Genomic DNA, 68,152 nt, shown 5'->3' on the forward strand with positions numbered 1-68,152 from the left:
CCACGCCTGCATAGCTCTGTCTTCAGTGCCCAATGACCGAAGAATCCTGTCCCCGAAGCTCTGCTTCACCGGCCAATGAAGACGTCGACCAATCGCTGCCACGGCAGAGCACTCCATCCTCTTCGACCTTATCCTCACGCTGCCTGGACTCTTTCTCTTCCGCGCAGCTATAAAAGGGAGTACCAGAGCCTCTACCGAAGTTCCCTTCGCCATCGTTGCCTTGCCGCATCTTCCTCTGTTTCGTGCTCAAGCACTGCCGCATAAGCTCTTTGAGGAACTCCCCCTCTCCGCTTAACACCCGCCTTTCCAAACCCGCCAGCCGTTTGCTTCCTCCGTGTCGAGCTAGAAGCTTACTTGTTATCCACAAGAAGCACCGCCGCCACTGGAGCATCGCCGGACCTCGCCACCGCCCAAGCCTTAGCGCCTTAGTTGTTCCGCCTGAGCTTGCTCCTTCCCGACCCCAAGACTTCGTCAGTAGGCCCAAAGGTAAGCTGCCGACCCTTGTCCGTTTCGCTCAACCCCTTTCCGTTTCACCCGACCCTTGTCCGTCTCGCCCGACCCCTTTCCGTCTCTCTCGACCCCTCTCCGTTTCGTCCGACCCCTATCTGCTTCACCCGACCCTTGTCCGCCTCACCCGAGGGCTCGGCTGTATCCTTTTCTTTTGATCAAGGGTATCTGTGTAAAATTTTGGGGACTTCTCTGTGTTAAGTCTGAGGACCCCGGTATAGTTATTTCTTAGGTCTGAGGGTCAGATCATAAGTTTTTCCCGATCTGACTCCTCTATCTTGTTCTCTATCAATAGAAGCTTGGTTTTCCACACCTTTCCTGTAGTTTTACTACAGTTTTTGGGGCTACCTCTTCCAAGTGTTGTTGAAATAACCGTCTAAGTGTTTTAACCCCTGCATTTACATTCCGTGTAGAACTAAACCTCGCCGACGGCACGTACGAGCTGCACCCGGTGCTAGAAGACAGAGCTGTAGTCGAGTTGCCGCCTGTAGGAGCTGAAGCCGAGAGCGCCGAAGACCTGTTCGCTTCCACCCCGCTCGAAGGCAAGCCCCGGAGCATAACCCAATCTTTCTAAACTTGCGCATGCCTTCTTTTGTATGTTTGTGCATTTATGTTATAGGAGTTGCTTGAAGCCATAGATGCATGACTCAGTACCCTTGATCTGAACACTAGTATGATAAGTCCAAATAGTTGCAGTGCTTAACAGGACTCGGTAAAAGTCGAGTGATTTCCTATCACTCCCGAGTTATAGGAGTTGCTTGTTCTCTTTCTAGTTACAACTATAAGGACGGTGGACGGGGCAGGGCCTTGTGAACTATTTTTGGTGGTCGGTGGATTGCCCCGTCTGTCTACTTGAAATTGGACTAAGGTCGAGAAGTGTTGGTATTCGTGATCAAGTGTTTGAAAGTACTAATCTCATACCTAGTATGGGATGGGGAAGCCTAGTACCTGATTGAACTAGGGCGTGGCTTATACCCCTGCTGTCCCTGGAACGAGGTTCCCATGGTGCATCATGTGGGTGCAAGTGCGGTCACAGTACGACAAGAGGTCGGGACTGTGGAGCATTGCATGCCAAGGGAAGTTTGGACCTGACACGTGCCTAGGAATTGATGGGGACGGCCGACACAGGAAGCGATCCTCTATGGTACGCGGATGTCGTGAGATTAGGTTCGCTATGCTACACTGAGTAAAGATGGAACATGATGATGATGTGAACCCTGATGATTGTTCTTTAACTTGGTTGGAAACTATGTTTGTTTAGCATAAGTTGCTAATGTAGACTGGTTAATGAACTTAAAACCTGAGCTAAAATATTGAAAGTAAGGACTTACTGTAGTCGCTTTTGGCAAAACAAACCCATTAGCCAAGGAGCCTTGCATGTCTAGAAGTTGGTGGAGTAGTTTCCCACCGGTCGATTAAGTCTTGTTGAGCTTAGTAGCTCAGCCTTGCTTGTGGCACATCTTTCAGGTGAAGTTGAAGCTTCTGAGTGTGCTGCTGTTGGCACTTGGCCTCCCCAGCTTCCTCCTGGGTGGACGGTCGAGTGGGATCCCTCCTCGGACGGTGAGGAGAGGGATCATTGATGTCCTGATCGGCCTCATCAGGGACATCCGACCTGGCGCTAGCTTCCGCTGTTCTGTTTTATCTTTCCGCTGCTTATGCACTTTGTAAAACTTTGATTTCCGAACTAGTGGTGAATGAAATAAATGTACTTGTTTAAGTGGATGATCTGTTGTATTCTCTGGAACCACTCACCTTCGTGTGAGCTATGCTAACTCGGTCCTGTATAGTGGTTTATCGGATGAAATCCGACGGATTGCTGAGTTAACTTGATTAAAGCATATGATCGCGTGTTAGGCAACTTAATTGTACTTTAGCTAAGTTAATCCGAGCGGTTCCGCCACACTCCCTAGCTTTCATATTGTCGGGGAGTCCGCCTCCACAGCCGACATCGCCTGCAGGGAGCGGCAGCACCGCTAGAGTAAGTGCAAGGGAGGCTAGAGTGGACGGCGGCTGGGGGAATAAGGAACTTGGGATTAGTAAGAAAAAAACCTCGAAGTTTGGGTTAGGGGTGGGAATTGGGATTTGGGAATGTGAATGGGTTGGTGGGAGTAGACTTTCATCTTAAGAGTGAACTAGATTTTGCGACTAGTATTCAAATGGATATTATACCTCAAAGGCTCCAACTATGACAGTAACTAAATATTACGAACTTGGAGAATTTGTATACCATCAAGTTTTCACTTATAACTTAAAAATAGTTTTTAGCTTGGAAAAAACAAAAAAACGTAATCATCTGTTTTAGAAATAATAATAAAAATGAATTTCAAGTTTTTCCTAATAAACCTGGGCAAGGCTTCTTTGACCAACAATACTATAAGAGCAACTACGCATTTGGGACTTACACTAGACGGTAGGTTTGGACAATCAATTTCTTTTGCTTATCCATATTTCTCACTTCAGCGGTGGTTGATGGATAATGCTAGAGTTGCTTGATCACATATTAATCAAAACTTTAAAGGGACATGTAGATAGAGATAATATTGAAAATATCGATAAGAAGGGTCTTTTAGTAGAGTTAGTCTGAAACCGCTCCACGCAAAACACAATGATTTAAGGTTTGGGAGGTCGAGAACCCAAAAATGGGTCATTATTTCTCGACTAGCAAAAGATGCCCATGCGTTGCTACGGCGAAACGACGTTGCTTAACGCGTGATATTTTTTATCGTGTCCTTGCCGCCAGCTCCTCAGGGTCCAGGTCGAGCCCATGATGTAGCGGCCTATTATCCTTCCACCGTTGGAAGCGGGCAGTGATCGCTGCTCTGTGAAGCCAACAAAGCCAGCCTCACGCTATTCCTGCCACTTTAGTGTCCAGTGAAACCCGAGCTTTCGCTTGGACCACACAGGCGACTACCAACTTGAAACGGGCAGGGCCAGCAAGACCCAGACCCAGAGTCCGCACCAAACATCCACATCACCTTAATGCTCCCACTTGGGTTACAAGCCCGCGCAACCGAGCTCGGTGAGGATGGCTCGCGAGGACGAACATTTAAGCTGGTGCGGCGTTGCTTCGGATGGCGAGATGGTACTGATTAAGGAATAGGAATTTCATGGAGGGTACGTGCGTAGCAACGGGTAAGATATATAGGTAAGAGTAAGATAAGACATCGTGAGTAGCAACGGTTTTGCCTTAAGTCGAGAGGCCCGCGTGCAAGATCACGTGAGACATCGTGGGCCCCACAACCATGTGAAATGCTCTCCCGCAGGCCCCAGCCTTATCTTCTCTCACTGCCGCTTGTCTTCCCCGCACGGTTTCCTCCTCCGTCCCTTGCATCTCTCTCTTCCCCAAATCCATGGCCGGGATTGACAGCCCGACGTCGATTCAAGCGATTGCCGGTGAGATTAGTGGTGGCCGCGGTGGAGGGCGGCGGCGGAGGCGGTGTCTCGCCGCCGGAGTTGGGTGTGAGGTGGTGGAGGCGGGGGCGAGCGCGTCCTCCTTAGAATCGATTGGTCGCTGGTGAAATCCGGCCACCCGAAACGAAATGCGGCAATGGTGAGGACAGTGGTTAGGGTTTAGGGGCTGGGGTACTTTGGAGCTTCGGGTTTGGGGTTTCTGGGTTTGCTGGAGGGGGTTTCCATGGCCGGTGGGTTTCGAGGGATGTCCAGTGGGTGGTGGCAAGTCTGGCGGTGGGTGCGGGTTGTGGGCGGCGAGGCCGGCAGCGATGCCACCGCTGGTCGGGTGGTGGAGGATCGTCGGTAGGCGGTGCTAGCGGCGGGGCAAGTGGCGGAGGTGGGAGGCGGCCGGAGCGGCACATGGCGGTGGAGGCTGGTGGCGGGAGGGTTGTGCGGGTTGCTGGCTGCGAGAAGGTGAAAAAGGAGGAAGACATCATTGGACCCGACACCGCGTTCAACGAATCAACAACTTCACGGGACTTTGCGGCGTGCCTGCTCGACACTGATATTGAGAACGGGGAAGTTGCGCCCGCAGCCCGGCAGCACCTCATCGCAGTAGGATGGCATGCCTCCCCGTCTTGGTCAGCGCAGCTGCAGTGCCGGCCCTTGGAGGGTGCACGAGGTGCACCGGCCTAGGGCCCACAGGAGTGGGGGGGCCCAGCCCAAGACCCCAGGTAATAGGTATAGCCGTATAGGCCTTTTAGGTACACAGGCAATGACGCGAACGCCTATCGCATGATCTCAAGTCTACGCCACGCCGTCCACAGTTGGCCGTCCGTAATTCGTCATCTCCGCATGCCCCTGGTCCCTGCCGACGTGGTGACTGTGCGAGTGCCCCCTGCCCCCTGTCGTGCACTGTGACAAGCGACAGCGACCCGGCACGGCGACACCTCAACCGCAGATTGCCTACGACGATGCCGCGACGGGCAGACCTGAGACCACAGACGGCACATCGTGCGGGACTGCGGCTCGTGCAGGTGCAGTGTGCTTCCTCCCTTCCTCGTCAGGCTTTTTTTCCTTATCGTTTTTAATCTAAATTAATTACTTCGATTTCTAGTACTCGGTACTCATATAGTCATATTTTTCTTCTAATTTAGGTGTTAGAAACTTAAAATGTTACCTAAAAATATTTTTCGGGATCTCAAAAAGAAAACGGAAAAGAGTAGAAGATCAATTTATTGAATCTCAAAAAGGTGCTATACATAAGTTTTTTTCAGCTTCAAGCAGTGTTGTGCCTGATGATAATCCTGTAGATGCACTTGATATTGAAGAACAAGGGCAGCAACAGCAACAAGTTAATGATAATTTAAGTGAACAAGTTGATGACATTGATGAAGCTACAAAGAATATAAAATTTACAGCCTTCCTCTCAACCTGAAAATTCAATTGATGATGTGCAAGAAGCTTCTATTCATGATGTCTTTGATCCTAGAACTTGGGAAAATCTTGATAATAAGGGTAGATATATATTGATTGAAAAGGGGCCGGTGAGAGAATTGAATTTTGAGTTCCCTGTAGATGCTCTTAATAAACATTTTTCATATGCTTACTACTCCCGAAAGTTAAGCAATGGTGAGGTGGTTGATAGAAAATGGTTGGTTTACTCTAAACATGTGGACAAAGTTTTTTATTTTTGCTGCAAATTGTTCAAATCAAGTCAGAGCAAAAGTTTGCTAGCACATGATGGATTGAGAGATTGGAAACATCTTAGTCTTAGACTCAAGCAACATGAGAACAGTGCTGAGCATATAACAAACATGAATACTTGGAATGAAGTTAGGCTAAGATTGAGCAAAAATAAAACAATTGACGATGATTTGCAACGAGAAATTGCAAAGGAGAGAGAGCGTTGGAGACAAGTTTTAGTAAGAATTGTTTGTGCTGTCAAGTTTCTTGCTAAACATAATTTGGCTTTTCGAGGGAAAAATGAGAAACTATATCAAGATAGCAATGGTAACTTTCTGGGCACAGTTGAAATGATGGATGAATTTGATCCCGTGATGCAAGACCATATTAGGCGGATTCAAAATAATGAGATTCATCATCATTATCTTGGGCATAAAATTCAGAATGAGATGATTTCTCTTCTTGCAGATTGTGTGAAAAAACTATACTAAAGATCATCAAAGATGCAAAGTATTTTTCTGTGATTTTAGATTGTACTCCAGATGTGAGCCATGAAGAACAAATGACTCTAATTATTCGGTGTGTCAATATGTCAAGGAATGTTCCAAGGGTAGAGGAGTTCTTCCTAGAGTTTTTGAAGGTAGATGACACATCAGAATTGGGTCTTTTTAATGAATTAAAGAATGTATTGGCCACCCTTGATTTGAATATTGATGATGTGAGAGAACAAGGCTATGATAATGGTTCAAATATGAAGGGTTCTCACCAAGGTGTTCAGAAGCGCTTGCTTGAAATTAATCGAAAAACACTATACATGTCGTGTGCATGTCATAGTTTGAATCTTACTCTTTGTGATATGGGAAAATCTTGCAGGTAAACTATTATTTCTATTATACATTGTTTTCATATAATATGTCATGTTTTGGGAAAACTTTCAAACTTACTATTTGTTAAATCTTGCAGGCAAGCTATTTCTTTTTTTGTTCTCATCCAACGTATATACACGTTGTTTGCAAAATCTACTAAAAGGTGGAAAATTTTAGTGGACAATGTTCGAGGATTGACAGTTAAGTCACGGTCTCATACACGCTGGGAAAGTCGAATAAAAAGTGTTCAAGCTATCAGATTCCAAACTCCTCAAATAAGATCAGCTTTAATAGTGCTAGAGAAGGCTTCAACTGATGATCCAATGGCAGTTAGTGAATGTCAATCTTTGGTGAGTGCACTAGAGAATTTTGAATTTTTAGTTGGTTTGGTTATTTGGCACGATATTTTATTCTCTATAAATAAGGTGAGCAAGAAGTTGCAATCTAAAATTGTGAGTATAGATGATACTCTCAAACATATTGAAGGTGTCATATCATATTTGAAGAAGTATAGAGATGAAGGTTTCACTTCTAGTATGGATACAGCAAAAAACATTGCATCTGAAATGGATATAGAGCCAAAATTTTGTACAAAACGTCAAGGAAAGAGAAAGAAACAATTTGATGAACAAGATGACCAAGATGAGGAAATACAACGATCTGCTGTGGACTCATTTAGAGTAGAGTACTTCAATGTTATGATTGATGCTGCAATTGCTTCATTGACTAGTAGATTTGAGCAGATGAAAAAATTAGATAACATTTTTGGGTTCTTGTTCAACTCAAAAAATTTGAAATCTTTGGATGAAGCTGATCTTTGGCTGCACTGCAAGAATTTTGTGGAAACATTTTCTCGGGATAACTCATCCGATGTTGAGATCAATGATTTTTTTTTCAAAATTAAAGATGCTACAAGTGACTTTGCCAGATTCTTTGATGTCAGTGCTTGAGATTCTGGAGTTTGTTATAGCTGCAGATTGCTATCACAATGTTTCAGTTGCCTATCAAATCCTCTTAACTGTACGTGATTGTAGCTTCGGCAGAAAGAAGTTTCTCAAAATTGAAGTTGTTGAAGAACTATTTGAGATCAACTATGTCACAAGAAAGGTTAAATGGATTGGCTATGTGCACCATCAAGAGGGATATCTTGGACACTATTGATCTCAATACCGTCCTTGATGATTTTGCATCAAGAAATACCCGAAGAACTATATTTTTATGAGAAGCAATGTATATTATGGAGTTCTATTCTTCCTTAAGGTAATCTTATTAGTTTAAGTCTTTATTGTTCTTCGATAATTATTAAACATGTTGAATTAAAAATATATTACTAGATTTGTTTTTGCAAGAAAAATTAGCGCTTATATATATTATAAAATTTATATATAGTTTAGAGGGCGCTCGTGATGAGTTCGCCAGAGGGCCCTTAAAAACATAGGACCGGCACTGTGCCACCCTCGGCGGCAGCACCGCCTCTGTTGTCCCAGCATAGCCTAGCCGACAGCCTCGCGTGTCATCGTCGTCCGCCGTCTTTTCGTCCCGGCACCACCTCCGGTAGCTCCGTGGTGTTGACGCTGTCTTGGTCGTTGAGGCCGAGGTAGTCTTCAAGCCTCGACGTGCGTGAAGGCCGGGCCGTGGAGAAGCCGTCGGAGAAGAGCTTGGACTTCCTTCCTTGATTGCTAACTCATAGTGGTTGTGCATCTATATGTAGATGCAAGGTCTTCGTAATATCCGAGTAGTGCTGTCCGGCTCCTGGCCTCCGACTGTACATCGGCAGCACCAACTTGTTGTCAGCCCGAGCACAATCCGACGTCTTCACGACGTCTCCGTCGCCTGAGCGCCTGCCGTCCCGGCATCGTCTTCATCAGCGTTGTAAAGCCGGCGGCTTGATGACTTCGTGTGATGGTGCGGCTCCGCGGCCGCTGCCTTGGCAACGCATCGTCCGAGCCTCGCCCTCATGCCTTCGACGTCCGGTAGCTTCGGATGCCAACTTTGCGGGCGCCGACCCCTGGGCTAGCGGCCTTGCGACGTCGTCTCCATCGGCATCGGCTCCTCCATCGGCTACCGGCAACCCGCAGCGTCCCCGCCGGTCGTGGACATCGTGCCTCCATCTTAAATACGCAGCTTCATGTTCCCGCGCCGCTGAGGACGAAGAGAGGGCCATGGCTTTCTCCTGCTTGCTCGTCGCCTTCGTCAGCCTCGATGCCCCGTGCGCCAATGGTGGGGGAGCTTGCTGGTGAAGGTTGCAGAGGGCGGCGCCGGCTGATGGATCGAGGATGGATGGCCTCCACAGCTCATCCTCCGGCTGCCTTCCCGATCGAGCGAGCCGTGCGTGCGCATGCATATGATCTATGAGAAGAAAGGAAGAGTACAAGAGATCAACCTGCGTCGCAGCAGACGAAGAGAGGGGCCATTGCTTCCTCAGCGCCCCCTGCGCCAACGGTGGACGGAGCTTGCTAGTGAAGGTTGTAGAGGGCGGCACCGGCTGGTGCAGACACCGGTTTTTGAGGGCGTCGCGCGCCGGCTGGATCACCTCCTCAGCTCCTTCCTCTGCCGGCTCTACCGATGGCAAAAAGATCCGGCCTGAAGTAGATGGGCGTCCCCGGGCCGGACGGTGACGCTGGCGTCGATGGCTTGAGGTCGCGTCATCCCATCTCCTTCCTCTGGCGGCTCCCTTGATGGATGGGCGTGAATGGAAGATTGACGGCCGGGACATCTCTATGACTTGCTCCCTGATCCCTTCTTCTGGTTGCTCCTCCTCGGGGAAAAGATCAGCCCCCTGGCGTGAGGGTCACTATGCTAGAAAACATTTGCACTGGCAGTCAAAACCAATTTCTCACCCACCAGCAAGCCAATACCAGTAGAAATGGTCTCTCTGCTGGCGTCCAAGAAGCCACTGCCAGCAGAAATGGTCTCTCTATTGGCGGGTTGATACGATTTGTATTGATGGCTGATTAGAAGGCCCGCCAGCAATGATATTTTTAGGAAAAATAAAAGGCAATGATATTTTTAGGAAAAATAAAAAAAGGCTGTAGCCGCTCGTGCTGCCGCATCCGGCACCACCGCCACTCGTGTCACCTGGGCTGCACACGCTGCTCACTACAATTGCCCACGCTGGCCCTGCACCTGTAGTCCGCCGGAAGGCCGCACCCGCCGCCTGAGGCTGCCCCGCCGGTTGAACGCGCCACAAGCGATGCCCGAGCAAGCCGCCTGCGCCGGGCATGCCCGCGCCGGCCCCTGCACTTGTTGTCCGCCTGCAGGCCGAGCGCCCCTGCTGGCCGGCCACGCCACCGGCGCCCTCGTTGGCTGTGTCGCCAGAACCGTTGACCGACCGCACCCCGTCAACTCTGCTGCCACCAACGCCACCCTCAACTGGCCATGAAGCATAAACAAAGCTATGAAGCATATCAGCACATGCGAAGGCGAGATCAACCCCAATCCCAGCACCAAACCAGAAGAACGATGGGGACAAAAACTGACCGGTGCCTCTGTTCGCAGATCCAGATCCAGATGGTCCACGTCACCTCATTGCCCGTAGCTACCCCGCAGCCCACTGGCTGGCCACGCCACCCGCATCAGCCCCGACCTTCCGCCACTACCTCTGCCCGTCCCCGCTCGCCGGCCGCCGACACTGGCCCGCAGGCCCCTCGCGCAGCTCGCCGGCCGCCCGCACCGGCCGCCGCTACCTTCGCCCGCCGCTTGCTCAACGTGAAAGAGATAAGGGAGAGAGAAAGGTGAGAAGAGGAGAACACGTGAAAGAGATAAGGCGGAGGGAGATAAAGAGAGACCGGGAGAGGTACGGTTCCTTCAAGCTATTTTATTTTTGTTTGTGCTGTCGGGTGACATAAGCCCCCGCCAGCACAAATACATATGTGCTGGTGGCTTTGAACACGCTGGTCCCAGGAACCCTTACGCTGGCTGGTGGCAATAAGGCCCACCAACACTCTAATTTCGACATGCCAACACAAATCGTTTCTGACATAGTGGGTGTTAGGCCTTTATATAGGCAAGGATTATTAGGGCACCGGGCTGCTGAGGGACTCCCGGGCATCGTGGAAAGCGGTGGAAAGCGGTCCCATTGGGGACCTCGGGTCCATGGACCCGTCACTGTAAATGTGGCATTCCACAACTTTTCAAAGTTTAGCCATAAGCCTATCTTAAATTCATAGGGTGGGAGATGGAAATTGATTGTATAGATCCTCGTACTATGTTTCTAATGTGCAACTTATAGCACGCTCTTCGACTCGCTTTCCTACAGTAGAAGTGCAGTACATAATTATCTGTTCCATATGGCCAACAATAATATACAAATTACTCCACATACAAATATATTAGTTTAATTAATTTGTGTCTAAATTACGATTATTAGAATGGAATTCAATTCCAAAAATCCAAATGGGACCTTAGTGAATTAGATGAGTAGCTCAGTCTGTAACTGGAAGACAATGATCGTGTCCATTTCGCAGGTGACAATTGGTTATTGGTAAAGCAGTAGGCTTCGACTGCTGGTTTGTCGTCACAAGCGCATGAGACACGAATGCAGCTTGCAACGCGTTTCTGGTGTGTTTGAGAGACTGAGTTATACCCATGAACTGTACTATGCCAGCCTGAACGAGATTTTTCAGCAACTTGTGCTTTTTAAAAATAACGATTGCAATCATTCGTATGTCCTATCTGGACAAAGTGGACACAAAATGTATAATTAATTAGTCGGTCTGGCCGGGCCACTGATGTGATGAGCCAAATCCATGGTCGTTGATTGGTATTTGTAGCCAAGCCGAAGGTGACAAAGCATAGCTAGTTGCATTTGCGTGAGCAATATCCCGCATGAATTATGCCTGCATGGATGAACTACCAGCTATCGAGACAATACTCCGACACCAGAGTTCTGTCCAAGACGAACTAGTTCCAATAGCGTTGCATCTGTGTGTCTCCTCCACAATACGTGACAACCAGATGATCCAATTCCCTGACCGCAAGCTGCCATTACATGCTTCAGCTTGCTGTGATCCCTGGCTCATTGTCCAATTTTCAAACTCCAGGAGGTGGCGGCGCACGCTGAAGGGACTCCCGGATGCCTGGAGACTGCGCCACCGACCGTTGCGGCGGATAGCCGGATACTGTGACTTACACAACTCCTTTCAGTCGTGATATTTTGCTTTGGCATATTCTTTCCGTGATGTCCATGGTGTTGCAATGGGCAATCTTTCTAGCGGACGTGCTTTGCTTTGCTTTGCTATCTTTGGCATATTCTTGCCTTGATGTCCATGGTGTTTGAGCGAAGATCAAACCCCAAAGCAAACGTTTGCATTCCAAGATAAAACCACTCCTGCCACAACCACAACCGCATTCTGTCACCCCATTTCCAACCATCCATTCAGACTCCGATCGAGAGCAGAGAGATGGTCGAGCCTGCTATTTCTGCCGTCGCTGGGAGCATCAAGGACCTTGCTGTCCAGGAGACCACACTGCTGTGCGGAGTTATTGGTGAAGCCGGGTTCTTGAAAGATGAGCTGCAGCGGCTACAGGGCTTCCTCAAAGATGCCGACACCAAGCGGAGATCAGGGAATGCAAATGCCACTGTCTGCATTAGGCAGATCAGGGATGCCACATATGAAGCTGAGAATGTCCTCCAAGTTGTGGACTACATGGAAAAGAGAAACATGCTCAAGAAGGGATTTGTCGGTGCCATTTCAAGGTATGCTCGCTTACCAAGCGATTTGATCACTCTCCATAAAGTTGGTAATGAAATTCAACGTATAAGGAGGAGGGTTAGGGAGATATTTGAAAGTACAAGAGATTTGGAATTCCTTTATCAGGGTAATACAGAGTTAGGCAATTTTCATGTTGATGATGAATCCCTGCAAGATCACGGTCTTGTGCTCCAAAATTTTGAAGCTGTTACTGTTATCGGTTTTGACAATGAGCAAAAAGAAATAGTTGAAAAATTAACTGAAAAGGATAACAAGCTTAGTGTAGTCTCCATTGTTGGCATGGGTGGAGCAGGAAAAACTACACTTGCTAGAAAAATCTGCACTTCAGATAAAATAAAACAACATTTCGACGCAATTGCTTGGGTTACTGTATCTCAGAAGTTTGAGGTTGTTGATTTATTGAAGGATATTATGAAACAAATCACTAGGGGCAGAGATGATGGTAGAGAAGTTGGTCAAATGGAAGAAATAGATTTGAGAAACAAGATACAAGCCTTCCTTACAGAAAAAAGATATTTAGTTGTGCTTGATGATGTGTGGACAACAAATACATGGAACCAAATAAATAGAATGGTCAAAGTATTTCCAGACGCAAATAATGGCAGTAGAGTAATGTTAACCACCCGGAAGATTGATGTTGCTAATCATATTGAAATGCCAACCTATGTTCACCAACTGAAGCTCTTGGATGGTGAAAAGAGTTGGGAACTTTTTAGTACGAAAGCTTTACCACCATATAGAAGGTCCTTGATACAGAACATTGATGAGTTTGAAGAGATAGGGAGAAAGCTTGCACGGAAATGTAAAGGACTACCACTTGCACTAGCTGTTTTGGGGGGCTATCTATCAAGGAATTTAAATCTAGAAAAATGGTCGGATATACTACAGGGTTGGGTGTCAACTGAAAATGGGCAGATGATGGGAGCCATACTAGCTCGAAGTTATAGTGACTTGCCAAATCATTATATAAAATCTTGTTTCCTCTATCTTGCTGTCTTCCCTGAGGATTACTCCATATCTGTATGGGATCTTATCAAATTATGGATAGCGGAAGGCTTCATTCCACCTATAACAAGGCACACACGGGAACAAACAGCACGTATGTACGTAAGTGATCTGGCTCAAAGATGTTTGGTTCAAGTGGTTAGTCGAAGCAAGATCCACGGATGGATTGAAGAAATAAGGATTCATGATATTTTACGTGACTGGTGCGTTGAAGAAGCGAGATATGCTGGTCTTGTTGATGTCATCGACAACACTATAGGTCAGGTTTCCTCTCCACTCTTTGTGAATACAGTACTTTCACTTTGTAAGTACTTTGTAGCTTTTGGCCCTTACTTACACCTGCCATATACTCCGAAAATTGCAGGCCATGTTGGTGAATCTTCGTCCAATACCATGGTCTCCTATCGTTCATCTTTTCAAAACTTCTGTGATGGTAACATGTTCACAGCAACACCTAATCTCCGAACTCTGTTTGGCTTTGAACTTCCACCATTCTCCCTACCCAAGCTGAGATTCCTCAGAGTTCTCCATGTGGAAAAGTCGAGCCTAATTGATTTTGGCAGGGTTATCAGTGGGTGCATTCACCTAAGATATCTCGGGTTGAGAGAGTGTAGGCAGGCCACGCTACCTTCTTCAATTGGACAATTGCTTTACTTGCAAACTATAGACCTGAGAGAAACGAACTTGAGATCGGCCATACCAAACTCTTTATGGGACATCCCTACTCTAAGGCATGTTTACCTTCATAACACATTTTTAACAGCTACGAGGAATTGTTCACAGAAAGAGCTCCAGTCCTTACATTTGCATCTCCTACACGAGGAGAGCACTAAATTCTTCCGAAGTGGGTACATGGTGGCCTTTTTGGGCCAAATGACCCAACTAACTACTCTCGTATTGAAAGTGTGGTCCATGCCCGCAGAGACGATTCATTTATTGACAAACATGACTTTTCTAGTTGAGGTTACCCTTGGTGTGTTCACGTTGCTCGATAAGTTGCCTGAGAGCCGGCTTCTCCCGCAAGGCCTACGGAGGCTTCTTTTATCCGCCGAAACCATTAAAGAAGACCCGATGCCAATCCTGGAGAAGCTTCCCTGCCTGGTGGTGCTCCAGTTACGGGGGTACGAAGGCCGAACCATGTTCTGCTCTGCCAAAGGGTTCCCACGGCTGCAAGAGTTGTACCTTAATCGTTTCTCCATTGAGGAGTGGAGGTTGGAGGTGGAGGCGATGCCAAGGCTCTCACGCCTGAACCTTTATCTTTGCCGGAACATGAAGCAGCTCCCGGAGGGGCTTCTGCACCTGCCGGCCCTCAAGGAGCTTCGTCTGGTTCGCACGGGCATGAATCCTGAAGATGACGTCACCTGGAAAAAGCTGGTTGGGAAAGGATGCAAGGTAGGAGATTGATTTTCCTTCCCTCTTGCCCTTAATTACCTTTGATATCGCCCTTAAACTTTCTCTCTGCTCCTGACTGCGAGTCAATTGGTTGCATAGATCATTTTATTACTTTCAACGAATTAGATGAGTAGCTTGATCCGTAACTAGCAGACAATTAATTGTGCGCATTTTGCAGGTGTTTCGTCTTTAATGCAATCTTCAACTGGTGCTTCGTCGTCGCATGCCGCACGCGCGCATGAGAGGAGAATGTAAATTGCAATGCATTTCTGTTGCTTTCTCTCCAGTATTTCTGGTGTATTTATGTTACACCTATCAACTGTATGTACTCTGTTTCTCGACATGAGATTTCAGCAAGCAAACTTGTGCTTCTGAGAAGAACACGGTTGTGATCTTTTGTATTTCCTATCTGGACAGTGGCTTGGCTTGTACGTTTTATACAATGTGGAGAGGTTTGACTGGCTTTCTCTTTCCAATAATCAAATTAAGGTTGGAGAAAAAAATTCAGCGGCGCCACGTAATATGCTCGCACTATCTTCCGCCTGTTGCTCTGGCCGGCGCCCACTAGTACGCCGGCACACCGGCGGCGACGGTGGTGCTTCTGCAGGAAGCCGCCCAACCCCCCTAGAGCGAGGCAGCCGTGACTCCAGGACTCTCTCCAGCCTCATCTCATCCACCTCTTCCTCAGCAAGTTGCCAGTGGTGGATGCAGGAATTTGAGATTGGGCGTACATAAATGTTAGTGAACCAAACAGTCGTAGCATACAAAAGATAATTTATGAAAACAAAAGGTATGTAGTACGTTACAAATAGTTGCTTAATCCATTATCCATACAATATCTTGAAACTACAAACTAATAAATAAAAATTACAAATTAACTCGACGAGGCAGCTTTTGGAAACGAGAGATAATGCCTTCATCAGCAACACGTAGGAAAAAATCCTTCTCAATAATTGTAACCAAGCAATCATTCAAGTATTGTTCTCCCATGCTGTTTCTTGCCTTATTCTTCACAAAATTCATAGCTGAAAATGCCCTTTTAACACTTTCTGTTGCAACCCATAGCAGCAACACTAATTTTAGAAGGACAAATGAGTATCTATAATGCATATCCGTTTCAACAAGTAAAACTGAAAGCTCCCCAATATTCTTCACTGTACTAAATCTTTCATCACTACGAACATCAATAATGAATCCACCAAGTTGAAAGGATAAACGCCTCAAGTCTGTCATTGAGGAGTCTTTGGGATAAAATTTAGCAAGTTTTATCAAGTTCTCCTTGTCAGAAGCAGCAAATGAATCCTTGGGATTGAATGATGCATGCCTATTTGGCCAACAGCCAGCGGCGGCAGGCGCCCGGCGCCCGGCGGCTCGGCTCCCCTCGTGCCGACGAGGATTCGAGGAATCGGCAAGACTCCACTTCAGTTGGAGGTAGAGGAAGAGAAAAATCGATTGGGAATCTCGATTTCGATCTGCCTGAGAACTCACGAAGAGCAACGAGAGGGAGAGAGAGCAGCAGAACCTGCTCTGGATGTGGCCCTTGGGGCGTGTGGGCCTGCCGGAGTGGCTGCGGGTGCTGTTTCGGCCTCTTGGGCCAGCCCAATACGGGAGGGAGGGGGGAAAATAGCAGGCTGTTTTGCTTGTTTGGGCTCCAATATGCACAGTTTGGCCTGTTACTTGTATACATATATGTATATACATACACATATCCTGGTATTTTTCTTGCAAAATTATTGGGCACCCAGGTCCATATGCTGTGCCCGCCCCTGACAGCGACAGCAAGGCGAGCTCGCGGCCGCTGGCGGCCACGGTCATCGCCTCCAGGCCCCGGGCGCCCGCGAGCAGGAGCGGCGCCAGCACGCGGCGAAGCCGACGAACGCCGCCTCGCGGAGGTGCGGCAGCGGGAGCCTCTCGTCCCTCTCCAGCTCGCCGGCTTGTGACGCGTCACTGCTCTTAAATGATCGCCAGCTCAACAGCGAAATCGTTCTCGCCGCGTCACGCGTCAGTCCTCTTAAATGATCGTAATCCCTCTGTGATGAGTGAATGAAAGCTCCGGCATCTTCCCCCAAATAAAGAAAAGGAATGGCGCGGCGCACCTTTTCGACAAGCCGAACACGAGATCCGCCATTGAGCTCGTGCAGCTCCGGGCCGCTCGTAACGAGGAACACCAGCTCTTCCTGCGACGACGCCTGGATGGATGGTGGCTGTACGTCCTGCCAGCGCTGTCGTGCGTGCAGCGGTGCAGGTGCAGCCATGTTGAACTCTAATTAAATTCGAATTATACTAGAATTTAATCCAAAACATTTCCTCAAAAAACCCCAGAAACAAACAACCCTATAATCCTAACCTTTTGAACTCCCTTCAAATTTGAATAAATATAAACCCCTGTCAAAATACCAAATACCAAACTCCCTAAAATTGAATTCCGAAGAAATACTGTTGGCAGCAGGTGGAGAGAAAGTATTTCGAATTTGAACAAAGCCAAAAGTCTTTCAAATGAATATCAAGCCAATTCCTAAACCTAAACTTCAGGTTGGGCCGAATTCTTCAAGCCAGCCCACCACCTCTCTTCTCTTTCTTTCTTTTATTAATCTGGCCTATCTTTTTGGCCCGCTCGAGCTGAGCCGGCCTGCTCAATCTCCTAGCCCAACTCCATGTCCCCATGGCCCGCTAGCCCATCTGGGCCCAACTTGACCCATCCACCTGCCTGTCCTCCCCCAGCTCACCTCCTACGGTCCTACGGTTTGGGGTCCAGGTTCAGTTGATCCAGCAACCAGCACGACACCAAGCGGAGATCAGGGAACGAAAGTGCCGCTGTTTGGGTTAGACAGATCAGCTGAAAATGTCGTCCAAGTTGTGGACTACATGGAGAAGCGAAACAGGCGCTCAAGAAGGGCTTTGTCGGTGCAGTTTCAAGATAAAGTTGGTAATGAAATTCAGCGTATAAGAAGGAAGCTTAGCGAGATATCTGAAAGTGCGCGCAAACCGTTTGAAGATTCTTGATTTGGGAAGCACTGAGCTAGAGAAGAGCCATGTCGAGGATATAATTAAAAAGCCCTTGATACATAACATTGACGAGTTTGAAAAACTAGGGAAAAAGCTTGCAAGGAAATGTAAGGGATTACCACTTGCACTAGCTGTTCTGGGGGCTATCTATCAAAAAATTTTAACTCTAGAAGCATGGTCAGATATACTACAGGGCTAGGCATCAACTGAACATGGACACATGATGGGAAACATACTAGCTCCAAGTTACAATGACTTGCCAGATCATCATCTCAAGTCTTGCTTCCTCTATCTTGCTATCTTCCCTGAGGATTACTCCATATCCATATTGGATCCTATTGAATTACGGATAGCAGAAGGCTTCATTCCACGTACAACGAAGCACAAGTTGGAAAAAGTAGCACATAAGTACGTAACCGAGCTGGCTCAAAGAAGCTTAGTACCAATTGTTAGCATAAGCGAGGTGCATATGGGTGGAGCGAACAAATAAGGATCCATGATATTTTACGTGATTGGTGCATAGAAGAAGCAAGATATGCTGGTTTTGTTGATGTCGTCGCCAACACTGCAGGTCAGGCTTCCCGCTTCCTCTCCATTCTCTGTATACGGTTCGTTCATTTTGGAAGTACTTCATAACTGTTGGCTCCTTAGTGACCTATCATGCACTCCAAAAAATTGCAGGCCATGTTGGCGAATACCATGGTACCCTATCGCTCTTCTTTGCAAAACTACCTTGATGGTATAGCATGTTCCCAGAAATGCCGAACCTCCAGACTTTGGTTGGCTTTGAACTTTCATCATTCTATCTACGTAAGCTATGGTATCTAAGAGTGCTCCATGTAGAAAACACGAGCCTGACGAATTTCTCTAGGGCAATCAGTGTGTGCATTCACTTAAGATATCTCATGCTCAGAAAGTGTGGGCAGGTCACGCTCCCTTCTTCAATTGGACAATTCCTTCACTTGCAAACTATAGACCTGAACAACACAGAATTGAATTCAGTGGTGCCAAACTCTATATGGGACACTACAACTCTAAGGCACGTTTACCTTGAAAGGGGATTTTCTGCACCGAGGAATCGACCACAAAAGCAGCTCCAGTCCTTGTACTTATCTGTCCCAGATGAGGACAGTAAGTATTTCCAGAGTAAGAACATGGTGGCCTTTTTTAGCCAAATGACCCAACCAACTACTCTCTCCTTGGATGTTGAAAACCTATACTACCCGCAAAGATGATTCATATACTAACAAACTTAGATGACCTTTCTGGTTGAGGTTTACCTTAATAAGTTGCCTGAGAGCCGACTCTTACCACAAGGCCTACGGGAGCTTCATTTGTTTGCTGATGCCATTAAAGAAGACCCCATGCCGATCCTGGAGAAACTTCCCTGCCTGGTATTGCTCGAGTCATCGGGGCCGAACCATGTTCTGCTCTGCTCAAGGGTTCAATTCCCTCGGCTGCTAGAGTTGGACCTGTATTACTTCAACAGTCAGGAGTGGAGAATGCCTACCGGGGCAATGCCAAGGCTCTCACGCCTGAAGCTTTATCGTTGCCGGAACATGAAGAAGCTCCCAGAGGGGCGCACCTGCCGTCCCTCGAGGTAGGTGACTGGTTTTCCTCCCGTCCTGACCTTAGTTATCTCTTTCCTCCTATCAATCTTTAAACGGTTGGGCAAATGTAGGCTCCTGCTAGCATAGATCATTTTATTACTTTTAATGAATTGGATGAGTAGCTTGATCCGTAACTGGAAGACAATTTATCTTGTGCAAAACATAGTGCAGGTGTGACGTTCAGTGAATGTAATTAACTTTTGTGTCGCTCTCTTGAGTATTTCTGGTGTGTTCTAAGTTATAACCACCAACTGTACTGTGTTTGCCTGAATGAGATTTCAGCGAACTCGTGCTTTCGAAAAGAACGATAAGTTGCCATTAAAGAACAGCCAATGCCGATATCGATCCTGGAGAAACTGCCATGCCTAGTGGTGCTCGAGTTACCAAGGCCGAACCATGTTCTGCTCCGCCCAAGGGTTCCCTCGGCTGCTCTCTTCTTATCTTTCCATCGAGGAGTGGATGATGGAGGTTGAGGCAAGAGCTCTCTTCTTTCTGCGACCAGTCGACCACCAAGGCACCAACCGCCCAGCGGCCCAGGCCTCTGGCTGCCACTCATCTGTGTCGTAACCACCAAGGCACAATCGGCCCAGCAGCCCAGGCCTCAAGCTGCCGCTCATCTGTGTCGTAACTCATACGCATCGACATTGCCCCCACTTATGCACTTCAAAATGGTCACTCTCCCGTCCTGAACCACCGCCCGCCTCCCGCCCACTGCCCACTCCGCCACACACTTTCCGCTGCCACCGATGGAGATCGGCCTCGTCGTCGCTCACCGGCCGTCTCTCCCGGTGGCGGCGGTACCGGCGCCGGCCTACCTCCGCCGCCGCCACCTTCCCGGCCTAATCTCCCTCCCCCGCACCTCCCCCTCCCTGTTCTCCCCGCACCATCAACGCCTCAGTCCCACGCCTCGCCATGACCTCCTGCAGCCTCTCCGAGCCTCCCCAGCCCCTGATTCTAGCCCCAAACCAGAGCCCCCCGCCGCCTCCGGTGCGAAGCTTGTGCCGCTCGTCATCTCCATCGCGGTCGGCCTCGCCGTGCGGTTCCTCGCGCCGCGGCCCGCCGAGGTGAGCCCCAACGCGTGGCAGATGCTCTCCATCTTCCTCTCCACCATCGCGGGGCTCGTGCTGGGCCCGCTCCCCGTCGGCGCCGTGGCCTTCCTCGGGCTCACGACCGTCGTTGCCACGAAAACGCTCCCCTTCGCCGCCGCCTTCGCCGCCTTTACCAACGAGATCATCTGGCTCATCGTCATCTCCTTCTTCTTCGCGCGCGGGTTCGTCAAGACGGGCCTCGGCGACCGCATCGCCACCTACTTCGTCAAGTGGCTCGGGAGCAGCACGCTGGGGCTGTCCTACGGGCTCACCCTCGGCGAGGCCTGCATAGCGCCGGCCATGCCCAGCACCGCGGCGAGGGCAGGGGGCATTTTCCTGCCGATCATCAAGTCACTCTCCATCTCGGCTGGCAGCAAGCCCAATCATCCATCTTCACGGAAGCTCGGATCATATCTTGTGATGACGCAATTCCAGGTAATTAAGTAGTGCAGTTCGTCAGATTCGCATGGGTGGATCAATTGATGAAGTTGCTAATTGCTACTTGTTCCTAGATTAGGGGGTGTTTGGATACGAGATACTAAACTTTAACAGTGTCACATCGGATGTTCGGATGCTAATTAGGAGAACTAAATATTAGCTAATTATAAAACTAATTGCAGAACCCTGTGCTAATTCGCGAGATGAATCTATTAAGCCTAATTAATCCATCATTAGCAAATGGTTATTGTAGCACCACATTGTCAAATTATGGACTAATTAAGCTTAATAGATTCGTCTCGCGAATTACACTCCATTTGTGTCATTAGTTTTGTAATTAATCTATATTTAATACTCCTAATTAGTATCCAAACATCCGATGTGACGGGTGTTAAACTTTAACACCCAGGAGCCAAACAGACCCTTAGTAGATCCAATATACTGCTTGGACTGTAGTTCTCACACATCTTTTTTTAGATAATGGATAATATTCCGGCTTCAACCTCCTCAAAGAAGAGGATCAGTCCACTGCTATTACACAGCACACAAATAGGACTCAAAAACCAATTCATAAACTAAAAGACCATCCATTTGAATTAAAGAAACGTAAAGCTGCCATCTTTAAAGTTCGGCATGCTGAAATGAAGAGCTTCTCATCATTCTCACTTCGTTGCAATTGGCTCAAGATCGGAGCCAATACGTTCCCCTGAACAGTACCTGCAAAAAAGTTTTGGGTCGACATTTGTGAAAAAACCACCTCATTTCGAGACAACCATATTGCCCAACAAAAAACTGATACCCCCGTCAGTAGGTATAGATTCGGCTTATGCCCACCCTGTTTAACCCATGAAGAGAATTTGCCATTCATGGTTGCCGGTGGAGAAATATCAAATACTATATATATCGCACACCATAGAAATTTGGCATACAAACGATGAAGGAAAAGATGATTAATGGATTCCTCAGAACTACAAAAGCTGCAATATCTATCCTCATTCCAATTCCTCCAAACTAAGTTATCTTTTGTTAGTAACTCCTTTCTTTAAATACCACATGAAAATCTTAATATTCAATGGTAATCTCATATACTATATTTCCTGCTTAACTCTAACTCCGGAACTAATGAGATGCTTATACATAGATTTCCAAGTAAACATTACATTTTTATGTAGAGACTAGAGAAACACATATATCCCTTCATTAAGGTTAACTTGAACTATTCTAGCAATGAGGTTGTGCCATTCTAGTAGCTTATTACCGACTAATGATCTCCTAAAAAATATATTAAGTGGTATAGCACTAAAGACATCAGCCACAGTGGCATGTTTTTCGTCCTGTTTCCAAACCATGTATCTTCCTAAAATCTAGTTGTTCTCCTGAGTGTACTTTGAAGTTCCCCAATTTGAGAAATTCCTCCTTCATTCCCATCAAACCCTTCCAAAATTGTGAATCTCCTAGTTTTTTGTAAACTTGGCTTAGTGGTTTATTCCTAAGGTATTTGTTCCTTAGAATTTCTTGCCGTATCCCCTCTTCATTGCATAGTTTGAAAAGCCATTTACTCAGTAAACATTTATTTTGAATATCTAAGTTCATGATCCCCAAACCTCCTTGTTGTTTCGGTTGGCAGAGAACCTCCCATTTAGCTAGCCTATATTTTTTTTCTATGTTGATCATTCTGCCAAAAAACCTAGACCTAAAATGCTCAATATTTTTTAAAACACCCCTTGGGACCTCAAAAAATGAGAGCATAAACATTGGCAAGCTTGATAAGATAGAATTAATCAACACTAGTCTACCTCCAACCGATGACAATTTTCCTTTCCATCCACTCAACCTTTTTTCAATTCTATCTTCAATGATCCTCAGTCTTTGTTATTCAATTTCCTAAACCCGGATATCAAAAAGAGTAGGAGCCAAGTTTACACCCAAATAATTGTGAGTATGTATTCTCGTGCTCTCTTGCTCGTCCAAAGCAGAAGATTTCACTCTTATAAAAATTGATTTTAAGACTAGATAATTGTTCAAACATGCATAATAAAATCTTCATATTCTTTGCTTGTTCAATATCATAATCCATAAAAATCACTGTGTCATCTGCGTATTGCAGAATAGAGAGTCCATCTTCTACTAAATGTGGAACCACCCCTTTGACTTGCCAACCACTATGTTAAATAGTATAAGAGACAGTGGGTTACCCTGTCTAAGCCCTTTTTTAGTTTGGAAGAAAGGACCCATCTGTCTAAGAGTTCTCACATATCTGAATGCACCGAGTTGGTGATCACTTACTAATTTAAGAATCTGCATTTTTCCCTACGGAATTCAGTTACAGAAAAGGGTCCATTGTTCATCGAATTAGCTTGACACTGTATCCTTCCATGTTGCTATCCACAACTAGAAGTTGGGAGTAGAATTTCTTTGTTTCTGCAAATGGCTCAAATGGCGCCAATACAATTTAGCAAGTGGAGGAATGCACATCGTTCAGTAATTGTTGTGCCAGAAAGTAGTAGTTTATCTGCATGCTAAAAACTAAGGACATCTCTCTTGGCAGATTGAAATTTTATGCATTTCAGCTTCAAAATTTCATCAGTCCTCTTCAAAATTTTGTGCATTTCAGCTTGAAGCTAAGGGTTCATGAAAATGGTGCACCATTCCTCTCTGTGCATTTTGTCACTAAAACATGCATGACAAGAAAAATTATTGTCTTCTCCACTCAAATAACTGAGAATAAACATTAACTTGTTTTGATATTGAACCTACTACCTTTGGGTCAGAACCGAAGCCATTGCTACTCAAGTAATCAATGCAGTTCAGGTTCATTTTCTTTCTCTTGCTTGTTGATGCCTGAGATTTTCTACATGGATAACTGATGGCAATGTGAAAAGTAGTATATTTCAGTAAAGAAATAGTGTGTGTAATAATTTAATAATTTAATTTTCCTTGTAGAAAGCCTATTTTACCCGTACTTTACTCTGTAGATTATGCTTTCTTGCTTACAAATAGTTGCCATTAAACGGTACTGAACTCGTAATACCAAATATCTTTCGCTAAACAGTGCCAAATTTATAAGCACAAATGATAGAGGTCATAATAATTCATCTGATATCTAAGATTACTGTGTTAGGTGGATGTCCACCTAATCTAAGCAGCCCTAACGTTGAAAACTTTGTTGGTACATACAGCCTTAACTTTAACGAAAGGTGATTTGACTTGTAAGTGCAATGCTTAGCTAATGCTGACCACATTCCGTTTTCTGGAAAATCTATATAAAAAGAATGTGGGTTGATTCCCAACAGTAGTTTCTTCATGTTGCCCTTTTTTTTAAGGCGACGTTGCCTTGTAAAAAAGAAAAGGGAAATTAAGAAGTTCTAAAAATTTAGGAAAATCATGGATTACCATTGCACTGTTGGATTCATCACCACTGGCATGTGACTCTAGGATCCACCCGTCAGTGTGACATCTAGTGCCAAAATCCTCAAAATCATCAAACTTAGCAATTCCATTTTTGAAATACGGTTTTTGGGGTGAATATTATTAGGTCGATTTCTGTCTACTCATGATTGGTGAATGTTCATATACTTCTTCTGGTATGTTATGCATGTTGATGGTTTCTTTTGCTTGACAGGCAGCTAGCAGCTCAAGTGCTTTATTCCTGACTGCTGGAGCACAAAACCTATTGTGCTTGAATCTAGCAGAAGAGCTTGGTGTTATTATCGCAAATCCATGGGTATCATGGTTTAAAGCTGCTAGTTTGCCAGCTATTGTTTCTCTCCTAGCAACGCCATACTTGCTGTACAAAATCTACCCCCCTGAAACAAAGGACACCCCTGAGGCCCCAGCATTGGCTGCAGAGAAGCAGAAGCGGATGGGGCCTGTGACTAAAAATGAATGGGTTATGGTTGGCACAATGATTTTTGCAGTGTCCCTATGGATTTTGGGGTAAGATCATCTGTCACTGAAGAAGATCATCTCATAACGTTGACTCGTGATCTCAATACCATCCTGCAGCCTGCCACCTATTAGACTATATGGTTCTTTTATAAATAAAATATTTGCATGGACTTTCGCAATGCAAGCTGCTCCATATATACAGCCTCATTAGTCATTACACTTAGCTTGGAATGATCAAATTAATCTGAAAGCGAATAATTAATTGTTTGATTCTCTCATCCTTAAGTTGCCATAGCGCACTGTCCCATTCATTTAGTCCGTTTCCCACTCTTTGTTTCTCTTTTCTTGTTCCTTGCTTGCTTCTAATATATGGAAACTTGGTGATCCATATGCATCCTGCTATTGATGACACCATGTTTTCTTTTTTATTTATCTCTGTTGATCGTATTCATCTGTATCCATCACAACATGCATGTTTAAATACTTGAGAGACCCGTCGTAGATCTTTATTAATCCCTAATTTCAGTGATTGGTAGCTACTACGTACGAACTAGGCAAAGTGCTTTAGAACACTAATTATGAGATCTTATGCATTGTGCCCTAGAAATAGTGTGCTTTTTTGTGTCCCATGGTCATGATGGATATGTTTTTTTGAAACAAAGGTCATGATGGATATGTAACCTATTTGCAATTTCCGTTCAGGGATGCTATTGGTGTGCCTAGTGTTGTGGCTGCAATGCTTGGGCTCTCCATTCTTCTCCTGCTTGGTGTGCTGGACTGGGGTGATATCTTGAATGAAAAGTCCGCATGGGATACATTGGCTTGGTTTTCAGTTCTGGTTGGGATGGCAGCACAACTCACAAACCTAGGGATTGTTTCATGGATGTCAAACTGTATTGCCAAGCTGCTTCAGTCTTTCTCATTGAGTTGGCCTGCAGCATTTTGTGTTCTTCAGGCCTCCTACTTCCTGATCCATTATCTATTTGCAAGCCAAACTGGGCATATTGGAGCCTTGTACTCTGCATTTCTGGCTATGCATGTAGCAGCAGGTGTTCCTCGTGTGCTTTCAGCACTTGCTTTGGCGTTCAACACAGATTTGTTTGGGGGAATAACTCACTACAGCAGTGGGCAGGCAGCGGTATACTTTGGAGGTAATTTCATTAGTCTAGCTTCTGTTCTGAACCTAGTTTATTTCCTGATTGGTTATTCTTGGGCTCTGACTCTACCAATTGAGTTTTTTGGTTGTTTAGTAGTGTTTTCGTACAGAATGAGCGGTCCATTGAGATTGCTATCCTAGTTAACATGTTGCTTTCCTTTTGCAGCTGGGTATCTTGATCTTCCCGATGTTTTCAGGATTGGTTTTGTAATAACCATGATTAACGCATGTATCTGGGGAGTTATTGGGACCATTTGGTGGAAATTTCTAGGGCTCTACTGACAGCAGGCACCATGTAATTTTCCTTTGCCGATCATCAAGTTGCTCTTGCTCATGGATTAGAAGGGGAAGAGTCAAGAGTGTAATAACATAATAACGACTGTTGTTCATGCTGGGTAGCTTCGTTAATGCTATCAGCTCAGTACAGTTTCTCGATCACAGGCTGCTACGTCTGCCCTGTTTCTCCATGCATCTTGTACAGTTGCATAGTTTTCTCGTAAAATATAATGTAAGTTGGCCAGGAAACGGTCTTGTGGGAGATTTTGTGCAAATCTTTTCTGGCTTTGTGATCATACCAGCTATGGTTATAGAGCATATCAAGAATCAAGGAGGAAAAAGAAAAACAAGCAACAAGTTGCATGGATGTCACATGCTAACGTGCTCATGTATCCTCTCTCAAGCATGTACATGGCTGATCAGCTAATAACCGGCCGCCAGGAGAATAATCATGCATGGATGGGCCATGCATTGTATTAGCACCATGCCACCAAGATACACACGCGCTATGTTCTGCCGCCGGCCGCAAGCACGCGCGGTACCTGCTGGCGCGCTCTGGCCCAGACATTACGGGAGGGAGCCAGAATGTAGCCCCACAATTCTGAAGATATGCATCGTCAGACGGTCAACGCGTGATGATAAGAGCAGCTGCACGATTATCAGACCGGCCTTCTCTCGAGCCGATTAAGGCCTCGTTCGTTTTCACCGGATTAGCTCGGAATGAGGTCCATTCCTGGTGGTTTGAAGTGGTCCGGTTTGAAACCAGACTTGCATTGAAAGTGTTGTTCGTTTTAGTCTGGCCTGGAACGAAAACTGACCTGGATTGGAATCTTTCTACATTAGATAGCTCGGACTAAAACCATACCTCCTCACCCCTGGAATGAATCTTAGCCGGATTGAGTGACACGGGTGGAATCACTCAAACCAGATCTTCAAACCAGATCTGAAAGTAATCCTGGCTGGAATCCAATCCTGGTGAAACGAACGAGGCCTAAGAGCCTGTTCGGTTCGGCCGGTTTTGCCCGGTTGGACGGATTGGAACGGCTCGGAATGCTGTTCGGTTAGATCTGATCCGGAATAGAAACAGGCCCGGTTCTACTCCCGGTCCGGTTCTACTCGCGCGCAATCATTCCCCACCTCCTCCCCTCCGGAACGGAGCCTGGCCGCTCGCTCGACTCGGTCTCCCCTCGGTCCTCCCTCTCGTTCAGCCTCCCGTCCCCGCCGGATCCGCGCCGCCGTCCCCGCCGTCTACGACCGCCTCCGCCGGGCCCGGGAGGCCTTCGTGGCCGCCGAGGTGGCCGGCACCGCTGACGTGGAGGCGTTCCTGGAGGAGCTCAAGGGCGTCGCGCTCGAGGCCAACCGCCTCCGTCGGGGCGTTCTTTCGGAGCTCGTCGCCGCCGCCGGGGGTTACCAGGCGGCGCTCTACCTCGAGGCGCTATCGCGCTTCGTGCTATCCATGCAAGACCCCGAGGTGCTCCGCCGCTTTGACCAGTGCCGCCCCTCGCCCGGTAGCTAGTCCCCCTTCTTGCTCCCAAGGTCCGTGCCGTTTCTTTCTCCGTTGCTTCATTTCTTTCGTTCGTGCAAATTCTTGGTTTCTGTATTGGGGGAATAGCAGGTTCACGGCAGTTACTGGTAGTATTTCCTTCTCGTTTGACTTGCTTATAGCATTGTCCTTTCAAGTTCTGGATGGACACATTTACTATAGTAGCGCACATGGCGTTCCTATTGGTTCTGATATTCTTGTTGGTGGTCAGATTAATCTATGCTACAAGTAACTAGAGAAACAGTAGGATCAGTACATCTGGAGTGATGCGTGAGTCTGATTTCATTGTCAGAGTGCTATTGGCTATTTACTTACTGCTTGTGCCTGTTGATCATGCAGGCATCTTTGAGAAGCACGAGATGGGGTAGCAAGTGCTGGGCAGCGAGGACCAAACCAAGAAGACAAAGTATAATATTGTATGATACTCTTGTCCCAGTTAGATACAATCGGGTACAGATACAATGGCTGCTTTCCAACATGCAATTTTTCATATCTGATGCTCATGAGAGCTCATGTTCTTCTTCGCTTGTGTTTTGGCAGTGGCCAGTTGAGTGGTAGGTGGTGGTGAGCGACTCGAAAACGTTTGCAGCAGCGTCCTGTGGGCAGCTGCGCCTCGTGGATCCGACTTGGACTCCAATTTTTCCCCAAGGAACCATGTCGCCAGCAGTGACGCCTCAGTATTAACCCTCCTGAGAATTGACTTGCTACCAAATCTTTTATGACCTATTCGTTTTGAGTGGATTGGCAAGATTAAATCCTGGCCGGATTGAGTGACACAGGTGGAATCACTCAAACTGGGTCTGGAAGTAATCCTGGCTGGAATCCAATCCGGCTTAAACGAATGAGGCCTAAACTGAGCGCTGGACCTGCATCAGTTTGTATCTGAACTGGCCCACAGCTCAGTGAGTTAACCTCGGAGGTCGACGTGTGGTTGAGGAGGCGAAAGCTCGCACGGACGCTTATCTGTTCCGGAGGCCGGCCGGCATCGTCATCCGACGCAAACCACAAACGTTTGCATTCCAAGATAAAACCAAAGCAAACGTTTGCATTCCAAGACAAAACCACTCCTGCCACAACCACAACCGCATTCTGTCACCCCATTTCCAACCATCCATTCAGACTCCGATCGAGAGCAGAGAGATGGTCGAGCCTGCTATTTCTGCCGTCGCTGGGAGCATCAAGGACCTTGCTGTCCAGGAGACCACACTGCTGTGCGGAGTCATTGGTGAAGCCGGGTTCTTGAAAGATGATCTGCAGCGTCTACATGGCTTCCTCAACGATGCCGACACCAAGCGGAGATCAGGGAATGCAAATGCCACTATCTGCATTAGGCAGATCAGGGATGCCACATATGAAGCTGAGAATGTCCTCCAAGTTGTGGACTACATGAAAAAGAGAAACATGCTCAAGAAGGGCTTTGTCGGTGCCATTTCAAGGTATGCTCGCTTACCAAGCGATTTGATCACTCTCCACAAAGTTGGTAATGAAATTCAACGTATAAGGAGGAGGGTTAGTGAGATATTTGAAAGTCCAAGAAATTTGGAATTCCTTAATCGGGGTAATACTGAGTTAGGCAATTTTCATGTTGATGATGAGTCTCTGCAAGATCACGGTCTTGTGCTCCAAAATTTTGAAGCTGTTACTGCTATCGGTTTTGACAATGAGCAAAAAGAAATAGTTGAAAAATTAACTGAAAAGGATAACAAGCTTAGTGTAGTCTCCATTGTTGGCATGGGTGGAGCAGGAAAAACTACACTTGCTAGAAAAATCTGCAGTTCAGATAAAATAAAACAACATTTCGACGCAATTGCTTGGGTTACTGTATCTCAGAAGTTTGAGGTTGTTGATTTATTGAAGGATATTATGAAACAGATCACTAGGGGCAGAGATGATGGTAGAGAAGTTGGTCAAATGGAAGAGATAGCTTTGAGAAACAAGATACAAGCCTTCCTTACAGAAAAAAGATATTTAGTTGTGCTTGATGATGTGTGGACAACAAATACATGGAACCAAATAAATAGAATGGTCAAAGTATTTCCAGATTTAAATAATGGCTGTAGAGTAATGTTAACCACCCGGAGGATTGATGTTGCTAATCATATTGAAATGCCAACCTTTGTTCACCAACTGAAGCTCTTGGATGGTGAAAAGAGTTGGGAACTTTTTAGTATGAAAGCTTTACCACCATATAGAAGGTCCTTGATACAGAACATTGATGAGTTTGAAGAGATAGGGAGAAAGCTTGCACGGAAATGTAAAGGACTACCACTTGCACTAGCTGTTTTGGGGGGCTATCTATCGAGGAATTTAAATCTAGAAGCATGGTCAGATATACTACAGGGTTGGACGTCAACTGAAAATGGGCAGATGATGGGAGCCATACTAGCTCGAAGTTATAGTGACTTGCCAAATCATTATATAAAATCTTGTTTCCTCTATCTTGCTGTCTTCCCTGAGGATTACTCCATATCTGTATCGGATCTTATCAAATTATGGATAGCGGAAGGCTTCATTCCACCTATAACAAGGCACACACGGGAACAAACAGCACGTATGTACGTAAGTGATCTGGCTCAAAGATGTTTGGTTCAAGTGGTTAGACGAAGCAAGGCCAACGGATGGATTGAAGAAATAAGGATTCATGATATTTTACGTGACTGGTGCATTGAAGAAGCGAGATATGCTGGTCTTGTTGATGTCATCGACAACACTATAGGTCAGGTTTCCTCTCCACTCTTTGTGAATACAGTACTTTCACTTTGTAAGTACTTTGTAGCTTTTGGCCCTTACTTACACCTGCCATATACAACGAAAATTGCAGGCCATGTTGGTGAATCTTCGTCCAATACCATGGTCTCCTATCGTTCATCTTTTCAAAACTTCTGTGATGGTAACATGTTCACAGCAACACCTAATCTCCGAACTCTGTTTGGCTTTGAACTTCCACCATTCTCCCGACCCAAGCTGAGATTCCTCAGAGTTCTCTATGTGGAAGAGTCGATCCTAATTAATTTTGGCAGGGTTATCAGTGGGTGCATTCACCTAAGATATCTCGGGTTGAGAAGGTGTCAGCAGGCTACGCTACCTTCTTCAATTGGACAATTTCTTTACTTGCAAACTATAGACCTGAGAGAAACGAGCTTGGAATCGGCAAGAATACCAAACTCTTTATGGGACATCCCTACTCTAAGGCATGTTTACCTTGGAAAGGCATCTTTTTCAGCTCCAAGGAATTGTCCACAGAAAGAGCTCCAGTCCTTACATTTGAGTCTCCCATACAAGGGGAACAGTAAATTCTTCCGGAGTGGGTACATTTGGGCCTTTTTGGGCCAAATGACCCAACTAACTTCTCTCGTATTGACAGCGGCGGAGTCCATGCCCGCAGAGATGATTCATGCACTGGCAAACATGACTTTTCTGGTTGAGGTTACCCTTGGTCGGTTCACGTTGCTCGATAAGTTGCCTGATAGCCAGCTTCTCCCGCAAGGCCTACGGAGGCTTCTTTTATCCGCTGAAACCATTAAAGAAGACCCGATGCCAATCCTGGAGAAGCTTCCCTGCCTGGTGGTGCTCGAGTTATGGGGGTACAAAGGCCGAACCATGTTCTGCTCTGCCAAAGGGTTCCCACGGCTGCAAGAGTTGTACCTTTATGATTTCTCCATTGAGGAGTGGAGGTTGGAGGTCGAGACAATGCCAAGGCTCTCACTCCTGGACCTTAAATTTTGCCTGAAAATGAAGAAGCTCCCGGAGGGACTGCTGCACCTGCCGGCTCTCAAGGAGCTTCATCTGGCCCCCACGGACCTGAATCCTGAAGATGACGTCACCTGGAAAAAGCTGGTTGGGAAAGGATGCAAGGTAGGAGATTGATTTTCCTTCCCTCTTGCCCTTAATTACCTTTGATATCGCCCTTAAACTTTCTCCCTGCTCCTGACTGCGAGTCAATTGGTTGCATAGATCGTTTTATTACTTTCAACGAATTTGATGAGTAGCTCGATCCGTAACTAGCAGACAATTAATTGTGCGCATTTTGCAGGTGTCTCATCGTTAATGCTGCCTTTGACTGGTGCTTCGTCGTCGCATGCCGCACGCGCACATGAGAGGAGAATGTAAATTGCAATGCATTTGTGTTGCTCTCTCTTCAGTATTTCTGGTGTGTTAATGTTACACCATGCACTCTGTTTTCCCGACATGAGATTTCAGCAAGCAAACTTGTGCCGCTGAGAAGAACACGGTTGTGATTATCTGTATATTTCGTATATGGACAGTGGCTTGGCTTGTACGTTTATTCTTCTCTTGTACTGGTTGGAAACCACCGGGCTTAGAGCATCTCCAACAAAGCTGCTATCCCACTCTCCAAGTCAAAATTTAGCAAGTCTGCCAGAAAATTACGATCCGGATAGCCATCCCATCAGGCTTGCTAAATTCTCATTCACACTTTCCAAACTTGGCAAGCGAGTTTGGCTTATCAAACGTAGGTCCCGCGTATAAAATGGAGAGTTTGTTGAGTGCGAAATAGAGAGGCTGTTGGAGTGGATGGAGAGTGTAGCTATTAGGATTTGTAAAGTGGGAAATGAGGATTTGTAAAGTGGGAAATGAATAGTCCTGTTGGAATGAGCAACTCAATATGAAGAGAAATAAAAAATGGATAGTCTGTTGAAGTTACTCTTTTTTATTAGGAAAGGCAGCGTACGAGTTATCTGGGCGCACCCACGAAGACCCTAGAACCAGCGCAGAGCATGTCGTGGCCGCACCGGTTCTGACTTTTGATTCATGGTATCGCCGGCTTAAAATCGTTCCCGTAGACGCCGCACGGAGGGCGCAGGTGTGAAGAAATTGAATGCCGGCGATTCAGTATCGTCAAAATCCCAACAAAATAAACAACAGTTTAGACTATTTATGCAATGTCAAATAAAAATTGCAATACAGTCAATTATATAATGGCTTGATTAATTTATGTATGGACTAAAAAATATGGCGACCAAACACAAATTTGATCTCTACATGTTATTTTGTGGCTTGTTTTGAGAGAATGTATCGTGCATAAAATACAATCCTATTGGAAGAGCTAAACCAACTTTTTACTTATTTCATGTCCATTTTGCCTGCCTAAAGGATCATTATGTGAAAAATATCTTTAGAAAGAGCTAAACTGTAAAAGTGCAATGGAAAAAATTTCTCCCGTGAGGGTGACTGTGAGCTTTTTTTTTTCCTTCAGCTCCTCAACGTGAAAAGTCAGAAGCTCAAATAAACAGCAAATAAATAGCAGATTTCTCGTACAACTTCAGAAAAAGTTAGAAGCTCAGAAAAGTACGAAACTGAAAAGATCAGTTTTTAGAATTTTTATAACTTTTTGCGCTCAGAAAGCTAACACATGGATGGCTTTAAAAAAAAGTCACCAGCAGCTTCTCCGAAAAGATGAAAACTGCAGCTCAAACAACGTAACCTGACTCCTTTGTTCAGCTTCCGCCGTAACTTCTCTCATCTGTCGCCGTAACTTCTCTCATCTCTGATCTCTCAATCTCTCTCCGTCTCTCCCTCGGTTGACTTCACAGCGGGCGGTGAATAGAGGGATGTGGTGGGGAGGGGCATGGAGCGGTGGCCGGCAGCACAGGCGGCGGGGAGGAGCTTGGCGCAATGGCTTTTCCCCTTGACTCTCCTCTTTCCCATTCTCTCAGATCCGGGCGCATGGCCGGCAGCGGCTCGGCGGCAGCGCTACGGCCAGAGGGAGGCTCTGCGAGCGGTGCGGAGGCCAGCGCAGCGGCTCTGCGGCCAGGCAGGCAGCTCGGTGGGTGGCAGGCGGCGCGGCACGGATGGGTCGGCAGCTCGACGGCGGCGAGCGTCGCAGGTGAGTGTCACATGCTATTTCCTCTCCGTTTGCGCGCGTAGGGGAGGAGGATTCACGCGCCATCCGCACGAGATCATAGTGAGCCGGCGTCGACGGGAATGGAGCGTACAACGGGTGTTGCTGGCTGTCAATTTACATCCCACCACGAGCCGGTGCCGTCCTCTCGTGAAGCGACAACGGAACTCTCGCTCCTTGTTAAATCCACGCCCTTCGATTTCAAACGGTAGGTCGTTCTAACTCTTTTCAGAGTCAAACTATTTTATATTTAATCAAAATTATAAAGGATCATAAAAATTTATGGCGCCGAATATATACACTATAAAAATATATTTAGTGAAGAAACTAATGGTACTTATTTGGTATCATGAATGAAAATATATTTAATAAGAAAACTAATGGTACTTATTTGGTATCATGAATGTTAGTATTTTATTGTATAAATTTGGTAAACTTGAGATGATTTGACTCTTAAAAAAATTGGAAGTGCTAGCGCCCGGACGTCCGATAATTTTGTTTTATCGAACGTTCCGTCGCAACATTGAAAAATAACTATCGAAATATCAAAAATCAACACTTGCAACACCGAGGATTGCAACACCTTTACGTGCATGAAACATCCGAATTGCTTCGTGCAACATTCAAAATAGACACATTGCAACAACAAAAAAAATATCTCTTACAACATTGCAACAACGAAGGAAGAAGAGACAAAACAAAGAAAACAACTATATGCAACATCATGAACAAGTTGGTGCAACACCCGATTGCTGGCAAGTCAGACTGTTGCAAAACAGATGAAACATCAAAAGCTACTGTTGCAACATCCAAAAAGAACTATTGCAACACCATGAGGTACCTATTGCAACACTCAGATCCACGACAAACTAGCCTGCCGCCGAAGGTCTTCCACCATGGCCGCCGCCCGATCCTTCCCCGCTCGGATCTCGCCGAGGTCGGGGAGAGGGCCACCAGATCCGGCGCAAAACATATGTGTTGGCGCTAGAAATCAGCCGATTGAATCTCTAGCGTTGGACACACGACCCGGGAGAATCTGCTTAACTCCTGTTCGGGTGATCGCCCTGGTGCGGTTCGCGCAGCGTGCCAGCCAATCTAATCTGTTGATTGGCGAGGAAAGAAACGTGTCAGATCCCAAAGGTTGCGATCGGCTAAGGTTCCGATCTCGAGAGAGCTTATCAGCGAATCGGCCGATTTGCTGTAATAAAGGAATCGGCTATAATACAGCCGATTACCAGGCAACGTTGGTAAAGAAAACTGCTAAGAGTAAACTAAAACAACGCTACAGTAGCAACACTAGGAACAGATCTTAATCGGCTATGCAAAAAGTAGTAAATTAAGCAATAAGATATAAGAAGGTCGAAAGTTCTAATTCCAAGCTGGATAACTGGTGATAAAACTAGAATAACAGGCAAAACCTAGAATTCTAGTGAATATCGATAACTGGTGAATAAATCTAAACGAAACGACAGCGATGCGCCCGAAGTTAAAGCTTAGATATTACTCGATAAGAGGAACTTACAGAATCGGCCGGAGATCAAGTTGATGCAGCCCCGCTAACCCGTACGAACTCGTGAAAAGAAGAAAAGTATTGGCAAAGTCGCCTGCTCGAAAGTAAAATGCGAGGAAACAGTAGGTTGTTGTATTGATTTGATGATGATTACATATCTATGAAGGCGGTTATTTATAGCCTGTTACAACTAATCTTTTAACCGACTAGGATTCTATCTCTAATTTTAAACGAAAACGAATATTTACAAGCATAATTCATATCGGAGTTGGTCATCGCGCTCCCATGGGCCGATCTCCGTTTTATCTTCGTAGTTCACTTTAGGCCCATATTGGCCCAACCGCTCCAGCCTCCCAATCGGCCGATTTCCACCAACTCCATCCGCCGAAATACTGCAGCACCAATCGGCCAATCCTCAACTATAGCACCAATCGGCCGATTCCCAATCGTGACCTCCGTGTTTCGCCGCATCAGCTGATTCCTTCCCTTCTTGACGCCGATTTCATATGTGTCAAAATCTGCGTCAACAATATGAAACATCAAAAGCCACCGTTGCAACAGCCAAAAATAACTATTGCAACACCATGAGGTACCTATTGCAACACTCAGATCCACGACAACCAGGCTGCCGCCGAAGGTCGTCCACCATGGCCGCCGCCCGATCCTTCCCCGCTCGGATCTCGCCGGGGTCGGGGAGAGGGCCACCAGATCCGGGGCGTTGGGTGCTCCCGGTTGGTTGAGGACGCCGGAGTGGGGGGAGGGGTGCCGCCAGGGTGGGGGACGAGGTTCCCGGAGTGGAGGAGCGCGCCGCCGCCGGGGTAGACGAGGAGGACGCCATGGTGGGGGAGCGCGCCGCCGTTGGGGTGGGGGACGAGGACACCGGGGTGCGGGACGAGCCTGTCGGGGTTGGGGAGCGTGCTGCCGCTGGGATGGATGAGGAATACGTCGGGATGGAAGGTTGAAGAAGGAAAGGGATGGGGAAGAAAAAAACGGTAGTGCTTGCAACATCCAAGAATCCCTACTGCAACATCGTGAGATACCTATTGCAACATGGTCGCCGCCCGATCCTTCCCCGCTCGGATCTCGCCGGGGTCGGGGAGAGGGCCACCGGATCCGGAGGCGTTGGGCGCCCCCGATGGGTGAGGACGCCGGAGTGGGGGAGGGGCACCGCCGGGGTGGGCGAGGAGGATGCCGGGGTGGGGACGAGGTCGCCGGGTGGGGGAGCGCGCCGCCGCCGGGGTGGGCGAGGAGGATGCCGGAGTGGGGGAGCGGGTGGGGGACGAGGCCGTTGGGTGGGGGAGCACGCCGCTGCCGGGGTGGATGAGGAGGACGCCGGGGTGGAAGGTTGAAGAAAAAAGGTTACGGGAGTGGGATGGGGAAGAAAAACAATGGTGGAAATGGATAGATAGGAAGCGCCAGATATTTTTGGAGCGGAACGTCCGACGTGTCCGGACACTCGGAGTGTAGCATTACCGTAAAAAAAAATTGAAAATTGGAATGATTGTAATTTGGAATGGAGTACTCCGTAGAGTATGACATGGCAATTTACATATAGATCATTTATTGCCGTTGTACATGTGTACATGCCCTAAGCTCGACGAGACGACACATCAGTAGCGAGTGGGCTTAGTTTGGTATACAACGCCAATCACCAGATTAGTTCCACAAAGAAGAAATATTGCCGGTTGCCACCATTCAGAGGAAGCCACCCATTGCACTGACTTTAATCCAATAATCAAATTAAGTTCCCATGGAAAAGCAAAAGGATTTAACGACGCCACGTAGTATGCTCGCACTATCTTCCGCCTGCTGCTCTGGCCGGCGCCCACCGGTACGCCGGCGCACCGGTGGTGGCGGCGCTTCTGCAGGAGGCCGCCCACCTCCCCCTAGAGCGAGGCAGCCGCAACTCCATGACTCTCTCCAGCTTCATCCGCGGCCGCCACCTCTTCCTCAGCAAGGCGAGCTCGCGACTGCTCGCGGTCACGGTCATCGCCTCTAGGGCCCGGGTGCCGGCAAGCAGCAGCGGCGCTAGGTGGTAGCACGCGGCGAAGCTGACGAACGCCGCCTTGCGGAGGTGTGGCAGCGGGATCCTATCGTCCCTCCAGCCCGCCGGCTCATCGCAGGCAGTGGCGGATCCAGGAACGGGACAAAGGGGGTGCTACGCGATGTTGCCCAAAGATCAAAGCCGGGGGCCATTGGAGGCTAGGCCAATGGACAGGAACCGAAGAAGAGAGATCAACAGTTAAATCAAAAAGCAATCACCTTATATGTGAGCTTAATACATACTAGTGCTCTTTGGGCAAGGGGGTGCTGCAGCACCCCCAGCACGGGGTGCAGCTCCGCGCCTCCGCCCCTGATCGCAGGCGCAGCCCTCGCGTAGTCTCTCTGCACCAAGGATGACTGGCATAAGTTCAATGCTTCTTCAACATGTGTGCATTGCATTACAGATTAGCAAATGGCGCGATGCCACTGTGCAGATAGAGCATACCGGTGGGACCTCGAGGCAGAGGTGGAAGCGGTGAGCGGCGTTGCAGCTCCTCAGCAACTCGACGGCGAAGTCGTTCTCGCCGGCGTCACACCATGGGCGCAGGTTTGACCTGATGCAAATCTCGTCGAGGCGCCGCACGCGAGAGCAGCCATCGAGCTCGAGCAGCTCCGTGCCGCGCGTGCGGGGGCACGCGAGCTCCACCAGCGCCGGCGCCTTGACGGTGGCCACGGTGCCGGCGCGGGCGACCTCCTCCGTCCACGCGAAGCAGCCCTTGATGCGGAGGACTCGGAGCGCGCCGGCGTCCACGTGGAACCGCCGCAGGTCGAGGAGGAACGCCAGCTCGAGGACCTCCAGCGCGGCGGCCTCCAGGCGGAGCTCCGGCATCCCGGTCAGGAACTCCAGGGAGAGCCTCCGCAGCCGCGGGCAGCACGGCGACGACAGCAGCGCGCCAAGATGGCCGCCCTGGCCGGGCGCGAGCGCGACGCTGGCGAGCGACAGCACGGCCAGGTCGCGGAACGCCGCCAAGGCGGGGAGCGGGAGCGTGGCGTGGCCCAGGCTCAGCCGCACCGCCGCGGCGCCCATGATGGTCGGGAGCTCGCTGAGGAGCTGCCGACCCGGAGGCGGCGGCGGCACGACGAGCGCGAAGGTCCCCGCGACGTGCGCCGCGGCGAGACGGAGCCACGTGGCGACAAGGGCCCGCCCCGGCCAGCACGCGGTGCTGATCTCCAGCGCGTCGACGCGGGCGCCGGCGTCGGCGCGCCGGGCGAGGACGGCGCCGACGATGGCATTGAACCGCCTGACGTCCTCCGGCGCGACGTCCTCCCCCGACGCGAAGCGGAGCGCCGGGACGCGCTTCCAGAGGTGGCGCCAGCGCCTGGAGAGCGCGGACGTGCGGACCACGTCACCGCAGTCGCTCGCGGCGGGCAGGAAGCCGGAGCACGTGGAGGAGCAGGTCGTCGCTCAGGCCGCTGATCAAGTCGGCGCCGTGGACGTCGTCGCCGGCGCGCGGCGACGGGACCTGTTGCTTCGCCATGGCCGCGTCGGTAGAATCCATCAGCGCCGGCAGGATATGGGACGTGGGAATCAAAACCTCGTCTTCCTTTTTTGTCCGAGGTTTTGCTACCGGTCTCCAACCATTGCAACTCCCTTTTGCAGAGTTGGAGTCATGTTCGTGTTCCAAGATGAATCATCGTTGCAGTGAATTTTCCTTGGACTCGACGCCTCGTCGGAGACCCAAGCTGTTGTTGTCGTAGAGGAATCAAGGTTCCGATACTCGGACTGCAACTCTGCATCTGCATACCGTGCCACAATTTGTTGCATGTCTTTCGACTCATGTGTATAGGCGTTGATGATCAAAATTGACGTGGCTGCATCAAATCAGAACATCCAGTTCCACCAAACCGAAGGATCCGGTTCTGAAGAAGTCTCTAGTACTGTATAAAATTTATTCTTTATTTACCCGAGAACTCATATTATTTTTTTACTATTTTTTAGTGACCATGTTCCATCAAAATTTACTGTATAATTTCTATATCGGATTTTCTTAAGAACTCGCCACACGAACATGCAAAGTCGAAATGACCAAATTGCTTCTGGTGGTTTTGGTTCAATTTTCCACAGTTTTTGTTGGTGACCAAATCCACAAACAAAACTCAGTGTCGGAACCGGCAGCGATGCAGTCTCGGAGGAGGACGCGCGCGGGCGTAGAGGAGGTGTGCGGACCCGGCGGCGGCCGCGCGCTGGCGGAGGCGCGAGGGCCAGCAGAGCGACCGGCCGCGCCGTCCAGGAGGGGGCGCGGCGACCCAGCGGCGAGGCCCGCGATGGCCGTGAGGCATGGTCATGGCGGCGGCCGCGGCGTGCCGGGCGCACGCGGGTGCAGAGCCTGCGGCGTGGCGGATCTAAGGTCGGCGACGCGTCTGGACGGTGAGCATGAGCATGGGCGTGCATGGGGCATGAGCATGGGAGGAGGCACGGCGGCGCCGCCGCCTCTGGGTGGGCTTCTAAGGCGGTCGTCCTGATAGTTGGGCTGTGTGTGCAACGGTTAGAGATGGGATGCTCCGGGTGAAAGGCTTTGCCGGCAATGCTGGTGGCTATGGCGAGGGCGTCCTAGGGCGTTGTTCTTCCCGCTGGGGGCGTCATGTTGGAGCTCTATCCCTGTGCACTGGGTTTTCTGGGTGAAAACCCTGTCGAGTTTTTAGATGAGCGACGGCGGCGCCATTGGCGTCGTGCACTCTTGGAGGCGTCATTTCTATAGATCCAACTCGGCTTGTGGCAATACAGATGACGCCGATGGTCATGGGAGGCTACCGTCGATGGTGGCAATCCCGCCACGACGGGCTTGCGGCGTGGCAAGGCGGCATGGTGTAGGATGGCAAGCTTGATGGGGATTGTTGAGCTCATGTGGAGGCAATCGCAATTGTGGTGGTGGCCAGAGGCGGCCGCATGTTTGTCGGGTTGGCTGCTTGCAGCGGACCGCGGCGGCTGGCGTTACTTGGCAACTGTCAGTGCGGCGTGGGACTGCGCCGCAGGACGGCGCTTGCAGCAACGACATCATGGGACAACTAGGCTTGCAGCGGATTGCGGCGGGTTGCTCAGCTTTGCTGAGTTACTCCGGTGCGATACATCGCCGGAAGACGGCGCAAGTGACTTCTTTAGCTTGCTAGCATGACGGCGGAGGCTATATGCGCGGGTTGAGCAACAAGACGAAGTCAACCTGTGGCGGTGGCTTGGCTGTTTGATGGAGACCTTGGGAAGCGGGGCAACATTGCTCACCATTCTGACGCGCGACAAAAGAAACAGATCCGTGACATGGAGTACTTGGCAGATGTGGCGAGACCCCCCCGCGCGGTGTTTCTTCAAGGCGACGAGAGCGAGGTGGAGTCCAACAGGGGATGAGGCGAGGCCCCGTGCATTATATTTTCGTGGTGGCGACTGTGAGGCAGCTTGCGAGAGGTCTGGATCCGGTGGTATCACTATATTGGGTAGAGTGTGGTATTGCAGCGGTACTACGGCAATGGGTCCCGCATAGCGGTGGCCTTCTCGATGCGGTGCGATCTATCTATTTCAGTTCCCTGTCGACGCGAAGTTACACATGGAGGTTCGACGACTACACGAGAGTGACATTATTAGGGGTGCCACGATGAAAGCTTCGGCTCTGCGTTATTGCGAGTTGAGTGGGGTAGTGTTCTCTGCTACCGCTGATTGAGTGGAGTGCTGCGATAGAGTTGATGTCTCAACTCAACCGGTCTGGTTTAGTGTTTTTGAGTTGAGTGGTTACCCGCCTTCCAATCCCGATTTGTTTTTTTATTTTCTCTTTTTTCATGCATGTAACCTTCCGGATCTTTATTTTCTCCTATGTCAGGGGAAACTCCGCTTGTGCGCGGTTCCAGCGAAGAAATACTCCCGCGCGGCGGCGTGCGCCGCATGCTACGCCCACCAATGCCATCGTCCGCGCTCCCGCGCGGCCTCCACGCCGTCCTCATCACCTCCGGCCACGTCCGCCACCTCGACCCGCGCCTCCAGGTGCCCCCTCTCCTCCTCGCCAACTCCCTCATCGCCGCCTTCTCCCGGGCCGCCCTCCCGCGCCTCGCGTTCCCGCTCCTCCGCCGCCTCCTCGCGGGCGCCCACCCGCTCCGCCCCGACGGCTTCACCTTCCCACCGCTCGTCCGCGTAGCCCCGGGCCCCGCCACCGCCGCGCAGCTCCACGCCTGCGCGCTCCGCCTGGGGCTCCTCCACCCCAACGTCTTCGCCGCGGGCTCCCTTGTCCACGCCTACCTCCGCTTCGGCCGCGTCGCGGAGGCGTACAGGGTGTTCGACGAAATGCCCGAGCGGGACGTGCCCGCGTGGAACGCGATGCTTTCAGGGCTGTGCCGCAACGCGCGGGCGGTGGACGCGGTGGCGCTGTTCGGGAGGATGGTTGGCTTGGGCCTCGACGGGGATGCAGTGACGCTCTCGAGCGTGCTGCCGATGTGCGTCCTGCTGGGGGACCGAGCGCTTGCTCTGGTCATGCATGTGTACGCGGTGAAGCATGGGCTGGATGGGGAACTATTTGTGTGTAATGCCTTGATCGACGTGTACGGGAAGCTAGGGATGCTGGAGGAGGCGCAATGGGTGTTTGATGGAATGGCATTGCGGGATCTGGTCACGTGGAATTCGATCATTTCAGCGTATGAGCAAGGTGGGAAGGTTGCTTCTTCTGTCGAGCTGTTCCATGGTATGAAGAAAAGTGGGGTTAACCCTGATGTGCTCACACTTGTCTGCCTGGCGTCTGCTGTTGCTCAGTGTGGGGATGAACGTGGTGCAAAGTCAGCGCATTGCTATGTGATGAGGCGGGGGTGGGATGTGGGTGACATCGTTGCCGGAAATGCTATGGTTGATATGTATGCCAAGCTGTCGAAGATTGAAGCTGCCCAGAGGGTATTTGATAACTTTCTTGCTCGAGATGTGGTGTCCTGGAACACGTTGATCACAGGGTATATGCAGAATGGACTTTCCAATGAGGCAATCAATGCATACAATCACATGCAGAAGCATGAGGGTCTGAAGCCGGTTCAAGGGACGTTTGTCAGTGTTTTGCCTGCATACTCGAACCTTGGTGCATTGCAGCAGGGAATGCGAATGCATGCACTGTCTATTAAGACTGGATTAAATCTTGATGTGTATGTCAGTACTTGTCTGATAGACTTGTATGCTAAATGTGGGAAGCTCGCGGAAGCAATGCTTTTGTTTGACCATATGCCTAGAAGGAGCACAGGTACTTGGAATGCCATCATAGCTGGTCTTGGAGTTCATGGGCATGGTGCAAAGGCACTCGATCTCTTCTCAGAAATGCAACAAGAAGGAATTAAGCCTGACCATGTCACTTTTGTTTCATTATTGGCTGCCTGTAGCCATGCTGGCTTAGTTGACCAAGGTCGGAGTTTCTTTGATTCAATGCAAACCGTGTATGGAATCGTGCCCATTGCGAAACACTATGCATGCATGGTAGATATGCTTGGCAGGGCTGGTCAGTTGGATGAAGCTTTTGAGTTCATACAAGGTATGCCAATTAAGCCTGACTCTGCTGTTTGGGGCGCGTTGCTTGGTGCCTGCAGGATTCATGGGAATGTTGAAATGGGTAAACTGGCCTCACAAAACCTATGTGAACTTGATCCTGAGAATGTAGGATATTATGTTTTGATGTCAAATATGTATGCAAAGATTGGAAAATGGGATGGAGTTGATGCAGTAAGGTCTTTGGTCAGGCGCCAGAATCTGCAAAAGACCCCTGGATGGAGTTCAATGGAGGTGAAAGGATCAGTAAGTGTATTTTACAGTGGCACCCAGACAGAACCCCACCCTCAGCATGAAGAAATCCAGAGAGAGCTGCAGGACCTTTTGGCGAAGATGAAAAGTCTAGGCTATGTTCCCGACTACAGTTTTGTGCTGCAAGATGTAGAGCTGGATGAAAAGGAACAGATCTTGAATAACCATAGTGAGAGATTAGCTATTGCCTTCGGCATTATAAATACTCCTCCAAGAACTCCGCTCCACATATACAAGAATCTGCGGGTCTGTGGGGATTGTCACAATGCAACCAAATATATATCAAAAATAACCGAGAGAGAGATCATTGTCCGGGATTCAAACCGGTTCCACCACTTTAAAGATGGACACTGCTCTTGTGGAGATTTTTGGTAACAGTAAAACATAGTATATATTTTCCTCTGACCAACATTTTCTCTCCCTGAGTTCACCTGGCCATTAAGTGTAACTTGATGTGTTCATGGGGTTAAGCACTGTACTGAAGTATTTTGCTGATGCGAAAAGATAGAATGGTTTAGTTCTTTATCTTGCAAAAGTACAGATGCCATATATCCTTTGATCTGGAAGTGAATAGCTTCAGTTGAATGTGTCAATGTGTCATAGATTTCTTACCAGAGTTAGGCTTTTTGTTGTCCTGGGTCTTCTAATGTTGATTCTGACAAAATGAGTGGTTTTATTAGAGTTGGATATTAGTAGCAATTTTTTCCCCTGCTGCCTTCCTTATTCTTTGGGCACTTTGTCATATTTTAATAATAAGCCATATGTGATTTGAGATATTAGAAGCATCAAACTTTTGTGAAGTATGAGATATACTTCTGCATGTGGTACGTTTCAGGTGAAGTATCTTGTACAGTTTCTGCATAACTTAACAGACTTGATCACACATCACGGAATTTGCTTCTCAGACTTGGAGGGCCACTACTCTGGAAAAGGAGAAAAAAACAACATTTTCTCTCCCTGAGTTCACCTGGCCATCAAGTGTGGCTTGATGTGTTGATGAGGTTAAGCACTGAATTTGCTGATGCCAAATGATAGAATGCTTTAGTTATTTGTCTTGCAAAAGTACAGCTGTCATATGTCTTTGATCTGGCAGTGAATAGCTTCAGTTAAAGTCATAGTTTTTCTTAGCAGAGTTGGGCTTTTAGTTGTCCTGGATCTTCTGGTGTTGAACATTAGAAAATGAGTGGTTTCCTTAGAGTCGGATGCAAGTAGGCAGCCCCCCCCCCCCCCCCCCCCGCTGCCTACCTTATTCTTTTGGCAGTTTGCCGTATGTAATTAGATACCGTAGGTGACTAGAGAGAGTAGAAGCATCTAAGTTTTGTAAAATAGAGCTATACTTATACTTCTGCATAAGGTACGTTTCTAGTGAAGTATCTTTTACAGTTTTTGCATAACTTAACAAACTTAATCGTGGAAATTATTTGTCAGACCTGGAAGGCCACTACTCTGGAGAAAGAGAAGAACAAAAAGACTTGGAAAGACACTTTATGAGTAGAGCTGGTTGCTGTTTGGGAAACAAATTGTTTGTGAAGTCTGTGAGCTTCGCGTTTAAGTGTGACCTTTCTTTACAGTTTCATGTTTACAAATGTTTTATGAGTAAAGTTGGTAGCTCCAGAGTCCAGACCAATGAAGGACATACGAAGGACTATCTCAATCTACAAAACACCAGAAGGACTTTTCTTTTTGCAGAACAGCCCATCTCGTAACAACCAAATTGTGTAGTAATGCAAAAGAGGGGAACTTGAGCGATCATTTATTAAGCATTGTACCTTTTGTGTTAATGTCATAAACTCCTATGAATTGTTTCAGAACATCCAAATGGTGAACTGTTGCCGAGGCCCACCTGGCTGTCTTATTATGCATAGTTTTGTGATGTGACCTGGTATGGAGAGCACTAGCGGTGGCAGAAGACAAGCCCAACTGGAGGTGCTTCTTCCTGGGTGGCACTGATGCATTGATAACAGTATGGTATACTGCTGCTTGAGCTAGCTGCCACTTTCATCTTTTAGTGTGGATCTTAGCTATGAGTTTTGGAATTGGGATAGGTCAGAACCATGTTAGATGTTTGTAGGTTGTATTTGTATTTGTATTTTTTTCAACAGTACCTTACTCTGCATTACAACATAGCTGCTGGGTCTAAAAATAGACGACCCTGATAGCGACAGTTTGTTTCTGTGTGTGCAAATTAGTATTCTTCAGGAGTTGCCTAGTGCTGTGACTGTTCCAAGAAAATGTTGGAGATATGATTTGTTTCCAACTATAAGGCTTTGAAAATGGAATGCTTTACTTCTAGACCCAGTAATTTCTGTTTTTGTAGAGTATATGATTTGTTTCATTTTGGTCATAAGCAACCTTTACTTTGCTATTGTTTTCTATTTAGATCGACTATAGCAAGAAAAATAAATTTAGGATCTTTGTCAAACCATTTGATTAGAATATTTATGCTTGCGAATTGCAAGTGGATTTAATGAAATGTGCTTAAATTTCAACAACTGAACATGTTGAATTTTTATGATGTACACATGCATATTGGCTGAGTTCATGTAGCCATGGAGTGCAATCTTAATGCCTGATGTGTTTATTATTTTTTATGAACAAGTTGGTGTGTTTCTTTGTTCACAGAACGTTCTTGTGTTATTTAGTTGATTTTTTAGGCACTAATACTCTGATTGGTAGTTCATTGCGCTTCTAGTTTGTGGACTTCCTAACATAACTTATTTGAACATGCTCATAGTTTACAGCATCTGAAAAGAAATGCCTCGCCTTATATTTTTCTGATTGTCCTAAGTTCATTTGCTTTACCAAACTGTATTACTGACCGAATCTTGCGTTTCTGGAAGGGAGTTGGTGATTGGTGAGGCGTGATTGCAGGATCACTCCATATAAATGTTTACAGTATTGAGTTGTCAAGCTTGCAGAGCTGCTCAAGATAACTCCTTAGCACTGTCCGGGGGAACATGGGGAAAAAAGGTGGCCAGCCTTGTGTTGGAGATGCATTCTATCTTTACACTTTAATGGTTACAAAATTCCAGTCAGTGTTTTCCTGTTGCAGGTCTGATGAACAAATGGCTGCATATTCCTCAATCTAACAACTAGTGAACTCCAGCCAGGAAATGATCCGTCTGCACAGCGGTTCTTTGACCCTCGGAGTCAGAAGCATTTGTGAGATCGGAACATGTGTCTCCAGGATGAGATAGCATCGCTGGCAGGATCTTTCCCCTGGCGAGGCCCAGATGGAACTGTTCGGTGATAATCATCCCGTGGACTCGGATATGCCCTCCTAAAATGCCACGTGGTGATTGTTCCCTGCAGGTTGCACGCGCTGTCATTATCCGCCGCCGCGGCTGATGTGACGTTCTACAAGGGAGCTCTTGCAACGGCACAGCAGGAGGACGCGAGGCCTGAGCATGGCGACCAGGCGCCTCTACTCCTAGGGTGACCGCAAGGCATGGCGACATGGAACGGTAGCTGCTGCGTCATGCGTGCAGCCGGTCAGGTACAGCGTAGCACTCTGTTTTCATGTTTTGCAACCATGAATCTCAGGGCCGATTTGGATGCCTAGTTGTTATAAGCTACCGAGGCTTGCTCCTCGGTTCTTTTTCAGCTTTCCGGTGGAGATATGCTTGCCCCCTATTACGAGACAGCAGGACATCCATGTGCGATAGAGTATTCCCTGTGTTTGTCGTCAAGGTGAAGGTTACGAGAACCAGATGGTTTATGGGTTCCCAGTTTGGCTACGTCGCGGCAGCCCATGTACGCTGCCGGCTGAGATCGCAGCAGGCGTACTGTGGCGGCAGATGCATGTACGCTTGCTGGGATCTGCTATCGACCAGATACACTGCAACTGTTGGGGGCACGGGCGTTGCCGTTGCCGTCCTGGTGAGGGAGGCGCCTGGGAAGAACGGGAACTGGGTGGCTGTGTTGCCGAGTCCAGTGCCATGTCGGGTCGGGAGATCTCCCGGCGGAAGGCCCTGCAGCAGACTCTACTGAAACCCTGATGAAAGCACGGCTTCTCCCGCCTAGCGTGCTCCCTTCAGGTGACGTTTGGGTAGTGGGATACGAAGGTTTGATTTATGGGATAGGGAAACGAGAAGGGATAGGGAATGGGAAATGTTGTACTCATTTCTCACCATTTCAATCCCACGGGGAGGGGTGGGTTACGAACGGGATATGGCGTCAGTGACGAACCTGGGTGTAGGGACAGCCGCCGTCGCCCACATCGCCGACCAGCCGGAAGACCGGAACTCGCCTTGACGCCTTCCTTGACTTCTGCCGTTCTGCATCACCAAATTCCCTGCTGCTGGACTCGCACGCCGCTCATAAGCACGCCCGCGCAGTCCGCCAGAGCCGCCGTAGGCCGTAGCCGCCACTCACCTCACGCGCTAGCCACTGGAGGCGCCGCTCGCCTCGAACGCGCGGGCCACGCGGGGGCCGCAATCTCCAACGGCACCGCCGCGCGCGGAGGGCCTGCCGCCCCCGCCTGCGCAGCTACTGGCCTTGTACGGCGCCGGGTCCTAAACTCAATTGGACGGTGGATTGTGGACGGTCCTTTTCTTCCCGCACCCGCATGTAGCTTGATTTGTGGACCTCGATTGATGCTGAAGCCAGAGGCGAAGGGAGGAATCGCCTGACATGAGGACTCCACGAGCCGAGCAGATGTGATAGATGAGAAAGAGAAGCAAGGCTCTATTGTTTTGCTTATTTTTGTGTGGGTCCCACTACTAATCTTAACCCAAACCAAGGACCAGCCAAACAAGAGAAAAGACCATCCTATCCAACCTCATAACCCATTCCCATTCCCGTGCCTATCCAAACGCCACCTCAGAGTTCAGTCGTTTGACCGCGTTCCATTCATTTCGTGAGGCAACTCTGCTGTGATGCGATCGTCATCGTGTTTGTCCGCTACGGGTTATGAGCTGATAGATGTACCTTCGTTGATCCATGTAACCCTGTTCTCTGCTGTCTGGTTTCGTAACATGCAGCCACATGTACAATAGCGATGTTTCTGCCTCCCAGATTTCTTTATTGATTCCATTCACCCTAACATATCTACATGTACATGGTAGATCTATCGAAACCATACGACGCACCTGCTGCTTGTACACAACTATGTTCACGTACAAGTACACGTGCACGCGCGTACTACTCGGTCACAGGGAATACAGAGCTACTACGGCCTAAATTAGAACGCAAAGAAAAAGAAGAAGAAAAAAAGATTCTTCATTTTCAAGATGGCCTCGGGGGTTTCGCTTTGCCACGGGACGCGACCGCCCGCGACACGGCCTCGGCGAGCCTCCCCACCCTGGCGGCCACGTCCGGCGGCAGCGCCGTCGCCGCCCGCCGGGCCTTCCTCGGGCCCAGCAGCGCGCCCAGCATCTCCACCACCTCCTCCGCGGCCCACCCACCCCTCCTCAGCTCCCCGCAGCACCGGTCGACCGTCAGCGCCAGCGCCAGCGCCTCCCCACCGTCGGGGCCCGCCCCCGTAGACGTCATCTCCTCCACCTCGCCGGCGGCCCACCCGCCGCGGGCCAGCGCGGCGCCCGCCCTCTCCAGGCTCGACAGCAGCCACTCCGGCGCCGTGGCACCGGCGGAGCTGTTCCTGGCGCCCGTGGGGACCTCCAGGAAGCGGTCCCCGGCCGCGGCCGCGTCGGTCCAGAACTCGATCCAACGCGGGGCCCTGCCGGTGACGGAGTCCAGGCTGCGCCGCGCCGTGGACGGCGGCGCGGGGGCCGGCGCCGGCGGCGGCGGGGCCGGCGCGGAGAGCTGGCGCCGGAGCGGCGCCCCGGGGGGCGGCTCGGTGGCGAACGCGCGGAGGAGGAAGTCGGCGGCGTTGGCGCCCGCGAACGTCACGCCGGAGTCGGACACGTGGAACACCGGGTTCCCCGCGAGGCACGGCGTCGCCGGCACGTAATGCCGCCCGCAGAGCGGGACGAGGGGCGGGGGCGGCGGCGGCGGCGGCGCGCGCCCAGGGCGTCGGCCCGGGGCGAGGGGCAGCGCGGCGGCGACGGCGGCGGGGACCTCCTGCGCGGCGAAGCGGAGGAGGCGGAGCCCCGCCGGGGACCGGTAGTCCGGGAAGCCGTCCCCCGAGGGCACGCCCAGGGCGAGGAGCTCGCGGAGATCGGGCGGGAGCTGGACGCCGCCGAGCGCGGCCTCCGCGAGGGCGAGCTCGGTGGCGGAGAGGCCCGGGAGGACGGACACTCCGGCCGCGGCGAGGTGAGCGAGAACCACGGAGGGGGACGGCGGGGGGCCCGCCGCCGCGGAGGGAGACGGGGGAGCCGGCGTGCGCGGGGTGCTGGGGGCCGAGGCGCGGGTAGAGAGTCGGCGGAGGCCCGCGGCGTGGGACGGCGGGCGCGGGAGGCCGTGCGGGAGCGACGGCCGGCGGTCTACGTCGACCATTGCTGGGTCGCCGGCGAAGTCGGCGCGGCAAGAGCAGAGCAGAGGAAGTGGTGTTTGGATGCGGAGGGAAGGCTGTTGCGGCTTGGGTGTTATACGGGGTTCCGTTGTGGGTCCCGACGGGATCGGCGATCGGAGGGGCTTTGGCCGTTTTGACTGGGCCCACTCAAGCGCTGATGTGTTTCCGCTGCCCTGAATTTTGCATTTAAAATCGCCAACTTTAGGGAAAAATCGAGAGATTTGCCGGAGCTCAAACGCTTAAAAATTTTAAGTTTGTCTCAATCATTTTCTAGGTGTTCTCCCCCAGCTCCAACAGTGTTGCCGGTGAGCTTTAGGGTTCGGGTTCCGGGTTTGGGATGGGGGTGGAGAGTTACCCGTGGTCTTCGGGCCTAGAGAGGCTTCAGGGCGGCTCGCTAGCCGGCGATGGTGGCGGTCGAGACGGTGGGAGAGCAGAGGCGACGCCGGTGCTGCCAGAGCCGAGTGGCAGAGGACCCCCGACTGGGCGGTGGAGGCGGCGAGGGCGAGCACCATTGACGTGTTAGCGCGGGAGCGGTCGAGACGGTGGTGGCGGATTCAGTGGCCCCGTCACCGAAGACGGGCAAGGCGGTGGCCATCAGCGAAGGAGGAGGAGGGAGAGCGGTGGGGGGCGGGGGCTCGACGGCGGACCTTGCCGGCGCCGGGGACAGCGCTGGCGAGGCGGAGGGTGGGCGGGCGGCATCGAAGGAGAGAAGGAAGGATGCGGTATCGGGGAAGATGAAGAGGAGGAAGGAGGCGACTGGGAAGAAGATAAGGGGGAGAGAGAGCAGATCTGAGCTATTGATTTGCAATCAGATGGTAAAAAAAAAGTGATTGAGAACACAACTAAATCTCAAACGTTTGAGGTATAGCCACACCCAAAAATCAACCATTTGAAAATCACATCTCCTATTCTTGAGTCTCCTTAAATCTCCAAGTCATTATGGAGCAAAAGAAAAGAACGTTTTCAGTGGAGGTCTCCATATATAGGGTGATTTTGGGACTGCTCCACTTCACATTTTTCAACTTTACTTCAAAACCTCCAAATCAAACACTTCCAGCTTCACCAACTCCAGCTCCAGGAAAAATATGGATCTAACTCCAAGTATTTTGTGGAGCTCCTCAATATTTGTTCCAGAAAATAACGATTCAAACATTCTCGTAGAGTTGTGAAGTAATTACCCACCAATGATACTAGTTACACACTTCAATGTACCACTTCGCGAGAAGAAAAAAAAAGAACAGCCCATCCACACCTTTCTTCTCCCTCGCGCGTCCCATCTCCTATCGTCGTCGTCATAACGACCCCACCAGTGATGCCCGTACTCACCGCTACCCCGATCCCGCTGTTCAAGATGCCGCCATCCAAGTCTGGACCAGCAATACAAGCGGAGATGAACATCAAGGATAAAAAAGGACTGGGGTGGCAGCGGCGATGACAACAATGGTGCCATTGCCAAATTGGCTGAGGGGTGGGTGAACGTGGGCGCCAAGAGGGCGTAGCCGAATGCGGCGCTCGGGGAATGCTGAGTACAAGGTTGAGCGAGTGCAGTGACACGTGTACCGGTTGGAATGAAGAGAAGTTGAAAATTGAAGATGAAATTGGAGCAAATCGATGAGATCTAGCTGTTGTGGTTTGTTGCCAGAAAGAAAGAAAATCAGGCATATGAAATTTAACATTGTCTTCGAAAATTTAAGATTTATAAAGGGTCCACTCCTACATCATTTCCTAGTAAATACTTCTTCCGTCCCATGAAGAGTGTTCGTTTAGAAATTTTCGGATAAGATAGTTAGGTTGCAAACTCTAATAATTCTACACCTGTCCCTACTAAATAGCACAGTTAAAAGAAACCGCCATCATGCCACAGCGATGAGCCGATGATCAGACAAAGCGTAGCACTCTACACCTGTCCCTACGTGCTTTAGCTCCCAGAAAGTGTGGACCCTGGCAGCCTTGGACTTTGAACGAGGCGAGCAAGAGCATCCACGGGCAGCAAAGAGCAGGGCACTGGCAAAGGTTTTTTTTTCGCGGAGTTCCAAGCAATGCAAGGAATCCGTCGCGGACGTCAATGCAGCCATTATGCATGGACCCTGGCTACTGGGTAGCAGACACCCGGCTCGGGTGAATCAAAAGCCGCATTTTGTTTGCTGCCCCTTGTTTTTTTCACGTACAAGCACTGCCGCCCCGTGGTAGCGGTAACCGCCGGCAAACCCCGCCACCGACCACACAACAGGCAGAGGCCTTGTAGACTGTAGTACGTCTACTTGATCTAAAGAAAGCAGAAAAAACCTTTTCTTGTACCACTGCTAGGTAGGAGTAGAGTACTTGTGTGTAGACCACGGAGAGCTAGCTCCGTGGCATCGCAATGGAGGGAAAATAACATCAGGAAGCTAAGGACTTGTCGCGATTGGTCACAAGTCCTTAGCTTATACATTTTGGTTTAATCCGTGATTTGTTCTGCTTTTGTTCTGGACAAGTGTATAAAGACTCACCAGAGTGGAATAGGTTTGATGGACCTTATCGACTCAGGGCCTGTTTGGATACACACTCATAATATTTAGGACTTCACTTTTAATCCACTTTTAGGACTTGTGCATCCAAACATATGTCATAAAAGTGCATTTATAATGTTTAGGAGTGATGTTTTCATTAGGAGGATCAAACCATCACAATGGATCATTTTTCTCCTAAAAGTAGTCCCCAACCCATCCTTTACCCCTGTTGCCCCTCCCCTTCTCTCTCCACGGCGCTAGAAACAAAGCAAGGGTGGAGTAATTAGGGGTACAAAAGTCATTCCCCCTCTAACATCCTAAAGATTATGATTCTATCCAAACAGCTCACTCATAAATTTTAGGACTACCAATTTCTAGCTCATACACTTTATGAGTGTCCTAAAGTTTATGAATGTGTATCCAAACAGGCCTTCGGTCAACGCCAATAAAAACTGGAAGCAGCGCATTTAGATCCAAGACGAAACAACGATACGATAGAAAACCATAAGAGAATTAAATCGAAATCTAATGGTTGCGAAATCCAACAGATTTTATTTGGACCATAACCAGCCACCAAACAGCAAGTTGGACACATTTTTTCCTCTGGAATTCTCCCCCACTAATCTTGTCTAATATTTCTCTCTTTTTTTCCCCAGCTGATCTGATCTACATCCTTTTTAGTTTTGCTAGTGCTGCAAAACCAAAAGGAGAAGAAGGTTGCAGGAGATTTTGCCACCCATATGTGGAACCAAGTGATCAGGGCATCATCAGGGGACTCTGCAAGTGGTGAAGGAGGATCATGAGCTGATGATTCAGTATTTCTTGATGTGCCGGCCGGGACCACTGCTCTTGAGATCAACGGCCCCAACTCCCAACGAGAGGGACTCCAAATAACCTAAAGGATCATGGTGGTCCGAATGTAAAGGAGTGGCTGGAAAAAAATTACTAAATAAGTAGATAATCAAGAAAAGGACGGATCGGATAATGAAAGAAAGAAAGAAAGAAAAAACGAGTGACGTAGAGACAAAGGCCTCTCAAAATCCCAACCCCCAGCTTGTCTGCCGACGAATCTCCCGCAGCATGCATGCATAGCGTGCGTGCACTTGCCCCTTTATCAAATTCGAGACCAAAATTTCCACGTACTTGTCTTTTTTTCATTTCTTTTCTTGTCTTTTTTTTTCATGAAAAGTGTGGGAGCTCTTCCAAACGCATTAAAGCAGAGAAAAAGAATTCTGGCCGAGACTTATGTGCGTCATAGCGTGTAATGTGTAGAGTGAGATGCCCTCGGATGCGTTCGATCGTACTGCTGTGATTTTCTCGGAGCAACAAATGAATGGAACAAAGAAATATTTAGAAAATGTTTTTTTTCCTAGGCTGCAAACTCAAACATGTACTTACTCCATTGAACAAGCCCCTGATCCTTTCTCAGAGTCCAAAGTGTAGGGCGCGTGAGTACTTTTTTAGTTTGAAGAGCCAGCAGAGTACAAAAAGCATCTTTAATAAGCACGCCGAGGAAAAGAAAAGGTGACATGGAAAAGACATAAGATGCACCTCTTGGATATTTTGTTGTCGCGCTACGCTTTTGCTTTGAAAGGTTTGATTTTGTTCTCCATGAGTCCATGTATGAAAGCGTCTATGCCATCTCTTAAACCGAAAAGAAAGTGATTAATCAGTAAAAAGAAGTTGCAAAGCTGATCCAGAAAGATAACACCTCGTACATCAAGACAAAAAAAAAAGTCGAGTAGCAAGAACATGAATAGACGCCTAGTTGAACCCAAGATAAAGGGAGGGGAATAAAGAAAATCAAATCCATTTAATGTGAATAATGCAAGACAGAGTGGTTGCTCTCTGTTTTTCAAGTTGATTGGAGTACATCTACACAAACATTTTAATGATGCAGCTACAAATCGTTACCATTCAGCCTGGCCTTGTGGTCGCTCTCTCTCAATTGCATGGATGATATCTTTCGAGGGCATCTGCTGTGAAAATGGCACAAACGTTGAAAATGATAAAGATTTATTCAAACGCTTACTTTGAAGTTTTGAAAAGAAAAAGAAACTTGACATAGCTATAGTTCATGTTATGGTGTAATTTGTTGCAAAATTTGATATTCAAAGTCGTTCTAGTTTAATTAACATGAAAATGACAAATTTTGGGTGCATTTGCACTAGATGACAAACATTTTTTGTATTGATTTAAACTAGAAAGTTTTATTTTTGAAAATAGACTAGAAAGTTTTTGAGTATCAACTTTTGCGACCAAAGTACTATTCATGGATGAGCTATGGGTATGCCAAGTTCAACTACTCACAATTTAATACGATTTTGCTTCTAGCCAACTATCAAAGTAGAGGCAAATAACGTGTGAGTAGTTGAGAGAAAAATCATAAAGTTAAAAAATAAGGGTAAAATCATAATTACACTTCCAAGTAGGGCCAAGATAAAAAAAAAAGCCAAAACAATACTAATGCTTACTTAGTGTTTGTTGCACGTTGGTGGCAGTCCGCGTTGTTGTCACGTGCCACCGTGCAAGCTGAGCCGCATCCACACGAGAAGTGGCCGCAGACCGCAGCAGCAGCAACAGGGAGGGCCGACATCCACGGCAGGAGGCCGTTGGGTCCTCACGTGCGTGCGCCAATGAAGATTCTTCAGCTGAACAAGAGCTCACTTCGAACCAAGATTCGTTCAGCAACAAAGATTATCGCACTCTAGGTCAAGTGCTCTAGAACAAGTGGTATGGCACCACATGTTGTCAGTCCAGGTCTTGGCATCTAGCCAGTGTCCGGAAGATCACACAACGGACCACCCCAGAGGTAATTTTGTGTTCCAATCGAGTCATTCAGACGTTTCAAGACAAGTACAGGAGAAGTTAAACAGTTGGGAGTTTGGCATCGTTCACCCGTACATGGCTTATGCAGTTATGCCAATATGTTACTGAACTGCCGAGTTCATGCATAGACACAAATTCTCTTATTTTAACCGTACGCTTCCAAGCAAAAGGATATCACTACCCACAGGTTTTTTGTTCAGACTCGTGCCCTAGCGTCCACTTTCAAAAGAGGCTAAACATGCACAGAACATGGCAGCAAAGAACAAAACCTTCTCAAGCTCAAGAAGACAACAAATTAACCGTTCTCCACGTTCAACAAACTGCACTGAAGTTTATTTAGCTGATAACAGCACAACACCGGAATCCATTCATACAGTTATACTCTCAACCATAATAATACTAATCGAGCGAACAAGGAAGCTTCTCATGACTAGGATATGGGAAGGGAAAAGACTAATAACTAAAATATGGTAAAACTACAATGGAAAGCACTTCATCAGCAGAGCTGAGATGCTTTCAGTGTCTTGACCTGCTTCTGTACCTGCAGCAACGCCATCATTCTTTTAGCTGCAATCTGATTAGTAGTGTGGACATCCCATTCTTGGTCCTAGTTAAACTAGCTGACAAATTACCTTGGTGAGCGAGAGGGTGACCGTGAACTGGAGCGCGAGCGAGAACGGTACCTTCTTGGGCTTCTGCTCCTGCTACGGCTTCTGCTATACCGCCGCCTTCTGCACCAGGAGATAATGATATTTAGCACATACACACAGCTGATGTTCATGGGACTATTCAACATAAACCATAACTTGTTAACCAAATGCATGTTTCAATGTAGTGATCGCTCAAATGAAAATATGATTTTGGAAGAAAAAAATATTCATGAATGAATCAACCACTTGCATAGCAAACAAAACGAAATGGTTTATATTCAAGTCAATTAACCCGCATGCTTAGCACAACTCTCCAATGAAAAAAGGGGGGAAAATATTGGCACTGAAATAACAAAGATTGATTTAAGTACCTTGGTGGAGAACGGCTAAGACTTCTACTGCGGCTACGACGCCTGTATCGACCCACTTCTGCAAGCTTTTCCTGTTTTTGCCGTTCTTGTTCTCGTTTCTTTGCAATCTCAGCAGCTGTGTCCTTTCGAACTGTTGACACAAAGTTAAAAGCTTAGCATGCTTACATGCATAGGAGACTATTAGCATCAACCAAGATCTAATGCAGGTAGTATGTAGCAATAAGCACATACTTTGCTTGTTAAGCTGTTTGCTCATTATCCTCTTGAGCCTTTCTTGTGGTGTTTCTTTCTTTTCTGTCTGGGGAGTTTTACCAGTTACTCCAGAAGCACCCTTGCTTAGTTTGGCTAGTGCTGCTGATGTACTGTTAACAGAAATGACATCTTAGTAATGATTGAAAACACTGAGATAATGTTCCATTAACAGAGACATTCTCAAGTTAAGACAGCATTTCATGCCCATTAAATAGAGTGAAGGGTTCTAGACAGATACGGGATATCAATTGCAAGCAACTTGGATGCACAGACAGCTGCTCTCTCTTCATAACATTGTAATCATGATGACAAACCTGGGAAGGGGTTTCAATAGTTTTGCACTTCTTTCCTGTTCCACAGACAAAGAAGATGCAGGATCACTGTGAAGTGCCTCAAGAATTTGACCACCTGACGACCTGCAAGGATTGGAACATTATAGGCATAATAATTCGCAGGAGCAAAGAAACACAGGTCACGAACTCCACAGCTGATTGTAGATGTATATGTGTTAAATCTTCTCCCTGCTCAGCAACACATTTAGGAAATCATAAAATGCATGCCTATCTACAAATTGACTTTATTTTTTACATCATAGGTACCACCATGACCATATCTTCACCTATCCTATTCCTGACACAGTCAGCTTTAGAATACCAGGATAATAGGCTCCAGCAGAGAAAAGTTCGCCCAACATATATTTGCAAATATTAAAAGTTGAGTTTCCCGACCGGCTAGGTATGTCAATCCGTATTGGAGATGAAGGCGGAGAGATCCCTGAAACTTTTGGTTCACTGCTGTCATCTGAACCTCCAAATTCAGTAATGTATTCAACCCTTGGAGCCTTCGGCTTGCTTCGATAACTGCTTTCAGCATGTATGCCACGTCCATGACGTCTAGAATAGGATGGTGAACGAGATCTTGACCGTGACCTTGATCTGTCAACACAAAATATTTGTGCAGACTAAGGAAAGCGAATACTTTTGTCAAAACAATACTACAATGAACATGGAATTTACCTTCTGCCCCTCGAATATGCTTCATATGATGGGCTTCTCCTTTGTTCCCTGCATCGTTATATATGTGGTGTCAGGCCTAAGGCGAATTATAACCTTGTCATAAAAATGATGTCACTTTGTTACTTTGTCTTCTTTTGTTACAAGAATGATAGATAATTTTACCTATAAGGATCACGATAAGATACCCTTCCCACAGAACGTGCTGCCTCCCGCTCTTTTTCCCTCTCAATTTGAGAAGCTTTTCTTCTTTCTCTACGGCTCAATTTTTTCTGCATAATTTTATCATATGAATACATGCTAGAAGCAAGAAGCAAGTACGCAGACAATACTGTATAATTTTAAAGTACTCACAATGGAAGGATCGCCTTTAATAATTTCTTTCTGCCGCTTCTCTTCCTCTTTGGCCTTTTTGTCCATGTAAACAAGCCAGTTATATCTTTTTACCCCAAATTCCTTGGCTATACTTTCCATTCGTTCATCACTGCTATCATCACTACTGAAGTCCTTGTCATCTTCATCATCTTCTTCCTCTTCCTCCTCATCATCACTGTTTAGGTCTTCAGATTCCTCATTTCCATCACCTTTATACGAGTATCCAACCTGTGAATATGCACCTTTGATAGCAGGAGGCTGTGAGGATTGGGGTCTGCCAGAAACAATAAACAATAAGAGTAAAATCAGAACATGAAAGAACACAGCATCTGATAAAAATAAAGGCTAACTAAAACCTTGCAGCATTTCATAACAGCTACGATACAAGTCATACCAAATGGTAAAAATAAACATTAGCTAGGTCCAGTTATCAGGTTATGTTCCTCATTATCTAAGGCTGGTTTACCTCTCTAACATTCAGCATAAAGGAAAAATAAATAATTTATCTATTTGCGAGTCAGTTCATTTATGCAGCATGGAGCATTGCAAGCTAATCTTGCTACGAACTTAGCAAATCACACGACCAACAGATCTTAGCAATGACATGCATATCTGCATAAAACAGTGTCAAGTTTATTAACTTATGTAATTTAACTAAACATATTATTTTTAGGTAAACATGAACAGAATGGCAATTAGGCAATTACATGTTCACCCGTAGACAACGTAAAATATTTTTTGAAGTCCATTCTAATAACTTCCTAGTAATAGTTCCATTTTCCTTGGGAAATAGTAGTGGAGGGTCTTACCGAACTATATTAAACAACAAGGAGAAAAAAGGTTCATGTGCAGATGTAACAGAAGAGAAATCAGCCAGGTTTAGAGTGTTAGAAATATAAATAACTTTTAGGCTTAGCCATCCCAAATCTGCAAATTTACTCCATCTTTGCTTGTTAGGATGAATGTTGTTGATCATGCAATTTGTCATAATGTCATTTGTGATGAAATGTGCAAACAGACCAATGTAGAATTTTCTCAAAAGATGGCTTCCTTTCACCAACAACTAGATGGTGTTCTAGCAGCCAACAACATAGCAAATACAAGGTATTCAAGCGGATAATTTATCATGCATTCAAAATATTGATAAAACCAATCTGGTGACATGATTTTTTTTTACCAGACTTATAGCATCCTGATTGTGCAAAATGGAAATAGTTAAACACATATCGGTGATAGCCAGAGCATAGGTGGATACACGTGTTAAAATGTTGGCGGAAAAAATATTCGAACAAGAACCTTATAAGGCTAAAGTTTCAATAATGAAAAATCATAGAATAACTTCAGTGCTCAGTTTAACTTCCAGAGCAACAATTGCAAAACTTGATTGAAGTACTTTCCTGATTCAGAACTGGATTAATGCAATTTCATTTGGTAGAGCAGCAGAAACTTGAAAGAATGGGATGTGTCTGAAGAAGTCTTTTAGATATGTGTGTGAAAAGTATGATCCACATGCCAGAATAATGACCTAGGAACAAGTCGCTTTTACTACTATTGTCATAACTAGTGCTATATTCATATTTTATATCATTCGGCTCTAGTAAGGCTGAGTCTTTGGCCTACCCCCAAGGCCCCAAACTGCTCTGGACTAAAGGATTTGGTGGTGGTGGTGTCAATTAGGAGAGCAAAAAAATACTGCAGTCATCTCTTAATCATTTCACCGCATTATTCTGTGCAGAAATGTAAGTTGCAAGAGGACAAGTGGAAATAATCAAAATCAAATTAAGAGCAGGCATACTTCTCAAAGCTAAAAGGAAGAACAACTTTTGCCTCCAGCTCTTGCACAACATGCTGCAAACCCGTCTCATCAGAAACTGCGAGAAGAAACTAAGTAAATCTTCAGTTAACCAGCAATAGGAATTGAGAAATAGCACCCTTTCTGTAATAACTTAGGAAGGAACAGAATGTGAGCCAGGACAACCCCTCAAGTGATGTAAATGGAAGCAAGACATGAAATTTATACGACAACAGCAATGGAAGAGAGAAACCAAAAAGGTACCGACATCCTCTACGACGATGCTTAATCAAATCCCGATAACGTTCAAAATTAACAAATTCCTCTAACTCTTCCTCTTCTTCAGACTTTTCTTGGACTCGAAAAGGACGAGAGCTTGGATCTCGGATGAAGTCAAGTAGAGCACGACCATCAAATCTGCCATTACAATAAGTGGTATCATTTTTCTTGTTTATAAGAAGAATCCATTAATAATCGGGAAAAGTTGGTTACCTGTCAATCAAAACATCTTGCTTTCCATTCCATGGTATCCTGCAAGAAAGCATAGCCAATGAGTAGTATCAGTCAAGCCATGCCAACAAACTATCCTTTATGCATGATCAGTATACTGATTCTTTTCTTTTTGGAAGATATTAGTCCTTTTTTTTGGAGATTATGCTACATCAGAGAAAATCAGCAATGCCATCGTTTTAAGGTTCCTTAATCCACAACTGCTATGCAAGAATCATATTAAACATCTATACAATCAACTGAGTCCAAGGAACCAATCAGGCTATCCATGAATCAGTAAATGAGTAAACACGAGGCTCAGCAACGCAATCTGCATCAGTTACATTGAACTTTCGATTGATCAGAGGACATCCACCCTCCACTGCCAAGCATCACGCGGCACCGAGAGAGAGAGAGAAAGGGTGAGTGAGAGAGGGCGAGGCACGCACAATCCCTGCTGATCCTCGGTGGCCTGGTACAGCGCGTCGTCGCGGTGGACGCGGCACCGCGTGCCGGAGACCTGGAGCGCCTGCTGCGGGTCGCCGCGGCGGCGGGCGAGGTAGGCGGCGCGGCGCTGCGCCCGGCGGCGGGCCGCGTCCATAAGGTCGTGGACCTTCCGCTCCGACTTCCGCGCCTCGTGCCACATCGCGCCAGCCCTTCCGGAAGGTTCTGGAAGCGGAGACGCGAGACCTAACCCTAGAGGAATGTGCTAGAAGCCCCGGGGGTCGGGGGGAGCGATGTGTGAGGAAGGAGACGACGACGGGACCGGTCGCGGCGTCGCGGGCCTCGGGCGCCAGTTCGCCTCCCGTACTCTCGAAGCGCGGGGGCCCACGTGCCAGTCCGTAAAAAAAAATACTCCCTCTGTTCTAAATTATAAGTCATTCCAACTTTCTTAAATGGTCGAAGCATACAATTAAGGATCGAAGGGACAAAGACCAACGGGTCTAGGAAGGGCTTGGGCTGATTAGCCTATAGGAGCCCAGGCCGGGCTTATCGGCCTAGGTTCTTCTGGATCCTCCGACGTCCATCTTTGGTAAGCAATCCTCCGAGATAACTTAAGAGCTAAGTTTGTGAAGATATGGCAAGGATGACTTCGGGATCAAAGAGAAATCAAAGAAGATCAAGCGGAGATTTGGAAAGTTATTGAAGATCAATCTCATCCTGAAACTACCAACGTGCCAGGACCACATGCAAGTGAAAATAAGACTCCTGAGCATCTAAGAAGACTGGGAGACGAAGCAGGACGCGATCGGCCAAAAAGAAGGCCTAGTTCGATCGGTCTGTACCCTCCCAAGTCGATCGGCCTATGGGATTCCTTCATCCCCTCGCCTTCTAATTTTGTCACGCGCTCTCTAGATTATAAATACCCCGAAAAACTACCGAGCCCCATATCCAAGACGACGTGCTCGACGTGAAGTAGCAGAGAATGAGAAGGAGCTTGAGGGACACCTCTCCGGAGAGCCGAGGGCTGTGCAGTTGTCGAGGGTTAGCGTAAGAGAATCTCTGCCGGCGTGATCACCCTGCGAGGAAAATCGCGCTGGAGTTCTGGAGCTAGGAGTCATCAAGATCAAGGTAAGATCCCAGTGGTGATCTTGTGATGTACAATCATTCATGGTGAAGTAATAGATGTTTTCATGTTCTTAGCAATTTAAGTATCTACTTTGATAGTTTTATACTTTATCGGGTTTGCTTGTGTTTTAATCTATGAATCGATGATAGATTGTTTAGGGTGTTCTTGTGGTCATGGTGATCGGATTTGCATGCCCGATCTACCGATGAATATGGCACGTTCTCTTGATCGTGCCCTTAACATGCTTGTGTTGATAGAGGTGATCGTGACAGAATCTTTCTTGTGTAAGATGGGGGTTTCGGGATTCGGACCGGAGGTGTAGATTTAAAGATATTGTTTACTGTGTTACTTTGCTATCTATGCTCGGAATTACAACATATGCATAGTCTAGGCTGCTCTAGATTGGTTGTCTCTGCTCTATCTGTTATCTGCCTGTACATGCTTGGTAGATTGGATCTCGATCACCATCAACACTAAGTCCATACTAATAATGCTAGTTAAAATACATCTTGTGCCATAAGTTCCACGGATTGATAAACCTTGGGGGAATACTCTGAGGGAAGAGCTACAACTGATCCGTGCGCTTGCGGTTCACAACTTGGCGTGCTAACAGCCGTCAACAGTGGCCCCACCACCAAGACCCGCGATGCGGTGGCGGTCGTGTCGGCGTCTGAGCCACGGTGGTCCCTACACCAGCAGCGGCTGCATGGTCCGTGCTCCGGCGTCCCTGCACCGATGGCGGCTGCCGTAGACCAGGAGGCGGTCGTATGTGGGCCCATGCGGGCATGATGGCGGTGCACGATCGTCCGGTTGTAAAGGCGCCCCGGTGGCAGCCCTGCGTGGGCGAGGTGGCCGCGTTGTCTGCTAGTGGCAGTGAGGCGCAACGGCAGTCGCAGGGCGTGGCGGGGCATGGAACGAGGTGCAGGCTGCGAGGCGCGCGGAGCAAGAAGCGGCGGCAACCGACGCTGTGCGAGGAGGATGCGCTGTTGCGAGGCGGTAGCACGGTGCCGGTCGGCGTGGGGCGAGCAGCAGCCCGACGCGGAGCGAGGAGGTCGCGAGTTGCGGCCATGCGCGATACGAAGACCGCGACTGTGGCCCGGCGTGGTGCTCGGTCGCGTGACGGCATCGCAACGCGAGGAGGTACAAAGGCGCGGCGCGAGGAGGCACGGCAGCAGCGTCTCTACCGGTGGGCTTCCATGGTTGTGGTCTTGGTATTGTCGGGTTGTGTACGTGCAGTGGTTAGGGATGGGGTGTTCTGGGCGAAAGCTTTGGCCGATGATCTTGCTGGTGGCGATTATGGCGGCGTCCTAGGGTGTCATTCTCCCTATTGGGGGCGTCATGTTGGGACCCATTCCTGTTGCACGGGGGTTCTCTGGGTGGAAACCCTATCCAAATCCTGGATGAGTGACAGAGGCGCCTTTGGCATCATGCCCTCCTTGGAGGCATCGGTTCTAGAGACCCAACCCAGCTTTTGGCAATACCGGTGACGCCGATAGTCATGGGAGGCTACCGCCACCACCGGCAGCAGCCCTTGCCGCGACGGGCTTGCGGCACGGCAAGGCGGCATGGTGCAAGATGGTAAGCTTTGACGGGGGTTGCTTAGCTCACATGGAGGCGTCCGTAGTAGTTGTGGTGGCGGCCAGGGGTTGCCGCATGTTTGTCGAGTTGGCTGCTTGCAGCAGATCATGGCGGCTGGCGTTGCTTGGCAGCTATTAACCGGTCGGGTTTAGCGGTTTTGAGTTGTGTAGTTACCCGCGTTGACATCCCAATCCAACCGGGAGAGTTGAACTGTTTTTTTTTTCTTTTCCTGCCTATGGCCTCCTAGAGTTGTAGTCTTGTATTTTCTATATCAATAGAAATGATCTACAATTTGAAAAGGAGAAAGTTCTAATATTGTAGGACATGGTACACTTGGGAATTTGCAACATCACAAACCGTGATATATACTTGGAATACCCACTATGTCCCTGCATAACGCTCCTTGAAATTCAAACTCTGCAGATCCCAAGCTTCCAGACACATCGCACTTCCGCTCGGATCGAGGCTGCCACTCAGCCCTCAAGACGGATCAAAGAAGAGTGGTTGACCGATACCCAGCTAGCTTAGGGTATGTTTGGATCCTCGGGTTAAAGTTTAGCTCTTGTCGCATCGGATATTCGGATGCTAATTAGAAGGACTAAACATGAGCTAATTATAAAACTAATTGCAGAAGCTCTGGGCTAATTCGCGAGACGAATCTATTAAGCCTAATTAATTTATCAGTAGCAAATAGTTACTATAGCACCGCATTGTCAAATCATGGACTAACTAGGCTTAATAGATTCGTCTCGTGAATTAGCCTCCATCTGTGCAATTAGTTTTATAATTACCTTATATTTAATACTCTTAATTTGTATCAAACATCCAATGTGATATGGGCTAAAGTTTAACACCTGGTATCAAGCAGCCTTCCCTGCATATGTGTTCAGTGCTGCAAAACATAAGTGCTATGACCAAATCCGCTGGTAAGTGTTAATTTATGTTTGAGTGGACCGGAAAGGTGACGTGGACAGGCTGACGGGTGGGCCCGCTTCTAAGTGAACCTTTTTCTTTTCCCTCTCCCCCATTGCCGCTCGTATCGCCTCAGCCTGTCAGCCAGCAGCGCCATATTCTGCCGCGACCTCGGCTAGGCATGCCCGGCGCTGACCGGACACTGCTCGACCCCTCCGCCCTTGTCCTCTACCCCTCATGGTAGTTATATCCTCTCACGGCCGCATGACATGTTGTGCTCCTCGTGCTTCTGGCGCATGTAGTCACGGTCTGTGCCGGTGACGGAGAGCTTGGTCTTGTTGAGGCACACTTGGATCTAGTCCAGCGTATGGAGGTAACTGTGCAGTTGCTAGTGGTCGTCAGCGTGGTGCCGGTCTTGATATTGACCTTGCCGGTCGAGCTCTTGCCCTCCGACGAGCTAGTTGGCAAGAAGAAGACGAGAAGGACCTGAAGCCTGACCTGCCCGCTTACAAGCGAACCTACTTGTCAAGCAGTCCACGTCAGCTTCTCAGTCCACTCAGCGTTTTAATGCGGCAAAACTACTATGCTAAACTATTACAGGGGATTATTTAAATGATTTTGCAAAGGTTGAAGGTTAAAAACTCGCTCGAGGGGGTGATGTAGCGAGGGTCCGTACGATTGGGTGGTTATGTACTCCGTACTTATGTAGACTCCTGGGGCTTCGTTTGGATACTTAGGTCCTGTTTGGTAGGGTTTCTTAAAGTGCTTCTCTACTGGTTTTTCGTGAAGCCCTACCAAAGGGTCAATTTCAAAACGGCTTCACCATCAAAGTTGGGGAGAAACCGCAAAACGGCTTACACTAGAGAGGAGAAGTCGAAAAAAGTAGCTTCACCGGCTTCTCTCTCTCCAAGCATTAAGTGAACATAAAATTACATATATTGCCATTAAGAAGCCGTTTTACCAAACGTTTTTCAAAACGGCTTCAACTTCACTAAAAAAGCCACTCCACCGAAGAAGCCGAAGTCGTTTCATAAGAAGCCGATTCTATTAAGCCTAATTAGTCCATAATTTGACAATGTGGTACTATGTAACCATTTGCTAATGATGGATTAATTAGGCTTAATAGATTCGTCTCGTGAATTAGCACAGAGTTCTGCAATTAGTTTTATAATTAGCTCATATTTAGTCCTCCTAATTAGCATCCGAATATCCAACATGACACCGTAGCATAAGATTTTACCAGTTTACCATCGGCGGGGTCCAGGTGGGGTCATGCGATTCGTGTCACTAATCCTGGCAGTGGCAGTGGCGGCAGAGCGGCAGGCAACTAGCAACGTGCGCGGACGGGGAGCAGCGGCCACCGCACAGCCCACTGCCCCGCAGGCCCACAGGGACAGGGCCAGTACTCTGTACTTCGGTGGGTGCTCGTCCATCCACGTATCCATCCATCCGCCCGTCCATCCGCCCATCAGATATAGCCGCCAGGTGTCGCCCGGCGCGGGGTGATCCCACGTGGAAAAGCGGCCTTGCCACGCAGGATAAAAAGAGCCCCGGGGCCCCGGCCATTCCCCTCCCTTCCTTCGTCCCCGTCGCCAGCCGAGCCACCCAGCAACGGCTCGCCGCTTGCGTCCGTCGCCGCCCACCGCCGCAAGGGTTCGCCGAATCCCCCCTCTCTTCCTCCTCCGTCTCCTCCTCGGCCGAGCCCTCTCTAACGCTCGCGTTCCTGTGCAGGGTTGCTGATCCCGGCGGGCGTGCGGGAGGGAGCGGGATGATCGATGGGGGAGAGGCCGCCCACCGATCCGCGGCGCTTTGGGGTGGGTAATCAAATCCCTGCTCCTCGCCTGTTTCTTTCGATTTTCCATCCAGGTGGTCCGGCTCTCCAATCCTTCCAGTTCCAGACCGACTTCGAGATGTTTGTAGCGCTTCGTTTGCTCGGCCCGTGGCCCTGCGCGTGCGGCATAATCACACCAGCTAGATTCGCCTCCATTCCGGCAGCACACGGAGCTTGCTACTGCTAGCTATAGTAGCTACTACCTTGATTCCCTCCCGAGAACGGCACCCTCCTCTTGTTTGTTCCACGGCCACGCACTTGATTCGGATCGGTTTGGTTGGTTCGGGGGTGGGAGGTGCAGATAAAAGGCAAAATTGGATACATACCATCAAAATAACCAAACTATAGATATATACCATCAAAAGAATCAACTATAGATATATACCATTAAAAGATGGCACTTGTTTGCATCTTACCATATCTGTGAACTCCACGTTACTTGTGACCATGGTACCCTTGGTGAGTGTCTTCCTCCTCAAACTAAACTTCTATACAGTGCTGGAACTCAGCAAATGAACCCGAGCTTCTCTGCTCCTCCTACCTGTTGCTCAGCCACAGCTACTCATTCGTCTCCTTGTTCCATTATGCGCTCACTGCAGCATCAATTTGAGCCGAGAGAGGGCAGGGATTGGGGCAACATCGATTGAGTTTGGGGTGGTCGATTTGGAGGGGAGCAGTGCTGATTTTTGACTCGACGAACAACACCATCCCCGTGCTGCTGCACAACCCTGGGTACTAGTTGTACTGATCAGCAGCCAAGGCATGGAGGCCAACCGAGCGCTGCCGCGCAAGTCGGTGACGAGCAGCAGGGTGAGCACAAAGCCGATTTGGACGGTGAAGTACATCCATCACGAAATGGCATAGAAGAAGCTCCACGCCTTGCGGGGGGGGGGGGGGGGGGGGGGGGCCTCGATAAGGATGGCGAGCTCAAACCGATAGCAGCCTGTTGTTTGGCAATGGCGACGGCGAGGGCGAGGACTGCGACAGGGGCATCGTCTTGAACGACTTCATCTTGTTTTTGTCTTGCCAGCGACGTGGCATGGACCTCACTGAATCCGGCTCTAGGAGGACATTTGGCTTCGTGCGTTGGCATGTTCAGTCACAGTGCTAGGCGGGGGTGTGTGTTTTTAGCCCAAGGGCAAAATCGGAACTTACATCAGCCAAAAAAAAAATCAAAACTAGCGATTATAGTAACGGAATGGTAGATACCTGTAACTTGACATCTTTTGATGATATATATCTAAAGCTGATTCTTTTGATGGTATATATCTAAAGGTTGGATCTTTTGATGGTATACATCCAAATTTTCCCAGATAAAATCAACTGCGAACAGAGGAATGGAAGATACACGATAGGCTTAGAAATGTCCTGGATGGGGATGGCATCCAGGATCGTTCACAGCTGTGTCCGCAACCGAGGGCGAAATATTTTTACTGACTGAATGCCGCTTGTTGTGGTTACAGTTCATAAAAGCGAAATGTTTTTGCTTCACTGACGGGAGCAGGATGCGATTTCAGCAAGAGAGTCAAAGGAGGAGCATATCCCAGACTCGGTGGATACAGTTTCAGTGTGTGAACTGATTCCTGTTGTGAGCGAGATGGGAGGACACGTTGGTGTTGGGGCAGTTACTGAGTCGAGTACTTTGGCGGGAGCGCCTCGAATACGCTCTGTGCTGTAAACTGTTAACATTGCAGAGACCTTTTCTCTAAAATTGTCGCTTATGGCCTGCCTGTGCTTTTGAGCCTTTCTGTTCTTATGAGGTTAGCCGTTATCTGCTCCGAAGAGCAACTTCGACTACTTGTCTCATTGATTACTGTAACCAGGGCCAAGTTATTGTTGAAGGTTGCTAGCCCAGATTAGAAATTAGTTTTACATTGGGTTTTGTTGCAAATATTAGGTAGATTTTTTGGCGGGAACTCTTGCGACTAAGGTAGGGTAACGGTTGGTTTCATGTGGCTTGCCGATGAAACCAAGGGGCTGAAATATGTAGGGACAAATCCGACACTAGGACTGTATTGCCTTATTGAGATTGGTTTGATCCATCATCCATGTTTGCTACTTTAAATATGACATGAAAACCATTCAGGGATAAGTACAAGGAGTGCTGGCTTGCAGTTGGATAATAGAGGGGGGAAACGGATAGCATTACAAACCAAGGATCTGAAAACCAGATTATTATACCTGTAGACTAGTATGGTTGGTAACCAGTTGTAACGCGAAGTTACCCATATTGTTTGGCTCTATTCTGGTAGCAATTTTAACTTCTTTTGTTCTTACACAATATCTCCTCAAATTGTTATCTTTGTTTAGTACTTCACTAACATTAACGCCAAGGATCAAAACTGGTATCTCACCTTGTACCGAGTCACCACCGTTCTTTCCATTCCCTGTTACAAACAGAATATACTCCGTAACAGCTAACAACAGTTGGGGCAAGTGAACACAGAGCTTTTGTCGAAGAATGGAAGAAGTGTTTTACCTTTTTATTTGTTTGAACGAAGAGGTTTTTTACTTGGATGTAAGTTTGAGATATACGCTTAATCATTTCCAATTGAACGAAGAGGCTGATTAATATTTCTTGTCTAGATATAGTTATTTGCTTGCTTCTTCTATAGATAAGTTTAAGGTTTGTTTCTCTGTTCGTTGTGCACCTTGTTAGATGTTGTTTTGTCGATCCAACACCTGGTGATTGCTTCATATTCCACAGTCCAACTGATTACAGTGACGAAGTTGATGTCCAAGGTGTCCAGAAGTTATTAATGGTTTATTAGGAAATAAGAAGGCAATTTTGGCATGTAATGTAACCTCCCAATTTGATTACCTTATGCAAACCACACAGAAACGGTTCGGAGCAGAATTTTT

General features: G+C 48.1%; 7 protein-coding genes, 2 long non-coding RNA genes and 2 pseudogenes across 12 annotated transcripts in view; 7 read left to right on the plus strand and 4 right to left on the minus strand.

Moving 5' to 3' along the window:
* Positions 1–7,760: 7,760 nt before the first annotated feature.
* On the minus strand, positions 7,761–10,202 carry LOC111255802. Its single transcript, XR_002675769.1, has 2 exons — positions 9,930–10,202; positions 7,761–9,821 (listed from the first exon to the last, which is right to left on the minus strand). It is a non-coding gene; the product is annotated as an uncharacterized LOC111255802 (long non-coding RNA).
* A 1,546-nt stretch (positions 10,203–11,748) lies between these two features.
* Positions 11,749–15,031, plus strand: LOC101757690 (putative disease resistance protein At1g50180). Its single transcript, XM_004984050.4, has 3 exons — positions 11,749–13,427; positions 13,533–14,560; positions 14,739–15,031. Exons 1-3 carry the CDS (start codon positions 11,852–11,854, stop codon positions 14,751–14,753), a joined length of 2,619 nt encoding a protein of 872 aa, XP_004984107.1. The 5' UTR covers positions 11,749–11,851; the 3' UTR covers positions 14,754–15,031.
* Positions 15,032–17,254: 2,223 nt separating this feature from the next.
* LOC105915182 lies at positions 17,255–18,217 on the plus strand (annotated as a pseudogene).
* A 1,639-nt stretch (positions 18,218–19,856) lies between these two features.
* On the plus strand, positions 19,857–26,323 carry LOC101759872 (dicarboxylate transporter 2.1, chloroplastic). Its single transcript, XM_004984057.4, has 4 exons — positions 19,857–20,699; positions 24,325–24,638; positions 25,293–25,741; positions 25,913–26,323. Exons 1-4 carry the CDS (start codon positions 19,923–19,925, stop codon positions 26,026–26,028), a joined length of 1,656 nt encoding a protein of 551 aa, XP_004984114.1. The 5' UTR covers positions 19,857–19,922; the 3' UTR covers positions 26,029–26,323.
* Positions 26,324–27,137: 814 nt separating this feature from the next.
* LOC101760288 (putative disease resistance protein At1g50180) lies at positions 27,138–31,850 on the plus strand. Of its 2 annotated transcripts, none has more exons than XM_014804509.2 (5): positions 27,138–27,558; positions 27,905–28,015; positions 28,106–30,281; positions 30,387–31,420; positions 31,599–31,850. In XM_014804509.2, exons 3-5 carry the CDS (start codon positions 28,706–28,708, stop codon positions 31,611–31,613), a joined length of 2,625 nt encoding a protein of 874 aa, XP_014659995.1. In that variant the 5' UTR covers positions 27,138–27,558; positions 27,905–28,015; positions 28,106–28,705; the 3' UTR covers positions 31,614–31,850. The 2 variants fall into 2 exon arrangements, with proteins under 2 accessions (XP_014659995.1, XP_014659996.1); XM_014804510.2 differs by having other exon boundaries at positions 27,905–27,981; positions 31,599–31,844.
* A 4,629-nt stretch (positions 31,851–36,479) lies between these two features.
* On the minus strand, positions 36,480–40,258 carry LOC101761358 (annotated as a pseudogene).
* Positions 40,259–40,727: 469 nt separating this feature from the next.
* Positions 40,728–43,262, plus strand: LOC101760955 (pentatricopeptide repeat-containing protein At4g33990). Its single transcript, XM_004984060.3, has one exon. The coding sequence runs from the start codon at positions 40,778–40,780 to the stop codon at positions 43,100–43,102; it is 2,325 nt and encodes a 774-aa protein (XP_004984117.1). The 5' UTR covers positions 40,728–40,777; the 3' UTR covers positions 43,103–43,262.
* Positions 43,263–44,272: 1,010 nt separating this feature from the next.
* Positions 44,273–46,396, plus strand: LOC111255815. Its single transcript, XR_002675825.1, has 2 exons — positions 44,273–44,695; positions 45,568–46,396. It is a non-coding gene; the product is annotated as an uncharacterized LOC111255815 (long non-coding RNA).
* A 1,333-nt stretch (positions 46,397–47,729) lies between these two features.
* LOC101761748 (proline-rich protein 36) lies at positions 47,730–49,330 on the minus strand. The gene has a single exon (XM_004984061.4). It carries the CDS (start codon positions 49,121–49,123, stop codon positions 47,954–47,956), a length of 1,170 nt encoding a protein of 389 aa, XP_004984118.1. The 5' UTR covers positions 49,124–49,330; the 3' UTR covers positions 47,730–47,953.
* A 5,379-nt stretch (positions 49,331–54,709) lies between these two features.
* LOC101762162 (CLK4-associating serine/arginine rich protein) lies at positions 54,710–60,178 on the minus strand. Of its 2 annotated transcripts, none has more exons than XM_004984066.2 (13): positions 59,849–60,178; positions 59,403–59,441; positions 59,179–59,327; positions 58,914–58,989; positions 57,098–57,392; positions 56,909–57,015; positions 56,747–56,794; positions 56,459–56,665; positions 56,045–56,146; positions 55,710–55,840; positions 55,479–55,608; positions 55,090–55,185; positions 54,710–54,998 (listed from the first exon to the last, which is right to left on the minus strand). In XM_004984066.2, the coding sequence occupies exons 1-13, from the start codon at positions 60,043–60,045 to the stop codon at positions 54,974–54,976; spliced, it is 1,602 nt and encodes a 533-aa protein (XP_004984123.1). In that variant the 5' UTR covers positions 60,046–60,178; the 3' UTR covers positions 54,710–54,973. The 2 variants fall into 2 exon arrangements, with proteins under 2 accessions (XP_004984123.1, XP_004984122.1); XM_004984065.2 differs by having other exon boundaries at positions 55,090–55,188.
* Positions 60,179–65,018: 4,840 nt separating this feature from the next.
* LOC101763656 overlaps positions 65,019–68,152 on the plus strand; it is a 4,871-nt gene continuing 1,737 nt past the window's right edge. Inside the window, exons 1-3 of one of the 2 annotated variants that reach the window (XM_022822765.1) lie at positions 65,044–65,112; positions 65,191–65,273; positions 66,754–67,808. In XM_022822765.1, coding sequence (XP_022678500.1) covers positions 67,752–67,808 — 57 coding nt within the window. In that variant the 5' untranslated portion in view covers positions 65,044–65,112; positions 65,191–65,273; positions 66,754–67,751. Of the gene's footprint in view, positions 65,113–65,190; positions 65,274–66,753; positions 67,809–68,152 lie in introns of both variants that reach the window. The other variant, XM_004984067.2, reaches the window with a different exon arrangement.

This window comes from Setaria italica, chromosome IX (genome assembly GCF_000263155.2).
Source record: "Setaria italica strain Yugu1 chromosome IX, Setaria_italica_v2.0, whole genome shotgun sequence".
In the NCBI taxonomy this organism is placed as follows: domain Eukaryota; kingdom Viridiplantae; phylum Streptophyta; class Magnoliopsida; order Poales; family Poaceae; genus Setaria; species Setaria italica.

Excerpts from the sequence above, each read along its gene's own strand:
- LOC101757690 (XM_004984050.4), top strand. The coding sequence starts at position 11,852 with ATGGTCGAGCCTGCTATTTCTGCCGTCGCTGGGAGCATCAAGGACCTT. Across the intron at positions 13,428-13,532 it reads TGTCATCGACAACACTATAG|GCCATGTTGGTGAATCTTCG; the intron begins GTCAGGTTTCCT and ends CGAAAATTGCAG.
- LOC101759872 (XM_004984057.4), top strand. The coding sequence starts at position 19,923 with ATGGAGATCGGCCTCGTCGTCGCTCACCGGCCGTCTCTCCCGGTGGCG. Across the intron at positions 20,700-24,324 it reads TTGTGATGACGCAATTCCAG|GCAGCTAGCAGCTCAAGTGC; the intron begins GTAATTAAGTAG and ends TTTGCTTGACAG. Across the intron at positions 24,639-25,292 it reads GTGTCCCTATGGATTTTGGG|GGATGCTATTGGTGTGCCTA; the intron begins GTAAGATCATCT and ends ATTTCCGTTCAG.
- LOC101760288 (XM_014804509.2), top strand. The coding sequence starts at position 28,706 with ATGGTCGAGCCTGCTATTTCTGCCGTCGCTGGGAGCATCAAGGACCTT. Across the intron at positions 30,282-30,386 it reads TGTCATCGACAACACTATAG|GCCATGTTGGTGAATCTTCG; the intron begins GTCAGGTTTCCT and ends CGAAAATTGCAG.
- LOC101760955 (XM_004984060.3), top strand. The coding sequence starts at position 40,778 with ATGTCAGGGGAAACTCCGCTTGTGCGCGGTTCCAGCGAAGAAATACTC.
- LOC101761748 (XM_004984061.4), bottom strand. The coding sequence starts at position 49,123 with ATGGTCGACGTAGACCGCCGGCCGTCGCTCCCGCACGGCCTCCCGCGC.
- LOC101762162 (XM_004984065.2), bottom strand. The coding sequence starts at position 60,045 with ATGTGGCACGAGGCGCGGAAGTCGGAGCGGAAGGTCCACGACCTTATG. Across the intron at positions 59,442-59,848 it reads ACCGAGGATCAGCAGGGATT|GATACCATGGAATGGAAAGC; the intron begins GTGCGTGCCTCG and ends GCTTTCTTGCAG. Across the intron at positions 58,990-59,178 it reads TAAGCATCGTCGTAGAGGAT|TTTCTGATGAGACGGGTTTG; the intron begins GTCGGTACCTTT and ends TTCTTCTCGCAG.